The 72,089-nt window shown below is 37.4% G+C and overlaps 2 protein-coding genes and 1 pseudogene across 3 annotated transcripts; 2 read left to right on the top strand and 1 right to left on the bottom strand.

Moving 5' to 3' along the window:
• The first annotated feature begins 13,914 nt into the window (after positions 1-13,914).
• Positions 13,915-20,864, top strand: Taf9b (TATA-box binding protein associated factor 9b). Of its 2 annotated transcripts, XM_077107204.1 has the most exons (8): positions 13,915-14,025; positions 14,660-14,741; positions 15,198-15,334; positions 15,413-15,547; positions 16,369-16,444; positions 18,847-18,927; positions 19,592-19,702; positions 20,615-20,864. In XM_077107204.1, the coding sequence occupies exons 1-8, from the start codon at positions 13,975-13,977 to the stop codon at positions 20,776-20,778; spliced, it is 837 nt and encodes a 278-aa protein (XP_076963319.1). In that variant the 5' UTR covers positions 13,915-13,974; the 3' UTR covers positions 20,779-20,864. The 2 variants fall into 2 exon arrangements, with proteins under 2 accessions (XP_076963319.1, XP_076963320.1); XM_077107205.1 differs by lacking the exon at positions 19,592-19,702 and having other exon boundaries at positions 13,954-14,025.
• A 4,174-nt stretch (positions 20,865-25,038) lies between these two features.
• Pgk1 (phosphoglycerate kinase 1) lies at positions 25,039-46,792 on the bottom strand. Its single transcript, XM_077107218.1, has 11 exons — positions 46,618-46,792; positions 40,496-40,546; positions 36,284-36,439; positions 36,023-36,167; positions 33,131-33,234; positions 32,236-32,355; positions 28,143-28,257; positions 27,719-27,898; positions 26,228-26,405; positions 25,872-25,970; positions 25,039-25,503 (listed from the first exon to the last, which is right to left on the bottom strand). Exons 1-11 carry the CDS (start codon positions 46,680-46,682, stop codon positions 25,463-25,465), a joined length of 1,254 nt encoding a protein of 417 aa, XP_076963333.1. The 5' UTR covers positions 46,683-46,792; the 3' UTR covers positions 25,039-25,462.
• Positions 46,793-72,060: 25,268 nt separating this feature from the next.
• The window catches only part of LOC143639252 (lysophosphatidic acid receptor 1 pseudogene), a 1,029-nt pseudogene continuing 1,000 nt past the window's right edge, over positions 72,061-72,089 (top strand).

Genomic DNA, 72,089 nt, shown 5'->3' with positions numbered 1-72,089 from the left:
ATTTCTAGGTCATTTTTGAGTAAGTTAAAATACTAAATCATCAATTATTAAGCATAGGTTAAAAGTTTGTATATTTTGGAATTTTGTTTTAATAGATTCAGAAAACTAAATATATTGGGTCTGTTAGTAAATATGTCCCACTTCAACGTTTAAAATTGTCTTATGAGAAAGTACATATTTCTAAAAACTTATAAATTGATGTTAATCTACAGAATGTTGGTTCATGTTTACTAAGGATTAAAATTCTAATATATGGTAACTAAAAATTAGAAGAAAATTAAGTTTTTCTAAAAATTAAACATTGGGCTGGGGATGTGGCTCAAGCGGTAGGGCGCTCGTCTGGCATGCGTGCATCCTGGGTTCGATCCTCAGCACCACATACAAACGAAGATGTTGTGTCCGCCAAGAACTAAAAATAAATAAATTAATAAATAAATAAATGTTAAAATAAAAAAAATTAAAATTAAACATTGATATAAAAATATGCTGATGTTATCCTTTGTGTTCAAATCATGTTTGATCCCTTGTGTTCAAATGGTAGAGTTTTTGAAGCATTTATTTCCTTTTATTGGTATATAATAATTACACATAACAGTGGGATTTGTTGTGATCTACTCTTTTTGTTGTTGTTGTAGATGGGCAGAATGCCTTTATTTTAGTTGTTTATTTTTATGTGGTGCTGAGGATCGAACCCAGTGCCTCACATGTGCTAGGTGAGTGCTCTGCCACTGAGCTACAATAATCATCAATAATCAGTCTGTGATCTGCTCTTAATAGAAAATTGTAAGAGGTGTTTCTTTATCTTTTAGGTATATGGACTAAAAACAAAGATTCTAAAATTTCTTGTTCTGTGTGCTTTTGAAATCTTTTGTCATCCTGGGTTTATTTCATAACAATTCTATTTAATTATTTTAAACATTTTACTATGTTTGAAAAAATTCCCAAAATCAAATTATAAAATTAATCTTTTTGACCTTAAACTATCTTTGGGATTTCCAGAGGGGCCCTGGAAGTCCAAATAAAAATGATGTTTGGCATTCTTTCAGTTTTATTTGTATAATGTTATTAATGTGTGTTTATAATGATATCTTTGTTTTATCATTGGATAGTAGGATAGATGCCTTACCCTGTCACAAGGCCACAACCATGACAGCCAGTAAAATACTATTAGAAAAGATTTTCCCTTTGTAGTGTACCGTATGAACTTCATAGTACAGAGGATCTCATTTTACTGGACAAATAGTTTAGTCTGTTTGCAAACTTGACCTATATTCCAACATTTCCATTGTTCCTATCATCCTCAATCCCCAGGATTAGTGGAATGCACTAATGAAATTGTATAAACTCAAGTGGCTAAACTAGTGAAAACACTTAGCTTGCTCTGGCCTAAGGCGCTGCCCCTGGTGTTACTTAATCTTAGACCTACTCCTTCAGGTAAAAACTAGCTGTTACCTTTTAAAATCATCACTGGCACTAGGGAAGGAAGGAACCTACCTCAACATCAAAAAGGCTATACATAAGAAACCCAAAGCCAACCTCATAGTAAATGGGGAAAAAATGAAAGTATTTCCACTCAAATCTAGGGACAAGACAAGGATGTCCACTCTCTCCACTCCTATTTCGTATAGGGTTAGAAATTCTAGCCAGAGCAATTATGCAAGAGAAGGAAATAAATAGGATAAAAATAGGAAAGGCAGTCTGGTGGTTGTGCATACCTGTAATCCCAGTGAACCAGGAGTTGGAGGTGGGAGGATTGTAGGTCAAATTCCAGCCTCAGCACAAAGTGAGGCACTAAGCAACTCAGTGAGACCCTGTCTCTAAATAAAATACAAAATAGGGCTGGGGATGTAGCTCAGTGGTCGAGTGCCCCTGAGTTCAATTCCTGGTACCTCCTCTCCCCCCAAAATAGGAAAGGCAGAAGTCAAATTATCACTTTTTGCAGATGATATGATCCTATACCTAGAAGATCCAAAAGACTCCACCCAAAGGCTTCTAAAGCTAATATATATATATATATATATATATATATATATATATATATATATATATTTTGAAGTCAGTGTACAAAAGAGATAGGTGCACACTCATCTTTATGGAGGCACTATTTACAATAACCATGATATGGAATCAGCCTACCTGCCCATCAACAGATGAATGTATAAAGAAAATATGGTTTGTATATGTTATGGTTTGGATGTTACGTATCCCCCAAAAGCTAACGTGTGAGATAATGCAAGAAGGTTTGGAGGAGAAATGATTGGGTCATAGCCTTAACCTACTCAGTGAATTAATCCCTGATGGGATTAAGTAAATGAGATATGGATGCAGGTGGGGTGTAGCTGGAGGAAGTGGTTCACTGGGGGGCGTGGCTATGGGGTATACATTTTGTATCTGGAGAGTGGAGTCTCTCTCTCTCTCTGCTTTCTGATCATCATGTGAGCTGTTTTCCTCTTCCACACTTCTGCCATGTTGTCCTTCCTCACCTCGAGCCTCAAGGAATGGAGCCTGCTGTCTATGGATTGAGACCTCTGAAACTGTGAGCACCTAAATAAACCTTTCCTCCTCTACAGTTATTCTGGTTAGGTAATTTTAGTCACAGTAGCAAAAAGTTTAACTAAAACAGTATGTAAGTATACACATATACATATGTATCATGCATATACATGTGTGCACACACATATGTACCTACACACATGTATTGGAATTATTGGAATTATTATTTATCCATAAGGAAGAATGGAATCATGTCATGTGCAGTATAAATGGATAGAAGTGGAGGATAGCTTGTTAAGCAAAATAAGCCAGACACAGAAGGGTAAGTATTTTATATTTTCTCTCATATGTGAAAACTAAAAACAAGATGACTTTGAAGGAGAAGAATTGTTAGGAAGGTGGAAATGGACTAGAAGGAAGAGACAGAAAGGGGAGAGAAGGAAATAATCAAGACACAATGTATGCATATATTGAAATGTCATGGTGAAACATTACTTTGTTCAATAGACATGCATTAATAATGTAATAAAAAGACATGCCTAGATAACTTTAATACTACTACAGGGCAATATAAAATAAGTAAACAAATAGTAGTACGACCAAAATGCTATACACGTTCAGAAAGTAGAGCCATTCATCTGGTTAGATTCATGCAAGAAGGGTTTATAAAGGGGTGATCAGTAAGATTTCACTGCACTGGGCCAAGAAAGAAAAAAGGGAATATTTCTTCCTAGGGCAATCTTGGCAATGGAATGGTCAGAATGATTCTTTTACAAGAAGGTGTGCAGTAAATATTTTTGCACTCATTAATTAACAATAGTGCAAAGTCAGAAAAGGACAAGGGACATTTGAAGACAACTGAATAACTAGAATGCAAATACATATGAAGGCAATAATAAAAGGAAAAAGTTATTAAAAATAGGCTGAAAGTATCAGCATTCTGCATTCCCTTTAGATTCCCCAAGCCTTGTCCAGAACCTGATATACAGTATATATTCAATTTCTTGAACAAATAAACTTCTGTAAATTTTAGGAATTGTCCTATATACTTGGAATTCAGACATTTCATTGGAGTTTCTTTAGGCATCTACTTTCTGGAATTTGAAAGTTTTCTACTTATCTATATCTTTTGGAGAGTCATTATCCTTCACTCAATTGCCAGATCTGAGTTATTTTTAAAACCTAGAGATTATTAAGGTGAAAACAAGTACTCTTGAGAAAAGACCCTATATACCATCATAAGCATGCACAATAAATCTTTCTCCCAACCCTCTCCAAAGATGCCTGAAGCCATTTATCAGGAGACTACACTGGAGAAAGAAAAATATCTTAATATTTGGGGATTGCTGGATATTAGCACTGAGGTTATGTTAATCCCAGACTAGCTGTCTACTGGTCAGAGCAGAAGCTTAATAGAAATTCAGTTGATAAATAGTTTCTGAACAACCCTACCTCACAATGAAGCTGATGGATATGTGGCTCCATCCCATGATTACTTCCTGAGTTCCTGAATGTATATTTGGAATAGATATAGTCTATAACAAGTAGAATCTCTGACCTATTACAAAGATGCCTACCAGCATCTTTTTCATCTATTATAGTACTTTCTCAGTGTGCCATGAACAAAGCAGCCATGTAACCATAAAAGATCAGCTTAATCATACTGATCTGGGTATTTTAACAACTGAATGCCTGTTGCAGATTAGGCTCCCAAAGAGATACATTAACAAGCAGTATACTTATTACGGAAAACTCTAGGGATCCATACCTGTGGAAGGAAGGACCTGAATCTTTTATAGAGGCAATGATACAAAGGTTAGCATATAAACAAGTCAAGCTGTCATGCTGTCCCAATAATGTCCTCAAGTGACTCCACAGGGATCTGTGTATTGTTGGAAAGGCCCTCAACATTGTCCCAAGTTGGGCAAGGATATCAGAACCTTATAATCCCACTTTACTCACTGATTACATATTTCCCATGAAAGAAGGCCATCTTAGGCAAGATGATTTTCTTCAGCCAAGACAATCCCAAAGAGGGCTAATAGGTAAGGATCATTTTCCAACAGCATTTCCAAAAAGAACTAATTCTTTATTTCTGAAGAAGGAAATAACAGGGGCACGACAGTATCTACCACAGTGTGCAATCTGACGACAGTCCCTAATATAGCACTATATTCCAGGAGGACAAAATTGGAAAATTGGAAGCTAATTAATTATATTGGAAAAACTTCCATTCCATCATGGAGGGGGAAATGACTTATCCTCACTAAAATAGAAATTCATTCTGGATATGAATGTACTTCCTATAACAAAAGGAAGGAAATGGCCCACACCCATTGTTCTTGCTATGTATACCATAATGTACAAGGAGCTGACATGAAAGATTGTGAAATAGCCTATTTAAGGCTCAGTTATAACATCAACAGAAAGAAGAACCTTTGCAAAGTTGCAAGGTATCCCATAGGATGCAGTATATTTGCTGAAAAACTCTGAGTACATGCTATTCTTTGTTGAATATGCAGATTATATGATTGAGAAGCCAAGAATGAAAGAGGGAGAAATATTTTTCAATTTTTTAATCTAATGACTCACAATAAAATGTTTGATTTCAGGTAAGGGAGGGAGCATAGGAGTAGAAACACAGTGGAATATGATGGTCATCATTACCCTAAGTACATGTATGAAGACACGAAGAATGTGACTCTACTTTGTGTACAACCAGAGATTGGAAAAATTGTGCTCTATATGTGTAATATGAATTGTAATGCATCCTGTTGTCATATATAACAAATTAAAATTAAAAATAAAACAACAACAAAAAATGTTTGATTTTTGTCACTTTAACTCTGGGATCTTCTGCCTCACAGGTCTTAGCTCCCAAGGGAGGAATGAGTCCATAGATGACACTACAAAGGTTAATTGAACTACAAATTGAGACTATCCCTTGGCATTTTTGAGTTATTTCTGCCAGTGAATAAACAAGAAAGGTGGAGAGGGATTACTGTGTTGACCAGATTAATTCTGATCATCAAACAGAAAAAAAAAAAGATTGCTTAGCTATTTTGAATTGAGCTGCTATAAACATTGATGCGGCCATGTCTCTGCAGTATGCTGATTTTAAGTCCTTTGGTATAAACCGAGGAATGGTATAACTGGATCAAATAGTGGTCCCATTCCAAGTTTTCTGAAGATTGCTGCCACATATAAAAGAAAAGAAAAAAGAGTAAAGAACAAATTAAAAAATAAAATAAGAAGAAAGAGATGAGTATACCTGGAAATCAGATAATCTCCAAATATACTTCCATGCTCAGTAGTTAAAAAAGTGTAAGACTTATCAACCAAATACAGGTAGGCCCAATTCTGTGATCAGATTCTTAGGAATGAAACACTGATATATTCCACCAGAAAAGAACCCCATTTCAGTGAAAAACAAAAGGAAAATGGAATAGGAAATAAAGAAAAGAATCTGAAAAAACAAAGATAGCCTCATGCCAAATTACACAAACTAAAGTTTGTATAAACTAGCAATGTTTTCCTTCTTTATTATGTATACTTTTATGTATTAACTAATTTTATTTCTCTTTCCCTTTTCTCAATGACTGCAAATTAATCATGTTAATGTTCTTAAGTTTTATGCATTAATGTTTAATAGATAAGAATTTTAACTGAACTGGAAGAGAAAGAATAGCATCCAGTGATGGAAGCAGTAAATGATGGACTTTGGGCATTTCCTATTGGGAGAAGATGAGTGCATTTTTGTTTGTACAAGAAATATCTGCATTATTTCTAGATGCAGTGGCACTCGCCTGTAATCCCAGCAGTTCAGGAGGCTGAGGCAGGAGGACTACGAGTTCATATCAGACTTAGCTGGTGCTAAGCAACTCAGTGAGACCCTGTCTCAAAATAAAATATAAAACAGAGCTGAGGATGTGGCTTAATGGTCGAGTGTCCCCGAGTTCAATCCCCAGTAACCCCCCACACACACAAAAAAAAAACAAAGAAAAAAGAAATACCCACGTTATGTTATGAGAAAAAAATTCTCTAACAACTCTTGTTTGAAAGTTTAAGTACAGGTTGAAGGTTGTATCTTCATGTTACATAGTTAAAGAGATAACTATTGACTCTAATAATAGAGTCAATTATTAGTCAACATCTATCTATTCCTACCTGTTTCTGTGTGTTTTGCCATACTAAAGAAAATCTAGAAATTTGTAATTTACAGTTTTTCAGAGTCTCTTGAATCCAGAAATCATCGAAAAACTAGCAAGATAATAAATTATTGAACCAAGATTCAGAAGAGGATGGAAGCCCAAGAAGGTAAAAACCAACATTTGAGGCTATGCTCTCTTGGAATATTTGTTGTTTCTTTCTGAGGTGGCTAAGAGGATAACAGAGTAAATGATGATTTTAAAGTCTAAAGGGAATAAACAGACAGAGACTCAAGTACAAAGTTCACCAAGGATGAAAGGGCAATAAGGAAATAGAGTCCCTTCCAGGGACACAACTCAGCTTTCAATCATCTCAATACCCAAAACTGGATTGAAGTGATCTCAGGCATATGGCAGAAGAAATGTAAATCTTTTCTACAGAAAAAAAAATCATATCATATTTCTTTAATTTAACAATTTTTAAATATAATATCTAGAACAAGTAAAAACTTATCAAGCAACTCCCATGTTTATTGCCACATTATTCACAATAGCCAAGATATGGAAATAACCTAATGGTCTATCAACATAGGAATGAATAAAGACATTGTGAGATACACACATATTCACATACACACACACACACACACACACACACACACACACACATATATATATATATATATATATATATATAGGAATGTTATTCAGTCTTTTAAAAAGGAGATACTGCCATTTGTGGTAATATTAATGAAACTTACAGGGCATTATGCTAAATGAAATAAGCTAGGCACAAAAAGGAAAATACTGCATAATTTCACTTGTATATGGAATCTAAAACAAACAACAACAAAAAAACATAGATACATAGAAATAGAGATATGTAGGTCAAAGGGGACAAACTTGCAATTACACAGGCTATATAAGTCTAGAGCTCTAATGAATAGTATGAGGGCTATAGTTAATAATATTGTACTGAATATTGAAAATTTGCTAAGGGAGTACATTTTAGGTGCTCTTAATACAAAAATGGTAACTATGAAGATGATGGATATGTTAAGTTGCTTACTGTAATAATCATTTCACTATGTATATGTACATTAAAACATCATGTTGCACACCTTAAATTTATATAATAAAAATAACCAGACTGACAAGACAATAAAAGCAAAAACCATCAGAAAAAAAAGGACAATAATATATTCATAGGGAGTTAGCCACAAACTTTTAAACTCATATCCATTATCAAAGAGATAAAAGAGAAGACTGAAAACTTTAGCTGAGAACCAGAAAGTGTAAAAAAATAACCAAATGGATATTCTAGGGTAAAATGTACAATAACTGAAATTGATAAAATAACAGATTTAATTATAGATAGATGAGTTAAAGGGAGAATTTACTAACCAGAAGTCAGAAGAAAATATTCAAAATGAAACTTGGACAGAAAAAGAAAACATAAAACAGAGTGTAAGAGAAATAGAGTCCATAATAAGAAGCTCTAACATATGTTCATAAGGAGGGACAGAGAAAAAAATGAGATAGATTATTTAACAATATAATAACTGCTTTAGTTGGCTTTTTTGTCACTAAGAAAAGGTTTATTTGAAGTTCATGATGTCAGAGTTCTCAGTCCATAGATGGCCAATTCCATTGCTCTGGGTCCAAGATGCGGCAGTATACCATGGAGGAAGGACTCAGTGGAGGAAAGCTGCTCAGCCTATAATGGGATCTGGAAACAGCATAGGAAGAGGCCACAGGGAAAGGTGCACCCTTCTGGGCATACCCGCAGTGACCCACATCCACCAGCCATGTTCCACCTGACTCCCATTGCCACCCAGTCAGTCCATTCAAACTATTATGAACTGATGTTACAGCCCTCACTGTCCACCCATTCCACCTCTGAACATTCCTGCATTAAAAGGAGATTTTGGAAGACATCTCATATCCAAACCATAACACTGACTCTACACACTAAATACAAAGGTCACAGACTAAAGAAAGTCTAAGACAGAATCAAGAAAATCTAATCAGAATTAATAAAAACAAATCCATATGCAGGTGCATTATGTTAAGTGTGCTGAAAACCCTAAAAGCAGCCAGCACAATAATTACTTGAAGGAGCAATAACTAGTTTTCAATAGAAACAGTGGAAGCCAGCCAAAGACAATAGAATTATATGTTTCAAGTATAAAAACAAGTCTGTTACCAAGTATGGATTATTCAATAAATAGTACTATGAAAATGTTTTATTCATAAGTAAAACTTACTTTCATGCAAAAAATATTAAGTTTTCAGTAGATTGCAGACCTAAAGTTGAAAACCAAAACTTTTAAGATTTGAAAACATGACATCTTTATTATTTCATGACGGGAAAGGATTTTTTTAAACATGATACCAAAAGAATAAACATTATCCAGGTATGTTTACTGGTGAACACCTGTAATTATAGCAACTCAGGAGGCTGAAGCAGGAGGATTGCAAGTGTGAGGCCAGCCTTGGCAACTAATCAAAACCCTGTTTCAAAATAAAAAATACTGGGAATGTAGCCCAATGGTTCAACCCCAATGCCAAATAAGCTGTTAAAAAAAAAGATAATAATTTGAGTATATTGAAACTTTAAAATTTAAATTTTGTTCAACCAGATCAGACATCTTTTCAATAAGATTGAAAAGATAAGTTATATATTTAAAGAAAATAATTATAATCTGTATTAAATAGAGCTATATATGTGTGTATATATATATATATATATATATATATATATATATATATATAACTAGTTATATACTAACAGTGAATAGATGTATATAAAAATAACTGCAAGTCATCTAAAATAAAAATCAAGTAGAAAAATGAGTAAGTATATTTTCCTACTGCCCTAAAATAAAACAAATTTATCCTCTGGTTCTGGAAGTCTATAGTCGAGAATCAGTGTTAGTGGGTTACAATTAAGATGAGTAATTTTTTTTTAGAGGCTTCTGGGAAGAAACCATTTCCGTGTTGTTTTTAGATTCTAGGGGCCATGTTCATTCCTTGGCTCCTGACTCCTTCCCATGGATTACTCCAACTTCTTCCTTCCATCATCCATCTTCATATCACCTTCCCTTCTCTCTTGCTTTCTTTTTTTTTTTTTTTTTTTTTTTTTTGCAATGCTGGGGATAGAACAGGATTCAGGGGCTTGTGCAAGCTAGGCAATCAATCACTCTACCACTAGGCCACATCCAAAGCCTCATTCTTTTTTTCTTATAGTCAAACCTTCCTCTGCTTCCCTATTATAAAGTCATCTGTGATTACATTTAGGGTCCATGTAGATAATATCAAATAATCTCTTTAACTTAAATCATATCTGCAAAGTTCCTTTGCTATATAAGTTTAACATTCACAGGCTCCCAGGAGTAGAACATGGACATTTTTTCTCATTGAACAAGCTAGGCTTATTATTCATTGTAGCAAGAGAGAATATGCACCATGGGGAACTACTGGACATCTCAGAGGGCATTAGAAGATCTAAAAAAAGAAACTATTATTAGAATGTGAGGACTACTTGCTGGGCACATGCCTGTAATCCCATCGATTTGGGAGGCTGAGACAGTAGGATTGCAAGTTTGAGAAAAGCCTCAGAAACTTAGCAAGGCCCTAAGCAACTTGGCAAGACACCATCTCAAAATAAAACAATTATAAAATTATTGAGGATGTAGCTCAGTGCTAAACCACTCCTGGGTTCAATCCCCAATACAAGGAAGGAAGGAAGGAAGGAAGGAAGGACAACTTTGATTGTTTATCATAATAAATCTCATCTACATGGAAGGCAGGTTTTCAAGGATAAAGCTGTAATTGGTAATATAGCAGTCACTCATAGTATCTGAGCAAGAGATGTGTTTGGTATTTTATAGGTTATAGTGACCTTGTTTTTGTCTGTGCTTAGACAAAGTTATAAAGAGGTCTTGGTATGTCTCAATTTTTCATACTACCAGAGTGACTATGTCTGATATTGGTGTTCCTTGAGAGTCTGTAAAAGGGAATAACATGACCTAACTTTGCACCAGGCAAGCTACTAATAACACTGAGGACTAGCTGTGTTAGACCATTTCCTGAATGTCAGAGCATACTTTTTTGTCAGTTACCTCATTTGACCCAAGGCAGATGAAGTCAGGCCAGAAAACGTCAATCCATGTTAATCAGATTTTCACCATTGCCAAAATTTTGCTGATCAAAATGAGATGAATACCAATTAGGATACTTTGCCAAACTAACACAGGCCACACCAATAAAGCCAACTCCAGAACATGTGCTCCCTCTCTCTCCTCAGCCTCTCACCCCCTTGTGGGAACCTGAGGTTGAAAGCCAGGGAAGCCATCCTGAAGCTCATAGAAAAAGGTATTCCATGTCTGCATGGTCTTTTGGTGTCACCCCAAATTCACAGGAATGACTTTGGTTCAGTTGCCCATGCTGGATGGGGGCAGCATTAAATATCTGAAAATCTCAAACAAATATTTCAAGTACACAGGTTAAGCTACTGTTCAGCAGACAAGCATAAGCTTGATGTCCCTATAAGAAGTTGTATCCTGGTAAAGTGCCAATTGTACTAGGACTATAAGTACCATTCAGTGTGATAGAAATAAGCTAATTTTGTGTCCCAGTACTGGATGCTTATATATTTTTAAAAATTTTTAGTTGTAGATGGACATGATAATTTTATTTTATTTATTTATTTTTTATGTGATGCTGAGGATCAAACTAAGTGCCTCACATATGCTAGGCAAGCACTCTAGCACTGAGCCACAATTCCAGCCCTGGATGCTTATAAGTTTATGTTGTCTTAACATCCACTTTAAATGCATGTTTAGTTTTCTCATGTCAGAGGTAGGGCTCAATTGCACTCGCAGATTACAGTTTCCAGTTCTACACTATATTTCAATGGTTCAAGTCAAAGGACAGATATAAAAACTTAAAAGCATCTCTAAGACTGGGTTCCTCACTATCTTACTCATTCAGCTGTGAACTTACAATTAATTATCCACACCTTTACCCTTTACGCATACCTTTACACTGCTACTTCCCCTGCTCTCTTCTCTCTCCAGGCCTGTGCTCCCTGACCACGGTGAAACCATCCTACAGGTCCCACCACACAGATGGGACCCCTGCAAAAATCCCTTTTCCTCCCACATATCACTTAATTAGTCTTAAAATTAATCAGCAATAATTGGAACTGTTAAGGAATCCTGTTATGTTTAGATAACAGTATTTACATAACAGAAAAGTAAATAATACAAAATCTGATGCTGAAAAATTACTTTCAAATAACAACATGAGTGCAATGACTTTTTATTGTATTATGGGGTTTCCCACCTTGTATAGCTGTATTCCTGTTTGGCTGTCTAAATGTTGGTAACCCTAAGAGTTTAGTACAATTCAGTCAGTTGAGGAAGATATAAACTATTTGTAAATCATTCAGACAAAAAAAAAAAAAAAAAAAAAAAAAACAAGAGAGAAAGCCAAATGGGTGGATGAAACAGGTGAGGGAGGATTTTTTTCCCTTTATTTTAAATTTTGTACCTTGTATATATAGTACCTATTTAAAAGGAATTTTTTTTAACAGAGGTCTGGCATGGTTAGAAGGCAGTAAAATGCTCCCACTGGAAACAATGTATTGAGACACGTGGTTCTTGGGGGACCTGCTCAAAGTTCAAGATGGCTACCTGGTGGGCGGACGAGTTGGAGGAGTCCGATGAGGTAAATTGCTCCCCAAAACTGAAGGGCCCCCTAAACCCAGGAAACATTGGGGGAGAGTAAGACAGAAAGAGAGATGCTATTCGGGGAGGGGGGTTAAGGAAAACAATATTTTTTATTTATAAATAAGAGATCGCTCCGGTTGTATGAGGAATGTGGGGGGGCCCCTATTTTAAGGTCCTCTTTCTGTAATCTTAGTAAGGCGGTTGTTTCAGACTTGTTAGCATGATATATCTGGAGGGAGATGCAGAGAAACAGATGCGTAACTTTGGGAGGTCGCCACAACATGCCTTACTGCTAAATTACATGTGGCTTGTGAGGGAAAGCAGCAACATGGCTACCTGCTCCTTTTCCGGTCTGAGGCGGTCATGGTGCCTTATCCTGAAATGGAGGATACTAGGGCATTGGTGGATACAGGAGTAAAATGGAGTTCTCTGAGCTATTCTAAGTCAGAAATGGGTAGCTGATGTTTGTCCTTTTAAAATTACTTGGGCTGGATGACTGGTTCTCAACAAATTCACAAGGGTTCTTCTAAGAATTGGGGGTGTGGAGGAGGCGGGCAATCGGGAAGGCAAGGAAGGTCCCTGTGTGGGCTTCCTTGGGGACAGAGCTACTCCGACCAAGAGATAAGTTTCTAGAGGCTTCAGTGAGATAAGTAGTTAAAGATTTTTTTTAGCTCTCACAAGCCTGTAATCCTAGCCACTCCATTCTAGGCTGAGGCAGGAGGATCCAAAGTTCAAGGTAAGCCTGAGCAACTTAGGAATACCTTGATTCAAAATTAAAAAAAAAAAAAATTAAAATGGCTGGGGATGGAGCCCAATAGTAAAGCACCCTTGGGTTACATCCCCAGTACCTTAAAAAAAGGTTTTAGCTTTCCATCAATGTGAAGTATGCAGAAGGCAGGACTTGGAGAGCAACAAGAAATGACCAACGTCCCACTGACCAAAGTGCTGGGTGTGGAGAACAGGTTATTGGATAGGGCTGCCAGACTTAGCAAACCGAAGGCCAGGGCACCAAATTAAATTGGTATGTCAGATCAACAGTAAATAATTGTGTACTATAAGTATGACCCATGCAATATTTGGGGCATACTTTAGCATAAGTATATCCCAAGTGTATTGGTTGTCGAATGTAACTGAGTGTTCTGCTTGACCGGGCATTCCTAACAGTGAGGCAGGTGAAGGCAGGGCCTCTGCAGTAATTTTGGGATCTGGAAGGAGCCAGGTTGGTAGTGCAGGGTGTGAGGAAGGACCTCAGAGGGTAACCCACTGGGTGTGCTTTGTCAGTGGACAACGTTGGAAGCTTCTAGGCTCTTCTGAATTATTTAGCTCCCGGTAGGGAAGGGCTACCAGGGAAAGGCTTACCCTCCTCTTCCAAACCTCCGAGGCGGCCCCGACTCTTTGGGGCGCTGGCGCGCTGCGCATATAGCCTCTGGGAGAGCCAGGTTTCCCACGGACCGCACAGGCCAGGAGTAGCAGCTGTGAAACAGCCACAGGCCCTCCAGCCTGCGCGGTAACCCCGCCTTCCGCCCCTACAGAGGTGGAGCCTGAGCGAGGAGTCCTCGAGCTGCCCTCTCTCCCCGGATGACGAGAGCCTGGATAACATGGAGTCGGGCAAGATGGCGCCTCCCAAGAACGCTCCTAGAGATGCCTTGGTAAGTGCGAAGGATGAGAAGCGAGGCGTGAAGCCTGGCGAGGCCCGCGAACTGTGAGGCAAACCCAGACTGAGGGCTAGGGGGTGGGCTCGCGCGCCTGCTTCAGCCCAGCTAAGGCAACCAGGTGGAGGGGGCGATGGGGTTTTGCCTTGGCCCCAGGGGCGCTCTCCTTCAGCTCCTGCGTAGCCCCTCCAAAGGATCGGTCGTGGTTCAACCAAGTACGCGGCGGGGCCGCCACGCTTTGTCTCTGGGGCCTCGGGCCGCCGCCGTCACCACCTCGCCTCGTCCCGTCGTCCCATCTATGAGCCCTTACTCTCAGCGTCCAGCGTTCTGATGCTAGCTTCCCCCACCGCTCCATCTGAAAATGACAACCAGCTGGAGCCACCCAACCTCTGCTGGAAAAGCCAACCCCGACCTTTTTCTTTTGTCAGCCCTGCCAAAAACAAAAAAGTTTTCAGCTAGAGCATATAACTGATCTGGTGTGATCACTGACACTTGGGAAGACAAGGAGAAGCAGGAGTTTGGAGCCCAGAGAATGGGAACATTGTCTCATAAATATAAACAACTACCTTCAGTTAAGCCTTGATTTCCAATACCTAGATTTTGCATCTGGCATTTGTATTTGAATCCACAGGTGATGGCACAGATCTTGAAGGATATGGGAATCACAGAGTATGAACCAAGAGTTATAAATCAAATGCTGGAATTTGCTTTCCGTAAGTTAAAACCAAAAACTTGCCAAATATGTGAATTTGAAAAATAAATCACTTTATTATAAGAATATTTTCAACTAAAATGCTGGGTGTGTTGGCACACGCCTGTAATCCCAGATACTTGTCAGGCTGAAGCAGGAGGATCACAGCCTCAGCAATTTAGCCAGACCCTGTCTCAAAATAAAAAGGGATGGGAATGTACCTCAGTGATAGAGCCATTTGTGAAGCCCTGGGTTCACTCAGTACTGCAAATAAGTAAATAAACCAATCATTAAAAAGGAGCTCAAGCTAGGGGTAGTAGTATTTACATTGTAATATCTATTTAAAAATTTATCCTATGTATAGAACAATCAGCCATTAAAATCTAAATTTATAAACTTTCCAGAAATTAGTGGGAACTAAGACAAGTTGCCATTAAGCTGTCTTCAGGTACTTAAGAAAAAAATTTTGTTCTTAAAGGATATGTGACTACAATTCTGGATGATGCAAAAATTTATTCAAGCCATGCTAAGAAACCTAATGTTGATGCAGATGATGTGAGACTGGCAATCCAGTGTCGTGCAGACCAATCATTTACCTCTCCTCCCCCGAGAGATGTGAGCAAATGTTTATTTCAAGTTATTTTTACTTAGAAGGTTTTAAATTGTAGTTCTAATGAAGATTTTTTTCTTTAGTTTTTGCTGGATATTGCAAGACAGAAAAATCAAACACCTTTGCCACTGATTAAGCCATATTCAGGACCTAGGTTGCCACCTGATAGATACTGCTTAACAGCTCCAAACTACAGACTGAAGTCCTTAATTAAAAAGGTAAGAACTTTTAGTCAACTTTGCTTTTTAACAAGGTGGGATACAGGGGGGTGGGGATGTTGCTCAGTGGCAGAGCACTTGTCTAGCAGGAGTGAGCCCCTGGAAAGTGGAATATGATAGAATTTGTAAAAAGCGAATTCGTATAGGTAACACAGCTAATTAAAGGTTAAGATAATTTACTATTATCTTAAAACATTTTTAGAGCTAGAAGGAACTTTAGTGTTCATCTAATCCAGTAGACATTTTTTACATCAGGAAACTGTGCCTAGACTTATTTATGGAATCAGTTTCAAAGCTAGGAATGATTACCAGGTCTCATAACTACTCATCTTTACACTATACCATAGTTTTTTAGTGAGGTCTAATAACAGAGTAAATGTTGTACTATCATAAATTAGGCCTGCTTTCTGAAATATGACCTAAGGCTGTCCCACCACTGAAATTAGTTCTCTTCACATTTGGCTGCCTTTGTTTCTGAAATTTTGCTATAAGAGAATTTTATTTCTTTTGGGGTTAAGACATTGACTAGTGAAGATTAAAAATCACAAGGAAGTTAGCTGTTATCCCCATTCAGATAAGACTTTAAGCACTATAGAGAATTAAGAGAGTCATAATTATGTTTACATAGATATGTACATGTATATACATTTGTGAAAACTTGAGATTAAATATTGGATTTTAGAACACTAGTAGAAGAAAAATAAGACATTCTTTGTCATGGATTATCCACTAATAATTCACATTAATAATTGTAGTTTCACTCTTGGTTAAGTCTTCATATCAAATCTTAACAACATTGAAACTGTTTAAATCCCCTCTAGGGGTCAAACCAAGGAAGACTAGTTCCACGGTTAAGTGTTGGTACTGTTAGTAGCAGACCTACTACTCCTACTATAGGTGAGTAAAAGGGGGAAATGGCTTTTCTGGCTTGTAAAGAAGTGTCTTAGCATTTGGTTTTGAACTGTAATCCAAGTAAAAATGTGACTCAAAATTCCCATGTGTATGTTGCCGTTCATAATTGTACTCATCTTCTGACAAACCTATAAACATACTTAACTTCATTTTAAAATGAGAAAGCCACAAGGTTTGTCTGATCCCATAAGAGTATAAAATCCCATGAGTATAGAATTGGACATCGCCCAACACTGTTGTTGGTATAAACTATGATACCAGAAACAGGAGTTTACTCTTATGCTGTGGTATTTCCATTTCCTATACAAATACAAATGTACTGATTGTCCTTTATTGGTTGTCCTATAGTGGTCAGTGAGTGTTCCATCAATCTATGTGCCCTATATTCTTTTTGGTAGATCTCCATCATACTTTGAACATTTCTTTTTTTCTAACACAAGATGTTCAAAGCCCATCTTATAATTTGTGTCAGATCTAGAATCAGCTACTTTTCCAAAGAGACTTGGTTCTTTTTAGTGAAGAATGGTATTTGGAAATCATTATTTAATTTTTAATGTCATCATTATTTAGATGAGGAAAACAAATAACATAATTAGGTTCCCATGTTTTTGCTGGGTTTCTTAAATAACCTAATTATTTAAGAATTTTCAGAAAAATCCCCTTTCCCAATTTCATGGTTCTCATTGCTTATAACTTGTGTCCTATAGTTATCATATAATTCTAGTGTAAGCAATTTGATTTTTGAGGTATGAACCATCTCTTGTTCTCAAGATATAAATTCACATTTCAGCATTTTAAAACCAGTCTGGTATAGAATCAGGTGTACACTTCTGAATACCTACATATGACCTTTGTGGTAGAAATTTGCATATATCATCTGCATAACTTTCTGATCATATACTTCTTATCTATGGATACACATGTATTTATTTTCAATTGTTTTGATGGGGAGTCCTCTAACTCCTGGGCTCATGGCATCCCCCTGATTCTGCCTCCTAAGTAGCTGGTACTACAGGAACATGCTACTTTACTTGACAATACTAATATTTTTATCTTGATACCAGGGATTGAACCCAGAGGCTCTTAAACACTGCCCCAGCCTCCCAAGCCACTGGGATTATAGGCATGCACCACCACACCCAGTAGTGAGGGTGCTACTCAAACTGTTATTAATATTATTTGCATCAACATTAAGGCTTATATATCTAATCTATTCAGTTCTAAAGCCTAAATTTCAATTCCTTAAGATAATCACCAGGAAAACATCAACCAACTATAAATTTTTTTCTTGACAAAATATACTACTTCATTAAGCTTCACCAAATTCTCTGGACTACTTAATATGAGAAAACTTGCCTAAAAATGGAGCTATATCAGGAAGATCTCAGATTCTGTTTGGGAAAGAAATCACTGGAACCCAGATTTCTGGATACCTTTGGGCTTTCTTCTCCTATTTAGACATTCTTCCTCTTTGTCCCTAGAGATGATGCTAGTTATACTGTCTTAAGCAGCTCTGACCCTGGGTAGACCGCTGGTCCCAGAGGGATATATGGGAAGCCTGCATCACCAAAGGAAAACATTAGAAACAGACACACTTCCACAAATTTATTTTTTGAGAGGACATTCTCAACATAGATATTAAATCTTGTGAGGCTGGAGTTGGAGCTCAGTGGTAGAGCACTTGCCTCATAAGTGTGAGGCAATGGGTTCGATACCAACACCACATAAAAACAAAGTCACTGAATTCATACACAACTAAAAAAAATACTTAAAATATTAAATATTGCAAAAACCATTCATTAAGCAAACATTTGTTGAATACCTGTTAGGAAAAAGGCACAAGAGCCACATGCTCACCAGGATAAAAAATGTTAGCCAATACTTCTATGCTAGTGAATGAAATAAGATACTAATATGACTCCTATGACACATTAGGGAAATTACAGAGGCAAGAGGTAAAACTTCTTGTCCACCTGGGGACCCAAGGTATGTATTTAATCAGCTTCTTTTTATTAAGTGCATGTTGATTTACCTTCATGGGCTAGTAGACATCTAATTCTCAGCAAGTGAGATATTAAAAATGACACCTAGGACTGGGGTTGTGGCTCAGTGGTAGAGTGCTTTCTTAGCACATGTGAGGAACTAGGATAGATTCACAGCACCACATATAAATAAATAAAATAAAGGTCTATCAACAATATACATAATAAATGAAATGACACCTAAAGTAATTTATACAGAAAATTTGAGTCTTCATTCTGGTAAACTCTACTTCATGGCTTCATGTAGCTAAAATTTAGTATTTACTGTATACTAGATGCTGTTTGCAGAGTTTTACATGGATTAAGAATTTTATGAATTTAAATACTTTTCTCTCCATTTCACAGATGAGAAAACAGAGGTGCAGAAGAACTTGCCCAAAGAAAACCAGCTTGTAGGTGATAGAGCCTGGATTCAATCTCAAGCAGGTAGGCTCCATAACCTGAGTTTTTCTTTTCTTTGTTGGGGATGGGGTAGAGTACTGAGGACTTAACCCAGGGGTACTTTTACCACTGAGCCACATCCCCAGTCCTATTTATTTAGAGACAGTATCTAAGTTGCTGAAGCTGGCCTCAAACTTGGCAATTCTCCTACCTCAGCCTCCTATGCTGCTGGGATTATAGGCTTGTGCCACCATTCCCAGCTCCAGAGCTCTACATTCTTTACTACTATACTATTCTGAATTTGGAGTTGTGAGCTATACCCCAAGTCCAATTTTATAACATCTGTACAAGTTTGTAAGCATTTTAAAAATTACTTTGCTTTGATCCCAGCAACTTGGGAGACTGGGACAGAAGTATCACAAAGTTCAAGGCCAGTCTGGGCAACTTATGGAGACTCTTTCTCAAAATTAAAAGAAAAATAAATAAAGGGCTGGGGTTGTTGTAGCTCAGTGTTCAAGCATCCGTGGGTCCAATTCCTAGAACCACAATTTTTTTCAAATAAAAATCACTTTTGCTCTTGTTTCTAATGATACCTTCTCACTTTACCCTAGTTCTCTGTGCTTTGAAGGTAGTCTAAGTTAAGGAGTATAGAATATTTGTCTGAAAAATAACTCATCTAACTAACAAGATCTGTTGATTGTAACTACAGCAACCCCACAAACAGTGTCTGTCCCAAATAAAGTTGCAACTCCAGTGTCAGTGACAAGCCAAAGATTTACGGTGCAGATTCCACCTTCTCAGTCCACTCCTGTCAAACCAGGTAACACGATTGGGTGGGGGTCAGAATTCATGAATAATTGCAATTATAGAACAGTTTGTGTTCCTGTAGCAAGAAATAAACTGATATAATATCAACAGGAAGTTGGCAATAATGCTGTAAATCAGCATTCTTCAGAGATGGTGTATGAATCCTCTAAAATTGTAGGAAGTTTTCCCTGTGTATACATTTTCAAGGGGAGGGGAGAGTATTCCACATGCTTATCAGAATCTCAAAAGAATACAATGAAGTAAAAACTGTCAGCATCCACAAATCTAAGGCATCCTCAGGGACAAGCATTTATAATAAAAGCTCAAAATGATAAAACTTAGTAATACTGAGTATGTGTGTGATCCAGAATGCAAATATAAATTCAAATGAAAATTGTTTTACTCACTTCATAAAATATAGATTGTTTGGAATAATATAATTCTTATACAGCATACTTTACTAATATATATGTTAAGATTTCACATCCTTTGAACCCCAACTACATACAATAAACTACTTATATAAAATATTGGCCTGTAAGAGAAGCATGTTTCCTTGCCTTAAACATAGGCCTGTACTATTTTTCATGACCAATTCAATGTACTAATTGAAATTTAATGTAATAAAAATAAAACATTTTTAACTTTGCATTAGATACATTTTAGATTTAATCTTTATGTATACACAGATCAAAACCTCACATTGTACCCTTATCACATACTATTTGCCAATGAAAAATATTTTAAAATTTTAATTCAACTCAAAATGCAGTATAAATTACCTGTTTCTTCTGTGATGTAGTTGCACTCCATGCTACTGAAATTTCTATTAGAATTACATTCAGCTTTGTTGTGTACTTTTGACTGTATATTTTGGATTCTGGGTAATTCATGGTTTGTGGGGGGCTTTCTTCTTTGTTTACAGTTCCTGCAACAACTGCAGTTCAAAATGTTTTGATTAATCCTTCAATGATTGGGCCCAAAAATATTCTTATTACCACCAACATGGTTTCATCACAGAACACAGGCAATGAATCAAACCCAATGAAGAGGAAACATGAAGATGATGATGACAATGATACTATGTAAAGGGTAGAGTCTAGTCTACATCCATTTAAGAAGTGTGTAGTTGGTTTTCAGCTGATATACTGTACTAGAACATTGTAGATCTTAACATTTTTTTCTTAGAAAACTTAAATGTAGCTGCAGTATTTTTCACATTAATTCAAACTGTTAGATTTCTTTAAGAGTACAAATGTTTTTCAATTAGGCTTAAAGTACAAAAGTACTTGTTTCTTAATAGTTCCATTAATGCTTAGTCCTACCACAGCAATTCTATTTTTGGAAGCAGTTTTCTGCCATGTATTATTGACAGCAGCACTTACATTTCAGTTTCTACAGCCTGGTCAGTGGACTAATCTATTAATTTCTAACTTGCATTTAAAGTTCTACTTTGTGTTTTGTAAGATAAAATAGTCACTTTAATTGTCACTAACTTTTTTGACTAAGTCTATTTAGAAAGCATTTTTGGAAAGATGAATGTATTTAAGGTTTTTCTTGGTTTTCCCTAACTTCCCATCCCAACTCCCTCTCTAGATCCCCCACAGGCTTAGGTTCATCCCCATTACTCTTAAATGTAAAAGGTCATAACTGGAATTTTCAAAATATCATTCCTGACAATACAGGTCATTTTCATGTTTTTAAAACATGTTCGATGTTCTGTGGTTCACTTGAACCTGCAGTTTTGCAGTTGCTCTTTTTCACTCCATACTAGAAAAACTAGGTTTTATCCCTTGCCTTTCATATCTTTGGAGCTTTAGTCTGCTTGAAAGGTAGTTTGGGGGTCATATTCCAAGTTGATAACTCTACCATATTTCACATTTTAAAATTTAAAAGAGATGATATAGCTTAAAATCTGCCTTGAGAAGTAATTTACACTGGACCTAGATGAACCACTGAAGAGCAAGTGTTTTATTCGTACCACATACATATATGTTTTGGTCACTACTGCTTGAGTCCTCCTATTGGTATAATTCAGATCATTTTTATAGCTTGTTGCTAAGGATTTCACACATGAGATGGGATCAAACTTGAAAGTAGAATATAATGGTTCTCCTCCTTTTCTGTTAAGGCCAAGGAAAACAAATTAGTGTCGTGTGACTTGCATTTAGGTGTATAGGTTTCCCAGTAATATTGCTAAACACCTCCCCATATTTTCCCATTTATACACATAAACGTCTTACTGGGAAAGATCACAAAGCTTTTGAGAATAAAAACAAACCTATTTGGTTTCAGTTTGACATGTATGACATGGAAATATTTAGGCAGAATTTTCTGAAATAAATCTTCATATCATAATCTAAGCATTTGTAGCCAAGGATCCTCAAAACTTAATCTTAGGTTTCATCTTAGGGTGGTGCTTGATACATCTAAGAAATAGTCCAGAAACAGGGAAGAAATGTCTTATCAGTTTGAATGTTTAGGCATATTAGAGAAAGGTGATATAAAAACTTACAAAAATGGATCTGATCAACATCATAGGAGAGAAATTTTCATTATATAGCTTGGATATCACTACTTGAATGTTCTCAGGGAGGCAGCATGTCAGAAGGCCTAAGTTCTAGTCCTGGCTCCATCATTTACCAACTGTGTGACCTTACTTCACCTCTGAGCCTTGTTCTCATTAGTAATAGAAAATGACACCTACCCTGCCTACCTCACAGGGATGTTGTGAGGGTTTAATTGGTGTATGTGAAAGTTCTTTCAAAATTGTAAAATGCTATATATCTATAAGGAATTATTATTAATGTATTTGTCCCGAGGTTATTAATAAAAATTTAAGCTTAAAGCAATCTTTTATTTCTGACTGAAGGCATTCAAAGAAAACGAGTAAGGCTAATTTTGAGGGTCAAAAACTAACGTTTATTTAATGGATGTATTATTATATTCAGGAAATTGCTAGCTTTTGACTTTTCATAATAAAGCAAAATGAAAATGAATGTTAAGAATATAGGTTTAAAACTCACCTGGCACAGGGGCACACATCTATAACCCCATTGACTTGGGAGGCTGAGGCTGGAGGATCACAAGTTTGAGATCAGCCTAAAACTTAGGCCCTAAGCAACTAAGTAAGACCCTGTCTCAAAAAATAAAAAGGGCTAGGAATGAAGGTCAGTCAAGACTGTATCCCTGGGTTCAGTCTCTAGTACAAAAAATACATATTTAAAAAATAAACGTGCTGGGACTTTGGGGGTAATCTATATATATATATATATATATATATATATATAAAATTGAGGTTACAACCTGAGTGTTCATTCACTTAACAGGTTACCCACCATTCATATTTTATATATGTACATACAGACATGGATATGCTCTTCATATGCATTAAGTAGCTGTGAACTGAACAAATTAGTTTTAAAGCCAGTAAGGAACTAAGGTAGGATGCTGTCTCCTTTCTTTGTACCCTTTTTGTTCACATACAAACCCCTGTGCTAGAGGAAAATTTGGGACATGAGAAGGAAAGCAGGAAACACTGAACTAAAGAATATATCTCAATTCCTCATTTATAACATGTTTCCCCCCCATATGAAGGCATACATATGTGTTGTTAAATAGTGAATTTCATTTGGGCTGGGGTTGTGGCTCAGTGGTAGAGCACTTGCCTTCCACATGTGAGGCACTGGGTTCGATCCTCAGCACCTTGTAAAAATAAACAGATATTAAGTCACGTATAACTATAAAAAAATTTTTAAAGTGAATTTAGTGGGCTGGGGCTGTAGCTCAGTGGCAGAGCACTTGCCTAGCATGTGCGTGGTCTGGGTTCGATCCTCAGCACCACTTAAAAATAAATAAAATAAAGATATTGTGTTCAACTACAACTAAAAAATAAATAAATAAATGTATAAAAAATAATTTTTAAAAAAGTGAATTTAGCACTTATAGCCTAGATCTTTGCAGTTATTTTCATCAATAGTGCGTAATTTTATATTAAACCAGAAAGCATACCCTCATACTATTCTACTTCATACGCTCATAAGTTGTACATTATCCACTATCTTGACTAAGTTATGAATTCCTTCAGGACATAAATGCTAGATCACATTTCCTTCTACCATAAGCTAAGCATGCAGCAGGTACACAGATATTTAGAACTGGAGTTTCCTCAGTCTAGATTAAAAAAAAAATGAGGGATGATCTGAAAGTAAATTCTAATAGGAAGTACTTAAGAGATTATCAGGGATTGGATAGATGGATGATGCTGGCAATCATAGTCTAAATCCTGGGCATATGGGTGTTTATTGTATATTTCATTCCATTTCTCTGTGTACTTGAAATAATAAAATATTGGAGAAAAGTCCTAGCCCAGCTGTAACATTAATTTGCGAGACTTGTAGGTGGTATCTTTGGGTCTCATCTATAAATACAGGACTAGAATTCCTGAGCTCAAACCAGAGGGCACCCAAGTACAACACAGCAACAGCTATATAGCAAACCTAGAGGGTAGCCAGTACAAACTGGAGCAAAAACACCAAAAACTTCAGCAGGATGTCTCCAGTAAAAATTAAGATTATCTGTATGTTTGAAACATTAATACTTCCAGCATATTTGGGAATGAATCAGTGATAGAGATACATAGGAAAAGAGAAAAATATAAAGACATTAACTTCCAAGACAATAAAAATTACATAAGTATGGGGCTGGGGCTCTGTGCTGGAGCGCTTGCCAAGCACATGTGAGGTGCTAGGTTCAATCCTCCACATAAAAATAAATAAATAAGATATTGTGTCCAACTACAACTAAAAAAATATTTTTAAAAATCACATAGCATACTACATAGTTAAGCAGAACAATATTTAAAATCATACTGTAAACTTTAATCTGTGACAAAACTATACTGTAAGTATGAAGTAGTAGAAGGATACGTGGAACAGAGGCTATATGTTAAATCTTCAATGGTATGAAATTAATAGGTACCTTTAAAAAAAAAAATTCCAAGAAGCTCACAGGATGTTACTTAGAAACATGGAGGCAAATAACTAGAAAAAACAGTGGTCACCTCTGGCAAATGGGAATCACATATGGGAGGAATAAGCTGAGGCTCTATTTGCTGCGGTAAAACCTTGACTGTTTACATTATGACTGTGTCAAACTGATAAAAATTTAAAATAAAAACACTAACAGTGTAACTCTTCAATAAGGAGTAGGCATTCATCTAATCCCCACCTCCCCATTGCTGCCATCCCATTTCTTACATTTAGAAATGTAGATATTTGGTCCCTTCAAGTTTCTATTCTTACCCTTCCTAACAAAGTATGACAGAAAAAAAATTCCAGTTTCAATGGACATGTTTATTGATCATTTAATAGTTCATCAATTGCTTCTCCCTAAAACTGGTATTTCATCTTGTTTCCATGCCGAGTAGTGAACAGTGACAAGCTAATCAAAATAAGCTACTTCAAAAAGAGAACTAAGCTAACACAGCTCACTTCGTTTTAACAGGCAAAATATAAATAGATGCACTCTAGAATGCACAATGGTTTAGTCACTAAGAAATTTAAATGAGATCTTGAAGAATATAGGCAAATCCAGGGTGCAGTAAAGATGAGCTGAGATGCTGTGCAACTGTTTAAGGGTTCCTGGTGCTACCTCTCTTGGACACTAGCTGAATCTTGATGTGGGGGGAGGTTTTAGCTAATGCCAAGTGGAGATGCGAAAAATGCTAAGATGACTTAGGGGCTGTGCACAGGAACCAAAAGGCAGGAAAGTACTAAACATTGCTGAGAGCATCCACCCCAGGAAGGACTTTACCTGTTTTTGAGAGAGCACATACACATAGACAGCATTACTATAGGGCCAACTAAGCCAGATATGCCCCCTTCTCTCTTCCCAATAACTATTCCCAGCTATTCTTTAAGATAATATAGCCAGGAGTTGGGCAACTTTTGCATTTTGTGTCCCAGGTCTACTAGAATGTGACATGTTTAAGAACAAGTTCCTATCTGCCCCTCCCCTCCTCAAAAGGATGCAAGAGCTTTATCTGAAGTTCTTCCATTTGTACTGCCCAGCTAATAATGACTGCTAATGACAGTACTAGCTGTTAAATTTCTTTATTCCATTCTACCCACTTCTCCCGACCCTACCTCTAAATAAGCCAAAAAAACAAGGAAGAACCTCACCTTCCAGGAGCTCCAAACTAGCACCACCACCAGTGCTCACATGGCTGACTTTATCCTCTGTGTTCCATTTGGCACAGCAAGTGGCAGTGTCTCCACCACCTGTTGAATGAAAGCCAGATGAAAAGGGAAAGTAGAAAGAAGAAACAAGTTGAATGGCACCAAAACTATAAGGCAACTCATAAGTAGCTGGTGAACTCTCTTTCATTAAGATGCTCCTACATGAACTATGCACTCATTTGGCTCAAGATTCACCTAACACCATGAGGCCCAGGAATAGTCAATGATCCCCCTCTACCTTCCTCTGATTAGAATTCTGCCAGTTCACCCTAGTATTAGCTTTGTAAAGGACAACTTACCTATGATAGTGATGCAGCCCCTGGCAGTGGCTTTCACCACCTCGTCCATGAGTGCTTTGGTTCCCCGGGCAAAAGCTTCCCATTCAAAGACACCCACAGGTCCATTCCATACAATTTGCTTAGCCCGACCAACAGCCTCAGCATACTTCTTGCTACTCTCAGGGCCACAGTCCAAGCCCTGAGGGATAGAGTTAAAAGAGAAGTTGAGCTTCCAAGGAAAGTTACTTGAAAGAACAAATACCACCTTCATCAAGACCAAACAAGGCTAAACACCAGAGTTTCTTCTAGAACCAAAGGTTCTCTTCAGTCTTTAAAATTATAAATGTATTTATGACCTTTGACTCAAAAGTTCTACTTTATAAAAGATCAAGTTCAAGGGAAAACTTCAAGTTATTTAATACAGGCATTTTTGACCATTCTATGTGTGACAATCAAGAACAAGATGAGTGGGTCTCAACCTGGGTCAAACCTGCCTCTCCACAAGGAACATGCAGCAATGTCTGGAGACATTTCTAAAGATAAAATTTGGGAGGCACTTCTGGCACCTAGTGGCCAAGGATGCTTTAAATACCTCACAATGCAACAACAGACCTCCACAACAAAAATGGAGATGTCAATAATGTTGAAATTGAGAAATACTGAACTAGATCAGTAGTTCTCAAACTCTGGCATGCATCAGAATCACCGGAGACTCTGTTAATACACAAACTGTTGGGCCCTACTCCCAGACTTCCAGGGTTTCAGATTCAGTCGCTATGGAGTAAAGCTCAATAATTTACATTTTTCTTTTTTTTTAATTTTTAATTTGTTAATAAAGCTTTATTTTATTTGTTTATATGTGGTGCTGAGAATCGAACCCAGTGCCTCACACATGTCAGGCTGAGCCATAGCCCCAGCCCTCATTTTTCAACAAATTCCAAAAATGATGCCTATACTGCTGGTCTTGGGGCCACACTGAGAAACGATGAACCCAAAGGCCTCACACCGAGAAGTAACACCCAAAAGCCTAACAAAAGAAAAATGATTCAGCAAACGGGCATGTCAATGAGACAATGTTATACAGCTGTCAAAATAATGTGGAAAACACAATGATCAACTATTTAGTCTTTTTTTTTCATATTAGTCTTAGAATAGCCCAAACTATGAAAGCATACAGCAGTGTCTCCAACACATAGTAAGTCCTTAAACATTACTTAGATGAAAAAGAAACATTCGTGCTTCATCTCATTACTGATAGACAGCAGAAATCTGATACCACTGCTTTCACCCCATGAGTTCTCCCACAAAAAGTGTCTCACTGCAACATCTGGAACCCAACTCCTAGTGTTTTAAAATGTTTGTTGGAGAGCTGGGGTTGTAGCTCAGTGGTAGAGCACTTACCTAGCAAGTACGAGTTCATGGGTTTAATCCCAGTACTACAAAAATAAAATGTTAGTTGGTTGGCTAGATGACACAAAAAAGTTTCTGTTCACTCATACTGAAGTGACTCACCATCCAGCCAGCAGGTATTCCAGAGGCCACAGTGGCCTGGCCAGTCTTGGCATTCTCATCAAACTTGTCAGCAGTGACAAAATCAACAGGCAAAGTAATCTTCACACCATTCTTCTCAGCTTTGGACATAAGATCTTTGACAATCTTGGATCCTTCTTCATCAAACAGAGAAGTGCCAATCTATACAAGAGGACAAAGATGATGAACATTAGCCTCTATACTAAGAACATGACTGCTTCACAAAAGTAGACAGCAACCAGATATGATAAGAGATAAAGGAACAATTGCAAAAAGAAAACAACTTGCTAAGATAAAAATAGGAGTTTTTAGGGAGAGTTCATATCAAGCTGTTTTTTTTTTTTTTTAAATTTGGATAAGTGTGATTATAATGAACAGCTACTTCACATTGGCATTAGTTTCCTACCTCCATGTTGTTGAGCACCTTAAGGAAGGTAAAAGCCATTCCACCACCAATAATCATCTCATTCACTTTGTCCAGCATATTATTGATCAACTGGATCTTGTCTGCAACTTTAGCTCTAGAAGAGAAAGAAAACCACCAAAAGAACAATCAACCAGAGGAGTAATAATATAATGGAGCCTGACATTTTATGCTAAGGCAGGAACAAAAAAAATGTCCCAAAGTGACCAAGTACTGCATAACTTTGCCCTGTATTTCTCCAATCCAAAAGCCTAATCCATTTTGAAGAAATCTTTGAAGATATGACATCAAATCAAAAAGGGGCTTAGAAAACCTACTCCTTGGCTGAAGGTATAGCTCAGCAGTACAGTACTTGCCTAGCATTCACAAGGCCCTAGGTTAATCCTCAGCACCGCAAAAAGGAAAGGAAAACCTATCCTTATCTAAAGAAAACATGGATTCCACATATACCCCCTCAAAATTCACAGGATCCAGACTGCCAACTGTACCTGCTAATCATGAAATCCCTGCATCTACACAGAACTGTCTTAATCCTAGAGCAGGTTGGATAAGAGTGTACAAACATATACTGAACAAAAATAGATATTTCTAGTCTCAATTCACATCCCATACTCAATTGCTGGGGACAATTGCTTTATAGCATTTTTCTGCTGAACTGCTTAATTCTTTAACACCTTCACTGAGCACCTAATCTGTGCCAAGCAGTATCCTAGGTGTTTAAAAAACTTTAGTGGGCAAAACAAAGATTCCTGCCCTTTTGAAGCTTATTTTGCAATGGAGGAAAATAAAACATATGTACCTCTTACCAACCTGTGAGAGAAAAAATTATCCTAAGTAAGAGATAAAAAGCAATAGCTAGCTAGCCTTCCATAAACATTTCAATACATTTAAATCCCACTTAAATGGCCAAATCACTTCAGGACTATTTCCCTCTTCATTCAATAAACAAGATGATGCCTACCCTGGGAGAGATCTTATGGTACAAAACAACACTGATACAGGGGAATGGATGCCAAGAGGCTGTTTATTTCACTTGTACAGACTGGTCACTACTAAAGAAAAGAATGGATTATTTGTTTAAAATGTGTATACACACACACTCCTGAATTTGCATCCAATAAAGGCACCATAAGTTGAAAATATAGTACGCTGAAAATGCATTTAATGGAAGGAATAGAGAACGTCATGTTAAGTGAAATAAGCCAATCTCAACCAAAGGCCAAATGTTTTCTCTGATAAGTGGATGCTGATCCACAGTGGGGAGGGGATAAGAAAGAATGAAGGAACTTTGTATTGGGCAGAGTGGAATAAGGGAATGGAGAAGGTGTGGGGATGGGAAGGACAGTAGAATGAGACAGACATAATTACCCTATACTCGTGTGATTACACTACTGGTGTGACTCTACACCATGTACAACCAGAGGAATGAGAAACTGTGCTCCATTTGTGTACAATGTGTCAAAATGCATTCTACTGTCATGTATAACTAATTAGAACTTTTTTTTTTTTAAAAAAAAAAAAGAAGGGAGACCAGGAGGAGAGGGAAAGGGGAGGTATTAGGGAATTAAATTGATCAAATTATACTGTTTCATTGTGTGCATATATGAATAATATTATACCAAATCCCACTGTAAGAATAATGCACCAATGAAAATGGGGGAAAACAGAAAAAAATACATTTAATGCACTTAACCTGATGAATACCACAGCTTAGCAGTACATTACACTATAGAGTTATACACTATTTACCCTCATGACTGTATGACTGGCTGGGAGGTGCAGCTCATTGTCCCTTCTAGCTTCTCATTCTTCTCAAGAAAGTATTATACTGCACATAACTAGCCCAAGAAAAGACCAAAATTCAAAGTACAGTTTCTACTGAATATGTATCATCTTCACACCGTCTTGGCATCACTGCACACAGAAAATACATGCTCATCTCTAAGGGATAGTATTCAGCTCAAATGTCCCTGTTTCTTCAACACATTGTTGGGATGAAAGTAAGAAGAGGACCATTATAGAATAAATGATCCTTTACAAAGTAAATTATGTATAATATATGGCAGTTATTTAAAAGAAATTTCCTAGTTGGGTGTAGTGGCACATGGCTGTAATCCCAGCTATTATGGAGACTGAGGCAGGAGGATCTCAAGTTCAAAACAAGCCACAGCAACTTAGCAAGACCCTGTTACAAAATAAAAAATAGCTGGAGAGCTGGGGATATAGCTCAGCTGGTAGAGTGCTTGCCTCACATGCACAAGGCCCTGGGTTCAATCCCCAGCACCACAAAAAAAAAAAAAAAAAAAAAAGCTGGGAATGTAGCTCAATGTTAGAGTGTCCTTGGCTTCAACCCCAAGTACTGACGGGGGAAAAAAATCCTGACCAAAATGGGGTTCACAGATAAAACAAGATTGCCCAAAATGTCAATTAACTGTTAAAGCAGTATAACAGATACCCAGGGGTTTATTATGCTATTCTTTTAACTTCTGTATGTTTGTTTCCACAATAAAGTATTTTTTAATGTAAAAATTTTCCAGAAATTATTAATTGCTTAGGAAGACTCCACTATTAAGAAATGTGGCAAAATTTTCCATATCAGCTTCACCAAAACGGCTACAGTAGTACTCCCTTATTCAGTTTCACTTCCCTGTGGTCAACCACAATCCAAAAGTAGTAAATGGAAAATTCCAGAAATAAATAACTCATAAGTTTTAAATAACAATATGTATATTGCTATAATTCTTCTATTTCATTACTGTTATTAATCTCCCAATGTGCCCAATTTATAAATTAAACTTTATCATAGGCCCATAGCAAAAATATCTATCTATCTATCTGGTTTCATGCATACACTGGGAACATAAACCTAACCATAACCACTAGGTGGCACTCTTCTTATTATAAGTCTACAGAAAGTCTACAAAGCCACACAGCTCAAATCCTCATTTCCAGGAAAATCAAAAAACTGAGTCTGATCTTCATAATCCAGTGAAGAAGAGGAGCAATGATTCCAGTAATTTACCTTTTTATAGGAACAAAACACTACAACCTGAATCCCCCTGGATGATTTTTAGGACCCTGAAACTGGGTTCATAAAGCCTAGAGAGCAACTACCTGAAGTTGACAGCCAATTCCAGAGTCAATTTTCATCAGGAAATGCTGACTGTGTCTAGTCCCATGGGGGCAAAAAAACCCTGCTCACAGAAGGGTCATATTCCTGTAACCATAGAGAGGCTGCAACCTAACAGCCATGCAAAATGACACAAAGCTATCTCATCCAAGCAGTACCAGCCCCTTGTCCCTACTTTATCATCTAAAATGTATTCTCTCAACTATCCATTCTGAAATTTCTAATCTTTACTAAGCATGAGAATCTCACTATCCACATGCTGACTTTTCCCCTAGGAACAAACATAAAATAGGTACATAATGTGTACAAATGAAGTCTAAATGATATAAAGACATAATATTGAACACACAGGAGCAGGTTTTCCTAGTTATTCCCAGCCAGGTTGTATGTAAGAGCTTTATAAAAAACTTCAAAATTAGAGATGAGCACTTTGGCAGATTTTTCCCTATTCTTCCCTCCACAACCATTTTCTACCCTTCTCCAACCTGTCCCAGGAGGCAGACCTGCACGAACCACATCAGGGGACTCCCTTACCTCCGGCCTCCAGTTGAGTTTCAGCAATTGGTGGTGGGTATGGATGCAGCATCAGGAGATTGAAGGGAGATCACAGTATTTATTTCCCTGGGGTCCCTTTCTGCCAGATTATCATCTTTCCCTTGAATAAACACTACCATTCTAACTGGAAGGCTCTTCCACATAACTCCCCTCTCTGTATTCCCTTCTTTGTCCTTTCAGGCCTAGGGATGGTGATGACTATTGCTAGCCCAATTATTATACTGTCCTTTTCTGGTGTCCCTAAATCTACCATCACTTCTATAGACAGTCCCTTTATTAAATTCTCCACAATTACTCAGCATGACTATGCTATCTGACAATAAACTACCTAAGTTATGGCCTACTACCACACAAACACTACTTAAAGCATAATCCAAGTGTTTTTCATACCCGCCTAAGATGGCCAGGAAAGGTCGCTCTGGGCTCTCCAAGGCTTTGGCAAAATAGTTCAACTCCTTCTTCATCAAAAAACCACCAGCCTTCTGTGGAAGATTGACTCCCACCATGGAGCTAGAAAAGACCAAAGACAATCAAATTCTCATAAAACTCTACCATTTCTCCCAGTCCTAGGAGCCAGCTCCTCATCACTAAAATGCTTTTCTCATTCTGAGTCTCCAAGAAATCATGATTTTCATCCTGAAACTGCAACAAAAAACACTTAGGTACATGATAAGGTTTTTGACTAATAAACAGGGTCAAACAGAAAGAGTAAAAAGCAATGAACTTAGATAGACTCTAAGATACCCAAGTAATAGTCTTCAGCAGGCAAAGGGCTGAATTACAATATACAATAAGCTGGGTGCCATAGTGCACACCTGTAATCCCAGCAGCTCAGAGGCTGAGGCAGGAGGATTACAAGTTCAAAGCCAGACTCAGCAACTCAGCAAGACCTTGTCTCATAATAAAAACCAGCTGGGAATGTGGTTCAGTAGTCAAAGCCCCTCTGGGTTCAATCCCAGATACCCCCAAAAGAGATATTATACAATAAGTAATCAACCAGTTGATAAGATTGTTAAGATTCTGATCTGGAAACATTCCCAAAGTAATATCCATTAGAAAGAGAAACCTTTTCCTAAAGCTACATAAAACACTTGACAATTCCCAACGTTTTTACCTTTGTTTCCTCTCTAGATCAGGAAGAGCCATAATAGTGGCTCCAATTAGAGATAGAAATTGAAATAATCACAATACAATGCAGAAATACTTAAAAGCAACCTCGAGTTTGAGCTGCTCAAGTAAACAAGAAAGCTGCTCTCAGCCCAGTATCCAACAAGGCTCTTGGTACCTGTGGGCTCGATGAGCAGTGCCGAAAGCATCATTCACATAGACATCCCCTAGCTTGGAAAGTGACGCTCGGAAAGCTTCTACTTTAGCTGGTTCAGCTTTAACCTGCAAAGAAAAACAAGTACTGTGATGAAAAGCCAACACAGGAAGTGCTTATGGCTCCAAAGACAAATAACTGTAAAAGCATTTCATACCACTGAGGGTCCTCTTGAACATCTCTAAAGACCTTGAATAGGTGGGACAGCAAATTTTTAACAGGATTGTTTCTTTCTCCCAAATATTCCAGGTCCTTTTGTTATTTCTTCATGATCCTACATTCCTCACCTTCCCTCAAAATTACAAACCTAATACTCTTGAACCATGGCTTAACCCTTAATCATTTGAAGCTCACCGCATCCCACTGGTCTCTCTTCAACCTACAGGTCAAGATTCTGACTGTTCTTCCCTTTCCTTATGCTAACTCATTTCCTTATTTTAATATATTCTCCTTGTGAAAGTATTATACTCGACTCAAGTTTCTGACTACCAAGGCCCTTCTGCAAAGGCAAAGTGGCCCTCATACATATCCCTCATAAAAGCAACAAGGAAAGGTTTGGACAGAGATGATAAATTAAATAGGACAATAGAAAAATACCTCAGAAACATTTTATGTTGGTGTAAAAGGAGGTATTTTACAGCCTTCCCTCAAAGTTATGCATCTGAGAAATCAAGACATACACTTCTATGAAGAGAGAGGGGAAAAAAGTAGAAAAGAAATGAAACACAAGTGCAAGGTATCAGCTCACCTTTCAGGGCTCCCCCAAAGGAGACAGAAAACAGAATGGCAGGAGGAGCAAAATAAATTCTCTGGCAGGCATCTATGCAAGGATACACAGGAAGTATGCCAGATGAAGGGGAAATGGCACAGAATAGTACACAGCACAGAACAAATGTTTATTTTAGTAACTGCCCACTCCCATTTTTGTATGTATCAAGAGGTGAAGGAGGCCACCACAAAGAATGGCATTTTTCCACTAATGACCCAAAGAATTACAGAACCATGAACACTAAAAATACAGACTGTGGAGCCCCTAAAACCTCTTCAGGATGGAAAGCCATCTACCATTGGTAACTGGAAGATTATAAATGAAGTAATGGTTAATTATGCTCAAACATCAGAAGACTTGGGTTCTAGGACTAGCTCTTATATTAATTTACTGTATAACCATTGGGAAATTACTCTCTGTCCTTCAACTATTCCTATCAACCAAAAAGGCATGATAACCATTCCATTTTAAGAGCTGTTTAAGGAGCCACTAGGTGCAGTGGCCCACACCTGTGATCCCAGTGTCTAAGGAGGGTAAGACAGAAGGGTTGCAAGTTTAAGGCCAGCCCCAGGAATTTAGTGAAGCCCTTAGCAACTCAGTGAAACCCTGTCTCAAAATAAAACTAAAAAGGCTCTCCACAAAAAAAGTGCCATAGGCATAAACGATAATAATCATAACTCATTCTTCATTTTTAATTTGCCAATAACTAGAAGGAAGATGATGTTCATTCTGAAAGATCAATGTGGTTATACTAGATAAAATAAAAACTTTAGGTCCTCACTGTATTCTTACATCCAGTTTGAACTTATCACCATGCTCCTGAAATTTCAGGTATTGAAAGCCATCAGACGCTAAATGCCAAGTGAATTAACTACTAAAAAATAAATCACAGAATAGCATAAGCAGTTCATCATATAATAAAACATTTTGCTCCAATTTGCCTCCCACCATTTCTAAGCCCTAGAGTTTGTGCATCTTGGGTTTCAGTTTAAAAGGGCACCAAATTTTAGGTCAGCATTTGACTCCTAGTACTTTATCAAGACTGTGCCAAAGGCAGGATAAGGCAAAAACCAGGGCCTGTGCTACTAAGAAAAGAAACTGCTTGAAAGCAGTCACTCCCAATGACCTTAAGAAATGTCAGAAGTCGAGAGGGGACTGAGATACCAGCCTCAGAGCATGTGTTCTCAGATGCTAAAGACCAGCAGAATGGATGAAAGTACTAAAAACTGCCTTCAGCTTCCCTTCTAGTGAATCAAATTCAAAATCATGCTCAAACATCCACAAGACTGGGATCCTAATTAAAATGATATATTTCATACTTGTATTAATAAATCAAAATAGATTCTACTGTCATGTATGACTAGAAAGAATAAAGAAAAAATAATGCTCAAAGATAATTTAATAATAGAATTCTGGTTGTCAAGTCATAGTAATCTGTTTTGTGGGTTATCTATGGCTACTTTTGCATGACAATGGTAGAGCCCAGCAGAGCCAACAGAGACTATATGGCCTTTATGACTGACTGTAAGACCTACAAAGCCTAAAATATTTACTATCTAGCCACTTCAGAAAGTTTGCTGATCTAATGACCTTAGCTACAAAGTCCAGCAATAGCACCATTAACTTAGTCAAATAACTACTTTTCTGAAACTTAGTATTTTTTTCTTGAGACTTTTCCTGAAATGAGGATGAAGCCTATACCCCCTTATCTTAAAGACAGATTCAAGGAAAATGTTTTATAGTTCTTAGAAAAATACCTTAAATCCAAGGTAATATCACCATGATCATCAAATTGACTGAATAATCTTATACCCCAAGAATGTTCACATATATTTCAAAACCATTCGAGTACCAGAAGGACTTCTGGGATGCTGGTAATATTCTATTCCTTGACCCAGGTGGTAGTTACAAAGATGCATTTATTTTATGATAATTCATCAAGTTGTGTTTTTGTGCATTCTTACTTATATTTTATACTTCAATGAGAAAGTGTCTAGGAAAAAATACAAGCTTCTTGTATTCTTCCATCATAGTCTCTTCCAGATTCAGGACCTTATCTTCAATAATGTCAAAATCACAGGACCTACCTTGTTCCCAGAAGCATCTTTTCCCTTCCCTTCTTCCTCAACATGAAAGCGAAGATTCTCCAGCAGGATAACAGACCCAGCTGGTGGATTGGCACAAGCTTTCTCTACTTCTGGGCCCACACAGTCCTTCAAGAACAGAACATCCCTAGGGGGAGCAACAGATGAAGCCACTTAAGCAGTCTGAAAATCAAAACCCAGTAACAACATGCCTAACAATCTGTCCTCCTATATACTCAACCAGCACCAGAGCCTGGTACTTACTTGCCCAGCAAAGATTTTAGTTCTGCAGCAACTGGTTCTAAGGAGTACTTGTCAGGCATGGGAACACCATCAGGCCGGCCGAGGTGGCTCATAAGGACAACTGACTTGGCTCCATTGTCCAAGCAGAATTTGATGCTTGGGACAGCAGCCTTAATCCTGAAAAAATAAAATAAAATAAATACATATAGTTGACAAAGCAATGTTATTCCTAGGGATTACTGGGACATGCTTTATTCATGACTTAAAAAACCTAAAGCCCCTTTACTTTTCCAAGTTCCTTCAAATGTACTGTCAGCAAGTCAGTGGTATCCCTCAAATTTGTGTCAGGGGAAGAAGTTAAATATGATGCAAATATTCCACCTAGGATTGTAGCGTCATCACGGATGTGCCCCTTGTGCAGAAAAGAGTTAGCAAAGCAAGCCTGAAAATTTTATCTATAGGAGGACCTGCTTGGAAGGTTGACCCTTGGCAGGTGTCTAGGCACTTGGCTTTCAAAATGTTCTCTAAGCTCTCTAACTGGCAAGGCTGTTCACTGTTCCTAAACTGCATAAACAAGGTAATTTATGTTGAACATCTGCTCCCATCTAGAAGTCTAAAATTTGGGTAGTTGCTAGGCAAAGGGTACCTATGTAACCAGCTCCCCTGAGTGTATAGTCAAAGGAAATGCAATCAGCATACAAAAGAGATCTCTGCATGCCCATGTTTACTGTAGCACTATTCACTATAGCTTAGATAGGGTAATCAGTCAGTCAAGATCCCCACAACAGATGAATGGATAAAGAAAAAAATTCATACACACACATACACACACACACACATATCATGTGTATATACACACAAGGAAGTATTTTAAAAATATTTTTTAGTTGTCAATGGACCTTTATCTTATTTATTTATATGTGGTGCTGAGAATTGAACCCAATGTCTCACACATGCTAAGCAAGTGCTCTACCACTGAGACACCCCAGCCCCGCAAGGAAGTATTATTCAGCCATAAAGAATGAAATTCTATCATTTTCAACAAAATGGATGGAACTAGAAGATATCATATTAAATGAAACCAGAAAGACAAGTACTGTGTGTTCTCTCTCATATGTGGTATCTAAACAAAGTCATCTTTAAAGTGGAATGGTGATTATTAAAGATTGGGAAGGGTGGGAAAGGTCATAAAAGGATGATTGGATTTGATCAGTGCACTTTGTATGCATGTATGGAAATATTACACTGAATCCCATTAATACGTACAACTAATATGTAGTTGTGAAAATAAACAAATAAAAAAATAATGGGATGAGAGTCTAATAGACTTCTCAGGACAAAATCACTGCACGCAATCACTACATTCTTCACTGTGGAGAAAGGAGTCTATCTAATATGTCCCCTCATGGTATGTTGGAAGCCTGTGCCATGGAAATCTCCAGACTCCTTCTGTGTCTTTTCCCTTTGCTGATCTTGTCATGTGTCCTTTCACATTAATAAAGTCTGGACATAAGAACAATTATATGCCAAGTCCTGTGAGTCCTAGAAACTCACTATGGAATACATAGGTGTTTTGGGAGACTTCTGAAAACACCACTCTTAAGTGATAATAAAAGACATTTTCAAATCCTGAAACCACAAAGGATATTTGGGAAAAAAAATAAGAAATATGTAGCAACTTTTCTGCATCCATTATAGATACTAAATCACTTTTTATATACACAAGACAAACACATTATATAGAACTTGGTTTCTATAATGTATTACATTTATTATATTATATTTTTAATCAAAAAATTAGACTGAGCTTGCACAGTGGCACATGCTGGTAACCTCAGCTACTTGGAAGGCTAAGGCAGGATTATCACAAGTTTGAGAGGTCAGCCTGGGCAACTCAGTAAGACCCTGTCTCAAAATAAAAACCAAAGGGCTGGGGATATAGATCAATGGTAGAGTATTTACCTAGCATAAGCAAGGCCTTGAGTTCAATTCCAAGTACCAAAAAGAAAAAAAAAAAAAAAAATCGGGGCTGGGGACACATCTCAGTTGTAGAGCATGTACTTAGCCTGCAGGAGGCCCTGGGTTCAGTCCCCATCATCAAAAACAGTAATAATAATAAAAAACTCCTTTAAGCATTTTTTACTTTGAATTAAACTCAGAGGTGTTTTGTTGTTTTTTTTTTTGAGAGAGAGAGAGTGAATTTTTTTTAATATTTATTTTTTAGCTTTTGGTGGACACAAGATCTTTGTTTGTATGTGGTGCTGAGGATCGAACCCAGGCCGCACGCATGCCAGGCGAGCGCGCTACCGCTTGAGCCACATCCCCATCCCAAACTCAGAGGTGTTTTAACCACTAAGCTACACCCCCAGTTCCTTTTATTTTGACATAAGGCCTTGCTAAGTTGCTAATGTCTCACTTAGTTGCTGAGGGTGGCCTTGAATTTATCATCTTCCTGCCTCAGCCTCAGAATTTGCTGGAATTACAAATGTGCACCACCTTGCCCAGCTTCCTTCAAACATTTACTAAATGATTCTTTTGTGCCAGTCACATCATTCCAGGTGCGAAGAATATAAAAGTTAAAAAAAAAAAAAAAAAAAAAAACCCAGCCACAATGGGAGGTAAAACAGGAGGATTTCTAGTTCAAGGCCAGCCTGCACAACTTAGCAAGACCCCGTCTCAAAAGAGAAAATAAACTATCTGGAATAGTCTTATAAAACTATATGTAAGCCTAATAATTATTGGTATTAAAAATCCTTCTCTTGCATAGTTGAATTTTACAGAGAAGTCAATTAACCTAAAACTTTGATTTCTTTAAAAAAGAACTCCAAATTCTTCAAATTAAAAAAAAAAATAGGGAAGAGAGAGAAAAATGAGTCAATGTACATGCCTGTAATCCCAGTGGCTTGGGAGACTAAGGCAAAAGGACTGTAAGTTCAAGGCCAACTTCAACAACTTAGCAAGGCCCTAAGCAACCTAGTAAGACCCTGTCTCAAAATAAAAAGCAAAAAAGGTTGGGGATGTGTCTCAGCAGTTAGGTGGCCCCAGATTCAATTCCTAGTACCAAAGAGAAAAAGAAAATTGAAATTATGGTATTGCTGGAAAATGGATAGAACTTGAGTACATTGTATCTAATGAAATAAGCCAGACTCAGATGATCAAGGGTCCTATGTTTTCTCTCTCATGTGGTAGCTAGAAAGGAAAAAGGGGAAAACAACAGTGTGAGGGAGAATCTCAGAAAAATCAAAGGGAAATCAGTGTAAAAGAAGAAAGGAACCAAGGATAGGGAGGAGGGGAGTGAAAGGGTAAATACTAAGGAATGATATACCAACAAATCCCACCATTGTGTACAATTATGCTGCACTGGTAAAAAAAAAAAAAAAGTAGACATTTTCTAAAAAGAAAAAAAAAAACAGCTTCTGTCTGAATCTAGGATCCAAGACACTGAAACAGCTAAACTGACTGAAAATATTACTTTTGAAGTCTTTTGCTTTGTTTTTTAAAAGCAAAAACAAATCAAAGCCAGTCATGGCAATGCATACCTATAGTCCCAGTTACTCAGGAGGCTAAGAAAAGTTATTGAATTATGGCCCAACCTGGGCAACACAGCAAGACCATGTCTCAGAAATAAATTAAATTAAAAATAAAAGTAAAAATGAATCAAAATTCTCAAAACTGACTTTTTAAAGCTATCTGGAATAGTCTTATAAAACTATATGTAAGCTTAATAATTATTGGTATTAAAAATCCTTCTCTTGCATAGTTGAATTTTACAAGAGAAGTCAATTAACCTAAAACTTTGATTTCTTTAACAAAGAACAACTCAAATTCTTCATATTAAAAAAAAATAGAGAAGTGAGAAAAATCACTTTCTTAGGATGATTTTTTTTCAGTTAGTATTTTCTCATAAATTTAGAATGTTTCAGGGGCTGGGGTTGTGGCTCAGTGGTAGAGTGCTTGCCTATCACATGTGAAGCACTGGGTTTGATCCTCAGCACATCATAAAAAATAAAAAAACTTATTATGTCCATCTACAACTAAAAATATTTTTTAAAATTTAGAATGTTTCAATTCTTACATTCTCTTAAGAAAGCAAACCAGATGGCAGATTGAAAGAAAGCCAAAATCATGGCTTAAGTTGCTATAATTTTACAATATGAAAGGTAAACCATTTTATCCTATATATTCACACCAACATACATCTTAAACCCAGCCCAGATTTAGCAAGAACATTACCTCTGATTGTTCGTTATCTGGTTATTCTTCATAGGAACATTGAAGTCCACTCTAAAAAAGAAACAAAAATTCCAGTTTCAGAACCGAGATCAACTTACTATTCTCTCAAGATCATGAGCAGCACTTTTACTGAATCAGTTAACTAAGCCAGAAGTTCAAACCTCACCTTCAAAATAATCAGAGGCGGGGGCTGGGGATATAGCTCAGTTGGTAGAATGCTAGCCTCGCATGCCCAAGAATATGGGTTTAATCCCCAGTTACACACACACACACACACACACACACACACAAAACAGGGGCATTAAAAGTCAAGATAATAATTAGGCACTGGGATAGAATACCAGAGGGGGCTTCTGGTAATGTTCTACTTCTTTTTGACCTGAGTGATCGTACAAATGTGCTCATTATGTGATAATTTGTTGAGATTATGATTTATGCCCTTTTAAGGCACTGTGTTTGATCCTCAGCACCACATAAAAAAAGGTACTGTGTCCATCTACAACTAAAACAAATATTTTTAAAAGGGCTGGGTATGTAGCTTAGTGGTCAAGCACCTCTGGTTCAATCCCTGGTACTGAAAAATTAATCAAAAAAAAAAAAAAAAGACTATCATTCTTTTTGGAGAAAGCCTGCAGCCTCAAGTACCAAGCTCAGACAGTATCCTTCAGAACAGACAATACAAAAAGCCTGAAAGGAGGGCTGAAGTCAAAACTCAGTGGTAGAGTACTTGCCTAGCATGTATGAGGCACTGGGTTCAATCTCAGCACTGCATATAAGTAAATAAATTAAATAAAGGTCCACTGACAACAACAAATTAAAAAAAAAAAAAAAAGCCTGAAAGGATGAGACACGATGTGCCTTAGCCCACCTGACAGATCATTAGAAGGAATTAGTCAAATGTCACAAGCTAATAATGTACCACAATCTTTCCCTTCTAACCTAACAGATCACTGCTTTACCATTTTTAAGAACCAATTCTGAACTCCCTGGAACCTCAGCCTACCTCTATGTGACTGAAAGCAATAATGTATGGCACCTTTTAATATATTTTTAAAGTTGTCTTCGGACCTTTATTTTATTTATATATGGTGCTGAGGATTGAACCAGGGCCTCATACATGCGAGGCATGCGCTCTACCCACTAAGCCATAAGCCCAGCCCTATAGCACCCATTTTTAAGGTCTGTTTTGCCTGCAAAGATCATTATTTGTTTTCTTATCTGTAGAATAGGAATGATAGACTTTACCTCACAGTCATTAAGAGAATTAAATTTGTAAAGTGCTTAGAGAGTATCTAGCACAGTTATGTGCCACAAAAGTGTTAAATATTATATGTTAATGCTTGTCCAAATTATAATCCTGTGATTTGGAAGACAGAACCAACCAGCATTACTAAAAAAAAAAAAAAAAAAAAAAAAAAACAACTTGCTAAGGGACTATAGAAAAGTATAAAATAGTCAAGAAAATTGCTGCTGTCCTTGATCATAAAACTCCATCTTTTCCTTCTTCCCTTTGCACCACCTGCTTCCTCTCAACAGCTGAGGGCTGGGAGATGACCACAAAATCCTTCAGAACTAGTGAGAAAACCACCACATTTTCTATATGTCCTAGGCCTGAGCCCCTATCTACCTCAGGAATAGCAGCCTTTCCAAAGGTAAAATGAGGGAAATAGTTCTATATTCAATCATTCTGAAGAAAGCCTTCAAAATTAAAGGCAGTAAGTATGCCCATAACCAAAGAAATATACTCTGCTTAGTTTCAGGCCACTTGATTCTGATTCTAAGCATCTTCTTTAAATATCTTGAACAAGGCCCCTGCCAGCCTCAAAGTACATTCCAAAGAGAATCAAGTATCCCATTACAGTGGGTCATTTTCCCTGTTGCAGTCTCCCAGAAAGGCAAGACCTGCAAGAGGGTGAGCACAAGCTATCCATTGCATTGCTCCTCCCTACCCCTAGAACCTTACAGGAAGGAATGCCTTTGGGCAGAAATATCCAAGAATCTGTCTCATCTATCGATATTGCCATGGCATCAGCTCACTGATGAAAATTGGATTTGTACTCTCCCCTCACTACCCTCATCATCTCCTATACTTTCAGCAACTCTGCTTTCAACTTCTCTTCTTAGGACTCCCAACACAGTAACTGCTCTTGCCTACACATTCTACTTGTTCCATTTTATGTAAACTCTGCACCCCTTCCTTTTGCACTTTCCTGAAACATTCCCAAGCTTTGCCTCAGGAACAAATTCAGATATCACTGCATGAATATCAGAATGACTAAATTTTAAAGAATGAGATATCCACTGCTGCTGAGGATGCAGAGATTACTTGTACACTGCTGGTAAGAATGTAAAATGGTGCAGCAGTTGTGGAAAACAATCTGGCAATTCCCTCAAAAAGGTTAAATACAATTTATGAGCATATCTCAATTGTAGAGTACTTGCATGCCATGTGCGAGGCCCTGGGTTCAATCCCCAACACAGAAAAAAGGGAGGGGAGTTAAATACAACCCAGAAATTCCACTCCTAAGCATTTACCCTAGAGTAATTACAACATATGTCCATACTTACCTTCATTTGTAATAGCCCCAAATTGGAAACAACTCAAATGTCCTTCAATGAATTAATGTTTAAATAAATTATGATACAGCCATACCATGGAAAACTACTCAGCAATACCAAGGAATGGCCTATTGATATATGTGACAAATTGAATAAATCTTGATGAAATCACACTGAGTGGAAAAGTCAATCCCCAAAAGTTACATACTATGTAATTCCATTTATATATTTGGTACCAGGTATTGAACTCAGGGGTGCTTAACCACAGAGCCACATCCCCACCCTTTTTTGTATTTCATTTAGGGACAGGGTCTCACCAAGTTGCTTATTTTGCTAAACTGCTAAGGTTGGCTTTGAACTCATCCTGCCTCAGCCTCCAGAGCCACTGGGATTACAGGCGTGCACCACCTCACCCGGCTATATAACTTCTTTTAATATATGTTTTTAGTTATTGATGGACCTTTATTTTATTCACTTATTTATATGTGGCGCTGAGAATTGAACCCAGTGCCTCACACATGCCAGGCAAGCACTCTACCACAGAGCCACAACCCCACTCCTGTAGAACTTTTTGAAATGACAAAACTTTAGAAACAGATCAGCAATGACCAGGAATTAGAAATGGGGTGTGACTATAAATGGATACCATGAGGGAGACCGGGGTGGTGATACAGTTCTATATCTTGATTATGGTGGTGGTTACACAAATCTACACATAGAACTATATACACTTTATACCAATGTCAGTTTCCCACTTTTGATGTTTTACTATAATTAATTTAAGATCTACCATTGGGGGAAACTGGGTGAACAAGACCTGACTGTATAATTCTTGCAACTCTCCTATACCTCTATAATTATTTTCAAAATAAAAATTCTAAACACTGATTTGATTGGAATAAGACTATCAAGTCTTTATTACTTTAATTCTCAGGACTCCAGACACAGTTTCATTAAAAACTCTCAAAGGAACCATGCCATCAGATCACTGTCCCTGACTATAAAATTGGGGTATTATAGCTGTTTTGGAGCCTGTTCTTCTCCTGTTCTTGAGTTTTTTTCTCTTTCCTCTGCATCAGGGCTGTTGCTTAACAAGTTACAACAAGTTAGAGAAAACCAGTGAGGTTTAAAAAACAGGAGGAAACAAGGAAAGGGGAAATGCTTTACAAGCAAGCAAAGGATGACTAGCAACCTATGAGAGAAAAGAAAGGAAATGAGATTGCAAAAAATAAGAAGGAAACTTACTCAAAGAGGCTGTAAAGTCAATGGGAGTCCTAAAAAACTGATGTAGAACCTGATAATTAACCAGTCAGGTTTCCCCCAACAAAATGGCTGATTTCCCTTGGCAATTCAAACCAGGGGACCATCAGACAAGTCAGCAAACACCACAGTTCCCTTCCACAGGACAAAGGAGAGGAGACAAGTGAAGCAGCCACTACTCAGGAGGCCCCATTTCTGAAACACTGCCAGCCACCACCACATAAAGGCACTGAAACAAAAAGGAATTGAGCTGAGCATGCAGGGCTGCCTGGGCTTTTCTAAAATAATAATCCCACAATGTGACTCTCTGTTCAAAAAAGATACATTAATAATCAGGGAACAAAGTAACTTCCTGTCTTCAGCCTAAATAAATACAATTTACAGTGGGAAATTTATTGACTGTAAGCTTCAGCAAACAAAAGGTCTATTTTAACCTGTCCTTAGTCATTATGTTCAAATATGTAGAGGATCTGATTGGTAGCCAAAGAGACCCAAATTGTAGTCCTGGCTCTGCCACAAACTTGCTAGTTCAGTAACCTTGAACAGGTCATCTTCCATCAGCAAAATAGGACTAGCCAATCATTTCAAGGCTCAGGGTTAGAAATCTGTGTTAAATGAAATTTTACTGGGTGCAGAGGCAGAAAAGACGCTTAAGCACCTCCTGTGCTCCCAGCCCAATTAATTCGTCAAGCCAGTTTCCCTACAAAGAGGAGATAAAGCTCCTTACTGCCTTTATAGCAAGGTGACTAGGGCAATGACCCATTCCTTGAAAAAGTCAGCCTTAAGCACCGTGGGAATGAGAAAAAATGATTAAAACCTAAGAGCTTGTTGTAGGCCAATGTCCACCTGGCCTGTTCTCCAGTGGGACTATCCTCTTTGCTTAGGATGATGGTACAAGGTCCAGAGAGAATCCTTATCTAATACAAGGATGGCTGCTGTGCCCAGATTACAAAGGCCTATACCATTTGGGGAAATATGGACATCAGGTATTTCTCATGGACTTTCCTATTGGGTTCTGTCTATCTCCATAGCAAGGAAAAGAAGGCAATCTGCAAACTACTCCTGGCCAAAATAAAATGAGAAGAGGAGCGCTACATTAATTCTTAGTTCTCTAGTTCATAAATGCCTTCACGTTTAAAGCAATTACTCCCCTACTGCCTTATGCATTCCGTAATATCCAAAAGATGGCCTCACTTAACTGGCCCACATTGTAAAGGGGACTAAATCACACCATTCACATACATGCCCATCAACTAACCACTTCCCTAAAAGGTCAGGGCTGCACAAGGCAATCAATGGAAATTCTTATGGCCCTTTAAAAATATCACCCTTGAATCTTGTTAGGGTACATGAACAGTCAAGTTCATCAATTATATACCTAACCATCCTCATACACTTTATTCCTGGAATGCAGAAATGTATCATAAATTACAAAAAGGATACATAAATGTAAAGTTCCATACACCATGCTAGTAATTCTGGAAGATGAGGGAGAAGCCATGTTGGTAAATGACCACGGTTCCACATGCGCAGAGTAAGAGACCCCCACGTGCTTGGGGAGGCTTACTCATTTCTAATATCCTGCTTCTCTACCCACATGGCAGAATGAGGTAGGAGGATAGCAAGTAAGAAGAGCCACACCCTGCGCTACCATTACCCAGTATGTGTCACAATCCTGATGCAAACCCCTTGGCCCGAAGTCCAACGACACGGTAGAGCAGCGGAGGCTTGTTACATAAACTCTGCGGGGCCTCATCCGCTGCGCCCCATCCTCTCACCCCCAATTCTTTAGGAGGTTTCCACACTTGAACATTTAAAGAAACATCCTGAGAAACATATTCTTTTGTGCAAGGAGCTTTAAAATGAGGGTAATTTTTCATTTGTCTAGCAAGGTCTAGAATGGTGGGGGAAGGGAAATTACCCAAATGACCTTTCAAGGTCCCTTTCTTGGGGCCTAAAGATTTTGGGGCCAAGAATTGGGTCCCATTCGCCAATGAAGGGCTGTAAGTGCATTTCAGGAGCAAGTAAAAGGGCAAAATAGGTCCCGGCAATCTGAGCCCTTTCTTGGTAGGATCTATTCCCAAAGGGTGACTACAGCCGCTTCCTGGACTAAAAGAAATACGGTTAGGAACCCACAAACTCGGGCACAGCCTCAGCCCCGATGGAGGGCAGCCTCGTCCTGCAAACCAGGGATCCCACTGAATGGTGAAAGAAACTTTGGGCAGATGGGAAAGCAAATCCGCCCGGGGCCAACAAGGCTGCGGCAGAACCTAGCGGGCGCGCAGGCAGATTTATAAAATTACCTCATAATGACCCTCTTCCCTTTAACGTCCAGCTTGTCCAGAGTCAGCTTGTTAGACAGCGACATTTTGGCAATAAGGCGAGGGCAAGAGGTCGGAGACTGAAAGAAGGATAATGCGACCGACGCGCTGTCCAGACGCGTGCAGAATGCTGAGCACCTCGCCCACCGGGAGCGCGCCCGCACCGCCCCCCGACGCCCCGCCCCCCGCACCGCCCCTTCCCGGCCGCGGCTCAGGGCGCGCCAAGCAGAGCGGCCGCTATTGGCCCCGGCCCAAAGGGGCCGGCTCGCTGCCATTGCTCCAACGCGCTGTCCGTCTGCGAGGGTACTGGTGGGACGTGTGGCTTCCATTTGTCACGTCCGGCACGCTGCGAGCTGCGGGGAACCTTCCTGACTAGGGGCGGAGCGAGAGGCGGCATCCAGCGACCTGCAGGTGGGGCGGAAGGGAGCTGCGTCGTGCTACGACTTGGACGTGGAAAGTTTGAGAGACCCGTAGCTTCTGCAGCCGCGGTTCAGGAGCCACACCCAAAGTATCTGTGGCGCTGCTTTAGTCCTAGGCTGCCTTAGGAAAAGCGCTCACCCCCACCCGTGGAATTCTCAGCAGAATGCCACCTCCTTTTGAAAACATGGTGTCCAGGCTCCCCAAAATGGAATTCTGCTACGTAAGGCCTTACTTAATACCTGAGACCTTTCAGAAGTCAAAAGAGACCCAGATCCTCCCGGCCCACCCCACCGTTTTTTAAGAATTAAAAAAAATGCAATGTAATTATTCTGTGTGCGACATTATTAATGCTAATTGCAAGCACACACACATTACATTTTTCATGTATTAACTAATTTAATGCTCTCAGAATCAGAAGTAGGTACTGTCATCATCATTTTACAGATGAAATAATTGATACACAAAAAAGTTTATTGACTTGCTTAGGATTTTAGAGCTTAGTAGATTCAAGCCTAGGCAATCTGGATCTAGAATCGGTATACTTAACATTATATATGCTCTTGCTAGGGACTATGTATTCAGTGTTGAGCATGTTTACAGAGTTAGTACGAATGAAATAACTTGAATATGAAACAAAATTTTTTCTATATGTGGTACTCGAGGTACATATAAAATATAGGAGCATAAACAGAATAATGCCATATACCGTAATTTCTGCAACTCAGGAGACTGAGGCAGAAGGATTACAAGTTTGAGGCCAGTCTGATAAACTTACCAAGACCCTGTCTCAAATTTTAAAAAATAAAAATAAAAGAGCTAAGGATATAACTCAGTGGTAGAGTACCCCTGGGTTCGATCCCCAGTACTGTAAGAAAATGTAGGAACATAGTAATTCGCAGTGCACTGATATTAATACACAATTATGTCTGATAATGACACATAAATTTAAAGTTATAAGATAAACATCAATTTCTTTGAATCCTGTCACTGTGTATTATGAGAAACTTCCTTGGGAAATGACTGCTTGAAGTTACTTCCAAATAAGTCTACATTTGAGGTTTGATTGGACCTCCTGGCCATCCTGTAGTCTGTTGTGAATACATTTAGCACTTATTTCATTCCACCTGGGTTAGTATTGTAATGGAATGAATTGTTTTTGGATAAGGTAGAATTGAAAAGGACAATTCAGCAAGGAAACAGAACAAGGATACGATCTGACAGCCTGGAATTAACAATTCTTCTTAATTATGGAACACTTGCTATTTGCTGAGAGCTAAACATACATGACTTACTCCTCACAATAGCTTTATGAAGTAGGCACTATTATATCCCCATTTTATGGATAATTATATTGACCCTCATAAAGATCAGAATGCTCCATCCACTACTGATCTGAAGCAGCAGCAGCAGAGATTCAAAGATCCTAAGATGGGAAAGAGCCTGGGACAATACAGAAATTCCAGTGAGGGGGAGAGAAAAGATGTCTAAAATTGTGTGAGTGAGGCAACTGCCAAAAGGGACCAAATCATACATATATGATGAAATATTAATCAGCCATAGAGAAGAATAAAATGATGGCATTTGTGGGTAAATGGATGGCACTGGAGAATATCATGCTAAGTGAAATAAGCAATCCTAAAAAAACACAGCTGAATGTTCTCTCTGATTTGTGGATGCTAACCCAAAACACGGGAGGTTAGGGAGGGAAATAATAAAAGTCCATTGGATTAGACAAAGGGAAATGAAGGGAAGCGGGGGAATAGGAAAGAGTAGAATTAATTGGACATAATTTTCCTAGACTTGTATATACAATCAGGGTAACTCCACATCATGTATGACCACAAGTGTGGGAACCTAAGTGGAATAAGTTATACTCTATGTATGTATATTCTGTCAAAATATATTCTACTGTCATGTATAACTAAATTTTTTTAAATGAAGAAAAAAGACAAAACAATAGTCACCTAAGGAGAACAAAAAAGAAACAAGAAAAGAAAAAGGGGGGGCAGATCCCTTGGAATTTATGATCATGTTAAAGATATGACTTTTTAAAGATCTAATTTCTCCCCTAAGAGAAATGGGAAACCATGTGTTGTAGTCACTATTGTCTACCCAATAGCCATTTCCCACCCATTTGCTACCTTTCTTGCTAGCAGAAATCTGACTTGAGTATTGGGGTAATGCATATGCTCAAGGAAGATAGACTTATCTGTCAGCCCCAAGGGGTGAATCTCAATTGATTTCAACTAAGCATGGTACTCCTATCTCCCTTTGTCACAGATTGGTCTGAGAATGGGCATTGATCCAATTTGGGACTATAAGATAAAGGGAAGTCTACTGACACATTCTGGAAAAAAACTTTATTCTCTGATAAAAGAAAAAACATAGAAGAGCAAAACTTTTATATTATTTTGCCCTTGGCCACTACTTCTTGCTTGAGATACTATTCTATGGGAAATTATATTTAGAGTTTTTGATGGCTTTAATGTCCAGCCAGGCATGGTGGCACACACACCCTGCGTTCCAAGCTACTGGGAAGGCTAAGGCAAGAAGAAATCCCAAGTTCAAGGTGAGTCTGGGCAACTTAGCGAAACCCTGTCTCAAATGAATAAATTAATGAAATAAAAATATGTTATATTTGATACCTCTTTTTTGTTTTTTCAGTATTAGGGATCAAACCCAGGGTTTCACCCATGCTAGGCAAGAGATCTAATACTGAACTATATCTCCAGCCCTTTAAAAAAAAATTTTGAGACTAGATCTCACTAAGTTGCTCAGGCTATCCTCAAAGTTTTGATTATCCTACATTAGCCTCCCCAGTAACTGGGATTACAAACATACACCATAGCTGCCCAGTTTGATACCCATACCCCTTTCAAAAGGTGGACCCTAGTTCTATTCCCCTTTAGTGTGGGCTATACATAGTTGGCTCTCTTATGCTTAGTTAAATATGGTAGAAGTAACTATGGATGACTTCCAAGAGTAGGCCATAAAAGGCATTGTGGATTCCTCCTTGCTTTCTGTATCTTTTACTCTGGGGAAGGCCAGCTGCCATATCATGGGGACACTCAAACAGCTTTATAGAGAAGCCTACATGGTAAGGAGGTAAGCCTTCTGCAAGTAGCTATTTAAATGATCCATCATGAAAATGGATCCTCCAGTCCCAGTCAGGCTTCCAGATGTCTGCAACCCTGGCCAACATGCCAACCACAGTCTCATGAGCCACCATGAGCCAGAACCATGGAGCTTAGCTATTCCCAAATTTCTGACCCACATACAGTAAAAATAATAAAGGTTTGTTGTTCTGAGGTATTTTGTTACTCAGCAATAGATAATTAATATGAAGTTCCAACAGTGATTTTGACACTTTAAGGGTAAATAATCACCCAAACATTAAGAGTTGAAGAGTGGACCTATAGAACAAAACTGAGCCCCTGATGACATCAGTGATCTACTGACGTAACCAACTTTCTGTTGGTAGCTGAAAGCATCTTGTTACCCTGTTGAAGTGATTTAAGTGAGAGATGTTTACATTTTAAAAATTAATTCTCAGGGGAGTTTAACTTCTGGTAACCTTGGATTATCTAGTTCAATTAGGACTAATCCTCCTACTGAGAAAGAATAGAAAAACTGGATACAAAGCATTTGTTTGAGGTACTGGATAACTACCAAGGACAGTGAAGCATAAAAGATTGAGGAAGAAAAGAAGTCTGTATTTGAGGTTGTTTATCCCACAGGGGCATCTGCCAATTCCAGAAGAAGTAACTGAGAGGCTGAAAAGATGAGGATGGCTTTGGTGAGATTCATAGGACTTCAGAGACCACCAAGAAGAAGGGGATCTGACAAACCCCAGAAGTTACTCTGAAGGGCAACACCTTCTGAATAAAGATAAATAGGAAATAGAGAAGCCCTCATGAGTAATAAAGCACAGATTCTTCTCATCTAAATCCATGATCAAATAAAATTATTTTAATTTTAATAAAATTAAAATTAAAATTTTTAATACCCCTCACATAGTAGTGAGGGTGGTCAGACGACAATTGTGGAGTATTTTTTTTTAAACTAACTTAGCATGATTTTTCTTTGAAGTAGGTCCTTCTATGACAAGGATGGAAGCTTAGCCTAGTACAGAATTAAAATTTTGACCAAAGGAAAGAGTCTTTGTCAAGTTGCAGTTATCTGAAGACTTGACAGAGACTGGAGGATCCACTTCTAAGATAGTACCCACATAGCTGTTGACAAGAGATGTCATTTGTTTTTTTGTTTTGTTTTGTTTTGTTTTGGTACTGGGGAATTGAGCTCAGGGGCATTCAACCACTGAGCCACATCCCCAGCCCTATTTTGCATTTTATTTAGAGACAGGGTCTCACTGAGTTGCTTAGTGCCTAACTTTTGCTGAGGTTGGCTTTGAAGTAGCGATCCTCCTGTCTCAGCCTCCTGAACTGCTGGGATTACCGGCATGTGCCACCACACCTGGCTAAGAGATGTCAATTTCTTACCATGTGTTCATCTCCATGAGACTTAGTATTATCATGATATGACAGCTGGCTTTCCATTCATTTCCAGAATGAATGATCCAAGACACAGAACAAGAAAGAAGCTACAAGCCGGGTGCAATGGCACACATACCTGTAATCCTAGCAGCTCAGGAGGCTGAGGCAGGAGGATCACTACTTCAAAGCTAACTGCAGCAAAAGCAAGGTGCTAAGCAACTCAGTGAGACCCAGTCTCTAAATAAAATACAAAATAGTTCTGGGGATGGGGCTCAGTGGTCAAGTGCCTCTGAGTTCAATCCCTGGGGGAAAAAAGCTACAATATCTTTTATGACCTATTTTCAGATGTCACACAACATCATTTCAGTCATATTTTATTCATCAGATATACTTATCCTTAAGTCTAGTCCACACTTGGGAGGGGTATGTGGTTTCACCTCTTGAAGGAAAATGTATGAAAAATTTTGTGGACTTTTTAAAAGTTTTAAATTTTTTCCTATGTAAAACCACATACACTTTTCCTGGCTCTTCTTTTGCTGAAGACTAGGCCAGATGGTGTCTGACATCACATATTCCTTAATTCATGAAGAGATGCATGTAACTGAGGAATAATGAAAAGATTTCTTCCACTCTGAAGATTGCCTATACTTCTACTCATGTCTTGTCTATGCTAATATTTTTATGGAATTATAAAAATTTGCAATAAGTAGAAATCCTGAAAGTCTCACATATACAAACAACTACCTTCTATACTATAAAAATGCCTTTGAAGGCTTCTAGCTTCTATTTGAATGTTCAATGATGAATGGCTACACTAAAGGGCACTTAGTTACATTGTTAGATAAATATAATTATTAGGAAATCTTTATATTAAAGAGTTGTAATTAGCAAAATCCCAGATGTTGGAAACTCTGTAGAATAACTGAGCTAGTTCTTTCAATAAATGGCAAGAAAAGGAAGAGATGGATGAACCTATTGATTTAAAGAAACAAGAGACATTTCAAACAAGTACAATGAGTGGTCCTTGTTAGAATTCATACAAACCAACTGTAAACACATATGTATATATGCATACAAATTTTGGAACAACCTGAAAATTTTGAACAAGAACTTACTAGATATTTGTTGGTCATATGGTATTTGACAAAAATTTCTAGATATGATAAAAGATCTTTTGAAGAGGTCTTACCCTACCTACTAAAATGATTTTTTGATTTGTTTGTCTTTGGTGCCAGGGTTTGAACTCAGGGCCTTGTACATGCTCACATTTACTTTAGTACTATACTGAAATGTTTTTAACTTTCTTTTGAAAATGTTTTCAAATTTACAGAAAAATTTTAAAAATAATACAAAGAACTCCCATATATCTTTGGTTCAAATGTATTAGTTGCTAATATTTTGATGCATTTATTTTATTATATATCCTGACACTAGATAGATAGATAGATAGATAGATAAAGCTGGGAATATGGCTCAGCCATTAAGTGCCTGCCTAGTGTACATGATACCCTGAGTTCATTCTCTAGTACAGCAAAAAAAAAAAAAAAAGCCATTCTAAGTAGATGATTGATAGATAGATAGATAGATAGATATTCCAATGCCATTACTCCTTTACCTATGATACATCTGTGACTATTTCTCAAAATCCAAGTTATTCACTTACATAACTATAATACAATTATAAAAATCAGGAATTTAATCTCAATATAATACTATTATCTAATAGCATTCAAATTTACTGATTGTCTTAATCATATTCTTTATAGCAAATATTTTGCTCCTAGATTGAATCCATGATCATATACTGATTTTGATTTTGCATTTCTTGAATCTCTTTTAACCTGGAACAGTCTCTCAATCTTTATCTTTCATGTCATTGATATTTTAATAATACAAGTCATTTATTTTGTAGAAACTCCTTCAACTGAGTTTGTCTGATGTTTCCTCACGATTCTATTCTGGCTATGTATTTTTAAAAAATCTTTATTTTGTTTATTTATTTTTATATAGTGCTGAGGATTGAACCCAGTGCCTCACATGTGCGAGGCTAGTGCTCTACCACTGAGCCCCAGCCCCAGCCCCAGCCCCTGGCTATGTATTTTTGGTTGGAATACTTTGTGATGTTGCATCTTCCTTAGTTCAATTATATTAGGAAATACATGATGTTGGTTGATATCATTATTGGCAATGATAATTTTGATCATTTGGTTAAGGCAGTGTCTGACAAATTTCACTACTATAAAGTTACTCTTTTCCCCTTACTGTAATCAGTAAGTAATTTGTGTGAAGATATTGTGAATCTATGTAAATACCCTGTCCCTCACTAGTTTCTGTATCCTGGTGGTGGTAGGAGTTGTATGAATCCATATATGTGTTAAAACTCATAAAACTGGGCAGGGTCTTAGTTCAGTTGGTAGAATGCTTGCCTTGCATGCACAAGGCCCTGGGTTCAAACCCCAGCAACACACACACACACACACACACACACACAAAAGTAACTCATAAAACTGTCCACCAACTAAATTAGTATAGGGAAAATGGCTCTACAGGCTAGTATTGCATGACTCATAACATGTCTGCCAGCTGGGATTCAGCCCATGGGCCATGAGGTTATAACCTCTGCTCTTTCGTTCATAGCACCCATATTAAAATACAGTGTCTTAAAATAATCTGTGGTGTTAGAAGTCAGTATAGTGTTTTCCTTTAAGAAGGAAGGGTGGGTATTCACTAATAAACCATATGAGGACTTCTAGGATGCTGGTAATTTCATATTCCTTAATCTGGGTTTTCTAGAATAATCAACAGATTTATTTGCCCAGGACCAGGATATAAGATTTTCAATGCTAAAACCAGAATAGTCCTAGGGGAAAACTGAAATAGTTGGTCAGTCACCCTGACAGTTACATGGGTGTGTTCATTTTGTGAAAATTTATTGAGCTGTATATTTATGACTCATGCACTTTTCTGTGTTCATATAAAATACTGTCTTAAACTGGCACAGATGAGGTCTGGTTAGCACAGAGCACAGTAGAACTATTATTTGCAATAACTTAGACTTCTGTTAACTAGGCTTAAGGTTGCATTATCATTTTCCTCAGCCTTATCATCGTGCTAATCTTGTGGTAAATGAAGTCTCTCAGATATTTTTCACATGAACTGCTATATAAACATGGCTCCTCTTTCCTTAATTTATACAAATAGTTTAGAAGTTATTAGAAATTCCTTCATTTCTAAACGTACAGAGAGGACCTTAGACTTTTTCCCTGTTAAAGTTCATCCTGCTTCTCCTATTATATTTTACTGGAATGTATCCTTGGCTTTAAGGGATTTATTATCTTAGCCTGGACTTCCCATGATTTTTTGCATACTACTGAAAAGCTTGAAAGAGCTATTATCTACCAGACTATACCCTTCAGCCTCTGCAACATTATGGCTCAATACCACCATTATTTATTCCAAGTAATTTTCCCTAGTTTGGATCTTAAGTGTCCAAGTAATTTTTTTATTCCAAGTAATTTTCCCTAGTTTGGATCTTAAGTGTCCCCCAAAGGTCCATGCCACAGTCTATGGCACTATTGAGAAGTGATGGAACCTTTAAGAGGTGGGGCCTAGTAGGAGGATTTCAGGTCATTGGAAGCATGCCCTTGATATTGGGGATAGTGAGACCCTAGCCCCTTCCTCTTTCTCTATTTGTTTCATTTCCAGTCATAAGGTGAGTATGCTCCCACTGTGATATATTACCACAGGTCCAAAGCAGTCATGAACTGAAACATCTGAAACTGTGAGCAAAAACCAAACTTGCCTTTTTGTACATTGATTTACCTTAGTTGTTTGTTACAGTAATGGTAAAGTAACTAATACATAGCCCCACACATTGACCCACTGTCCAAACAATCCTGAACTTAGAATGCTTTTATTATTTTAAATTCAACTGACTTAAAAAGTAAAATAAATAAATCCAACAGACTTTATTCACAGTGGAGGGAAAATATATGTACTAATTAAGGATATATTCTAGTTTAATAACTATTATGATTATATAAAACATGTCACCAAATTACCCCCTTCAGAAATGAGGCAGTCATTCTTTGGTTGCTGACAGCTTACACCTGAGTCCCTTCATATAAATTGTCCTCTGTTGAAAGAAGCTCCCTATCTCAGGTTATGTCCCCATTCCCAAGGAGATTCATCAAACAATGATTGATTAATCTGGTTAGAAATCCCTGGTTTCAGTGGCCCATTTCAGGACATTTCTAAAGGATCACCTTTGGTCCAGAACTTTCTGTGAGATTGGCTGAAATCTCTATTGCAACTTCTCCCTCTCTATCTAATCCTGATTTCCTCTCTCCTGGGTGAAAATGGTGTTGTTTCCAGAATCAATCCTCATACAAATCTCAATCTCAGAACCTGCCTCTAGGGATCCTGGGAAGACTATCCAAATGGCTCCCACGATCTCTACCCTCTAGTATTCACATCTTTGCATAATTCCTTTCCCTTCAATGTGAGCTGAGCCTGTGACTTGTTTTTTGTTTGTTTGTTTGTATATTTGTTTGTTTTGGACAGTACTGGTGATTGAACACAGGGTACTCTACCACCAAGCTATATACCCATTCCCAGCCCTTTATTATTTTTATTTTTTGAGATAAGGTCTCATTAAGTTTCCCAGGCAGGCCTTGAATTTGCAATCCTCCTTCCTCAGCCTCCTGAGTTGCTGGGATTAAAAGTGCACACCATCACACCTGGCCTGTAACTTGCCTTTAAATAACGGTATGACAAAAGTAATGTAATATCGTAATATCATTCACATGATTAAATTAAGATGTGGACATAAGACTCTATCTTGCTAGTATGCACTACAAAGACTCTTTCTCTGGCTTTGAAGTAAATTACCATGTTGTGAAAGGGTCTATAAAGAGATCCATATAGCAAGGAACTCTGGCAGGACTTTTGGATGAGAAAGCAGCCTCTGGTGAATAGCCAGCAAGAAAACATAGACCTCAGGCTGGGGATGTAGATCAGTGGGAGAACAATTGCCTGCCATACACAGGCCCTAGGTTCAATTCCTATCACTGCCAAAAAGGAAGAAAGGAAGGAAATGTGAACCTTGCCAGGCAGGGTGGTACATGCCTATAATCTCAGTGACTCTGAGGTGAGGCAGGAGGATCACAAGTTTGAGCCAGCCTCAGTAACTTAGTGAGACTTTGTATCAAAATAAAAACAGACTGGGGATGTAGCTCAGTAGTAGAGGGCCTCTAGATTCAGTCCCAGTACCCCACACACACACACACACACACACACACACACACACACACGCAGAAAAAATGTCCAAGAAATGTACTCCAAATGGAAGCAAAAATGTACAACCTATGAAAATAGTTGAGCTGAAATATTTACACAGTTCTAATAAATATTAGTGTTGAGACTATCCTCCACTTAATAGATTTCTTTTCTATTCCTATAAAGAGTATTTTCTCAATTAAAACAATATGACATATAGAGAAGAGTCAATTGAAGAAGTCTATAATTTCAAATTTATTAACCATAAATTGTAAACAAATTTCAGACAATTTTATGTAAAAAATTAAAAATAGATCATATTGAAAAAACACATTTTTCAAAAAATACCAGTAACATGTATTTAAGATAAATAGAGCTAAGAAAGTGATCGAAGTATGTGAATATGTACCAAGAAATTATTCTATTTATGTTCTTTTTTAAATATTTATTTTTTTAGTTGTAGTTGAACACAATACCTTTATTTTATTTTTTTATTTTTATGTGCTGCTGAGGATCGAACCCAGGGCCTCGCACGTAAGAGGCGAGCTGTCTACTGCTGAGCCACAATCCCAGCCCCTCTGTTTATGTTATTTTTAATGTTCAGGGAATCAATATAAATAAGAGGTTTTGCTCTATCTTGATGAGATATTTTTAGTTTTATTTTTAGAAATATTTTTATTTTTGAAGTTAGTTTCTTATAGAATTATTTTGTATTCCATGAATATGAAAATTCAATTTGTCAATCAGCAGAAAAATACTTCAAATATATTGAATTACTTTAATGCCTTAAACTCTCTGAAGTTTCCCAGTTTAGATGATAAATTATATGGTTTCCCTAAGGCTATAGGATCTTTCCTTGGTGGCTTTATCCCTATCCTTTAGTTTAGCAATGTCTACAATCCAGATCCCCTTAATATGCAACTTAGCTTTCTGTAAATGTGAAAAGGTCACTTCTCACTGTTCATACATTTTTTTTTTTGCAAGTCCATTCTTTATCACACTCAAGTGAGGTATCAAGGGAAGGGAGATAGGAAGTTCAGAGGTATGAACAGGCTCCGACTTTTGTTCCTTGGGAAGCCTTTTTTGCCAATTAATTCATTAACAAGCCCCAAGAGTTGTCTCATAAATAGATTGATATCTCTAAGGACACGTGAGTAAAGCAATGAGAGAAGAACAAACAAAAACACACACATATGGCAACACATATAGGCAGAAGGAGGAAAAAAGAGCAAGAACTTTAACAAATAGTAAATATAACTCTGAGCGAAAAGAATCCCAAAATTGTGAGAGCAAGAAGGGAAAGCCTATATAAACCCTGGACTCCTCTGCACCAGTCACCCACTGCCAATTCCGAAGAGAAGGGTGTATACCATTATTTCTATTGCAATGTTCTAACATCTTCTAGCCGCAGGCCCCCATTATAATGGAAATCATTTTCCCCTTCTTTACTAAGATGTGTAACTCTTGAGTTTTAGTCAGGCACATAGCTATCCAGCAAGGAACTGTATTTCCCCATTTCCCTTGCAGATAGAATTTGCCATGTGAAGAAGTTTTGGGCGTCTTATGTGAGCAATTTCCACATTGTGACCCTAAAAAGAAAAGTTCATGCTATCTTCTGGCCTCCCCCACACCTCCTGTATGGGAGATGGCAAAAGCTTGGCCAGGCCAGACAGGGTGGGAAACACAGCAAGACCTTATCTCAAAATAAAAAAAAAAGGATTGGGGATGTGGCTCAGTGGTAAAGTACACTTTGGTTTAATTCCTAGTACTACCAAAATAATAAACCACATAATAAAATTTATACATTTTGAATACATTTATATTTTAATTTTAATCTTTTACTAGCATTACTATTGATAAAACAAAAGTTATGTAAAAAATCTTGATTATAAAAGCTTTATTAGTAATTTGACTCAAGTGAAAGCAAGAAAAATAATCCTGATGTCATGGGGCACACCTGTAATCTAGCAACTTTGGGAACTGAGAAAGGAGCATTGCAAGTTTGAGGCCAGACTCAGCAACTTAGTGATATCCTCAGCAACTTAGCAAGACTGTCTCTAAATAAAAAATAAAATCGGCTGGGGATATAGCTCAGTGGCAAAGTACCCCTGTGATAAATTGCCAGTACTCACCCCCACAAAAAGAAAAATAGTAGTTGCCCCATAAATTTTGGATTAATGAGTAAATAAAATGCAAGTTTTCTATTTTTTTTTTTTTTTTGAGGTAAAAGGGTTGAACTTGGGTACTCTACCATGGAGCTACATTCTCAGGCCTTTTATTTATTTTCAGACAGGGTCTTGCTAAATTGCTCAGATTGGTCTTGACCTTTCAATCCTCTTGCCTCAGCCTCCTGAGTTGCTGAGATTATAATAGTGAACCAGCTTGCAAGTTTTTAAAATGTCAAGCCACTTTTAAGAATATTAAGTTTGAGTCAGGTGTGGTGGCAAACACCTATAATTCCAGCAACTCTGGAGGCTGAGGCAAGAGGATCACAAGTTTGTGGCCAGCCTAGACAACTTAGCTATACCATCTCAAAATAAAATAATAGGGTTGTGAATATGTAATAGAGTGCTTGCATACCCTGTGTGAGGCCTTGATTCAATCCATAGTACCGCAAACATAAAAATTAAAAAATTGATCTTTATAATTACACAATTGTCTCAAGACCACTGGTACAAAATAAAAGTCCATCTTTACACCTCTGATAATATTTGTGGACTTATTATATGGTCCTATTGTTCTGCCTACTCATCTTCCAATGACCCAGAATGTGCTTTTTGCATTTTTTCAAGGTTAGCTTAGAATGATTTTATTAGGGAGGGGGCAGATACTATAACAAAGAGACCCAAGATTCTATATAAATAATTTAAATGAGATAGAAGTTGGTTTCTTTTTCACATTAACAGTTATAGGGGTGAGAGGTCCAGGGCTGATAAGGAATCTAAGATGGCTGGCCTAGTTTTTTTTTTTTTTTTTTTTTGGAGGTGGGGGGACCTGGTATTGAATGCAGGGGTACTTAGCCACTGAGCCACATCCCCACCCCTTTAAAAAATTATTTAGAGACAAAGATGTGAAATAGAAAACAAAAACAGGAAAAATCACAAATTTCTATCAATAGAGTATTAATTAAATAAACTATGTTATATTGATATGGTTATATGATGTTAAAAGAAGCTGTAAGAGGGAATGAGGGAGTTTTTTAAGTCCTGATTTATAAAGATCTTCAGGATAAAGTTAGGTGAAGAAAGAAAGATGCAAAAAAAATGGAAGTATGCTGCATTTTGTGGAATGGGAGAAATATGAATATATATTTTTGCTTGTTGTCTGCATAAAGAAAGAGAGAGTATATAAAAACCAATTAAATAGTTGCCTTAAAGAGTAGAAAGAGCAGGGTATATATGAACAGGAGTGGGTTATGGAAGTTTCAAATGTAAGCTTTGTTTTGTTTTTATGTTTGAACCATGTTAATGCATTCCTCATTCAAAACACAAAATTAAAACTTCAAAAGAAAAAACGTAGACTGAGAGAAACATGACCATCCCTAAGCTATATCAGGAAAGTCCAAGATTTGTCATTTAATTAGAGGCGGAAGCCATCTGTAAGTTCTGCTATCTGAGTGACTCCCTGAATACCAGTGTGCCAACAGTGAACCTATGGGAAGAGAAATCAAGAAAACTGGCATGTGTTTGGACTATAAACTGCCTAGAGAATCTGGATACCATAAAATCAAAATAGAAATCCACAGAAGAGGGCTGGGGTTGTAGCTCTGTGGTAAAATGCTTGCCTAGCATGCGTAAGGCACTGGGTTCAATTCTCAGCACCACATATAAATAAGTAAAATAAAGGTCCACCAACAACTGAAAAAATATTTAAAAAAAAAAAAGAAATCCACAGAAGAGATTATTCAGCATCCTCAGAAGAGATGCATTCAGCATCCTCTATGGCAGTGAGACTTCTTCTTTCCCTCTTCCGGTCTTCATAGATGATTTTATTGGATGGAACTGGAGACTATCATGCAAAGTGAAATAAGCCAAACCCCCCAAATCAAAAGTCAAACACTCTCTCTGATATATGGATGCTGACACACAATAAGGAGGGGGAGATAAAAGTTTATTGAATTAGGGGCTGGGGTTGTAGCTCAGTGGTAGAGCACTTGCCTAACATGTGTGAGGCAGTGGGTTGGATACTCAGTACCATATATAAATAAACAAAAATAAGGGTCCATCGACAACTAAAAACAAAACAAAACAAAAAATTAAAAATGTTCATTGGATTAGACAAAGGGGGAATGAAGGGAAGCGAACGGAAGGGGGATAGAAATAGAAAAGAGTAGAATGAATCAAACATAACTTTCCTATGTTCATATATGAATACATCACCAGTGAAACTCCACATCATGTACAACCACAAGATTGGGAAGTTATACTCCATGTATGTATGATATGTCAAAATACGTTTTACTGTCATGTATATCTCAAAAGAAGAAATAAAAAATAAATTTCAAGGATGATCCCAGGCACATAAAAAATAGATGATTTTGTGAGCAATTGCTTTGGGCCACATTGGAAAATGGAAAAGATCAACAACAGTGAGATCACAAAATGTGAGGAACTGTTATTGAATCATTTAGTCTCTGGGTCATATACAGACAGCTACAGGTGTAGAAAAAATGGATGATGATCTTCAAATGTCTTCAGGGTAGGTTAAGTGGCCAACTTGCTCAGATTTCTTGCATTGAACTACCAGGGACAAAAACTCTACCACTTAGGGCAAAGTTTGGGTCACAGTTTGGAAATCCCTGGCTAAACAGAGCATTGAAGAGTTAACATATTGGGCAAATACCATCCAGTAACATCATATTATACATTAGGAAGTAATCTATTGTCCTGAAATGGGAACAAGAAATTATTAGGGTTTTTATGCTGAGAGGGATTAAAAGGAATAGTGCAACAAATACTACCAGAAGAGGGAAGGCTTGGAAATACAATAATAATGAGTATTGGAGGACTAGGATGAAACATGAGAGACAAAAATAGTAGGATAAAGATGTGGAAATGGAGAGTCCATGACAAAAACTCAGCCTAGTTCCATGTAGCTTATCACATGGATGTCTGAAACACACCTAAATTTACTAAATCATAACATAGGTGAAATTCCAAATATAACAAAAATGTAATGCAAATTAACAAAATATGTAATACAAATTAAAAGGGAGCTATAAAAATTTTATCAAGTACTCCAAGTACTTTTTTTAACCTATATAAGCACAGTATTTATTTTGTCCCACAACATTAGGATGGTTACTGCTTTTCTATTTTTTTCTTTAGCCATTTTGGTCTTGTGGAATGCTAACGTCCTGTCGTTTTGATGTGGAGCATTGGCATGTGCTACTTTACTGTTAGGAGTCTTCTCATGTCAAGATTGTATTCTGGTCTCTTCCTGCTGCTAGCCCGAGTTTCTTGAGCTCTACCCCAAGTACTTTTAAAAATCATTTAAAGAAAGTTCATTTAGACATTGGCCTAGTCATAGAACAAGAGAGAAGCTCACAAATTTCAGTAGACTCTATTACAGTTAGAAACGGAAGAATATTCACTTATGCATAGTTTTTTGTTTGTTGGTTTGAGAGGGTGTTTGTTTTACATTGTTGGTACTGGGATTGAACCCAGGGGCACTTTACCACTGAGCCACATCCCCAGCATTTTCTAGATTTATTTAGAGACAAGGTCTCACTAAGTTGTTAAGGGCTTTGCTAATTTGCTGAGGCTGGCCTCAAATTTGTGATCCTCCTGCTTCAGCCTCCTGAATCATTGGGACTACAGTGTGTGCCCACCATGCACAGCTAACCTATGCAGAGTTTTATCATAATAACTGGTCAACCACACTTCACTTACTATTAGCCACATTATCTTTAAACACAAAGTATGATATACTATATATACACATAATTGCTTTCATGAATAAATGTGAATGGTTTCATAAATAATTCAAACTATCAATTCAAAACAATACCAGTTTGGCTCTGGAGTACATTTTAAAATGTGCTCTGTTTTAATAAAACCAAAAATATATGAAAGTTCAAATGATAAATGGTAACAGATGATTACTCAGATTATAAAAGGTTATTTGCTTTAGAGCAAGTTTTTAGAATATGATTGTTTATAATAATTCAATTCATAGTTAGCACTTTAAATCTGTTACATTTGTTTTAATTATCTGAGGGGTGCTGGGAGAGTAGTGACTGAAAGGCACATGGGGCTTCTTGTGTTCTAACAGTGTTCCATTTACCTATTGACTGTTCATTACATAGGTGCATTAAGTTTCTGAAATTTCCTTTTCTATTTTTAAAGCCTAGGTTTTTTTAATATTCATTTTTTAGTTGTAGTTGAACACAATACCTTTATTTTATTTATTTATTTTTATGTAGTGCTAAGGATTGAACCCAGGGTCTCACATGTGGGAGGCGAGCGCTCTACTGCTGAGCCACAATCCCAGCCCAAGTTTCTGAAATTTCAAGCTCATAATATGTGCATTTTTCTGTATATGTACTTGAATTAAAAGGCTAAAAAGTGGGGCTGAGGTTGTGGTTCAGCAGTAGCGCACTTGCCTGGCATGTGTGAGGCATTGAGTTCGATTCTCAGCACCACATATAAATAAATAAATTAAAGGTCTATCAACAACTAAAAAAAGTATTTAAAAAAGGCTAAAAAATGAAAGGATTGGAAAAAGTATGCCAGGAAAACAGAAAATACACACAAGAAGACATATACAAAGCAAGGTTGTTATAACTAAACATTACAGATGCTATCTCATTTTCCCGTGAGTTTTGATCAGATCCCTATAACCCTGGTCCATTCACCAATCTATGAACGACAGTGAACTATATCAGGAAAATTTGGATATGGATGGTTGAACATATGTGAATTACATTTTTGTGATTACTTTAAAAACAATAATAATAAAGATTTTTGATAAAATATATATTCTCTCAGATTTTCTAGAAACAGTAATATTATCTGAAAACAATGACAAGTTTTTCTCTTCCTTTTCAACACAATATTTATACATTTTTATTCCTCTTTCTTATTGACTGGGATTTCCAGAAAAATGTTGACACAAAGCAGGGTTGTCGAACACCTTAATTTTGGTTCTGTCTTCATTGTTGCTTTCACCTTCTACATTAAAGATTTTCAGCTCTTTAAAATATATCCCACAGTAAAAAACAACAACAAAAAAACCCTTTTGGGGGATGGGCTGAGAATTGAACATAGGACTTTTTTGCGCATAAGCATGCATTCTACCACTGAGATACATCCGCAGCCTTCCCCTAGACATTTAATTTTGCAATCCCAGTACATTCAGAAACAGACACACACACACACACACACACACACACACACACACACACACAGCTTTGTTTTAAAGAAACAATGCTCTTGCCAGGCACAGTGGTAAATGCATGTAGTCCTAATGACTTGAGAGGCCGAGGCAAGAGGATCAGCATTGGCAATTTAGCAAGACCCTCTCTCAGAATAGAAATTAAAAGGGTTGAGAATATAGTTTAATGATAAAGTGTCAGAAGAGGAGGAGGAAGGAAACAATGCTCTTTCGACATGCAACACGTTCTAACATTTTATATTCTGGTTGATGTTTTCATACAAGAGCATTAAAGACATTTAGGCACCACGGGGGAAATTTGAATATGACTAGGTTTTAGGTGATTCTAAGGTGTTAACTATTTGTGTGTGTGTGTATGTGTGTGTGTTTCAGTACTGAGGTTGAACCCAGGGCACTCTACCCCTGAGGTCCATCCCTAGTCCTTTTAATTTTTTATTCTGAGGCAGGGTGTCACTAAATTGCCAAGGCTGGGCTCAAACTTAGATCCTCCTACTTCAGTTTCCATAGTTGCTGGAATTATAGCTGTGGGCCACCACACCCAGCTATTATTATTATTATTATTATTATTATTATTGGTGTTGCAGGGGATCAAACCCAGGGCCTTGCATGAGCTTGCTGTTAATTTTTTTTGAGACAGGTTATCACTAAATTGCCCAGGCTGGCCTCAAACTCTGAGCTCAACTGATCTTCCCACTTCAGCTTCCCAAGTGCTGAGACTACATGTGTCATGCCACTAAACAAATCTGTTAATTTTTTACTTACTTATGTAAGTATGTATTTATGTGTTATTTATTTACTTAAATAATTGAGGTAATATCACTTGCCTCACCCTAGTCCTGGCCTGGGTTATTTTATTCTGTTTATATGGCATCCTAGAAAATACCCCCCCACACACACACACACACATTAAAAGGAATAGAAGGCAGATGGGTGCATGGAAGTTGGAGTGGGGAAAGACTTGACTACAAAGTAGAATGAGGAAACTTTCTGAAGGATGATATAACTATTTTCTATCCTGATCGTGATGATGATACTTACATGACCATATGCAGTTGCATAGAACTAACTATACACCAAAAGGAGTGAATTTTACTTCGTGTAAACTTTAAAAGGTATCAAAAGCAAAAAAGAAATACAGGTTATGGGTATATGATAGTTCATGATACACTTTTCTCTACTTTTCTTCTCATGTGGTATCTCATGATAAAAAGTAAAATAGGGTTGGGAGTGTAGGGGGTTTGCCAAGCATATACAAGTTTCTGGGTTTGATCCTCAGCACCAAAAATAAAGTAAAATATCAAAATGTCAGTTGCTTCCAATTATATTGAGTCCCCAGTCCACCATTTGAAAGACAATGATCTAAATATACATTCCTGAAATATTTAAATACTTCACAACATGTGTTATAACTTTGTAATCAGAAAAAGTAAAGAAAAAAAAGATTTTGACACAAAGATGTTCATCTCAGCCCTGCCTATAATAGGGAAATATATTAAATGCTCAAGATTAGAGAGGCTAAATAAATTATGGTAAAGCTATATGATGGAATCTCAGCAAGAAAAAGGAAAGAAGAAGCCAGGCACAGTGGTGTACCTTTGTAGTCCCAGCTATTAGGGAGGCTGAGGCAGGAGGATCCTAAGTTGGTCAGCCTCAGCAACTTATTAAGACCCTGTCTCAAAATAAAAAATAATAAGTGATGGGAAATTAAAAGGATAAAATTATTTTTACATAGCTTTTGTACAACTAAAGGAAATGTTTTTAATACAAAATTAAATGTAAAAATAAGTACACATGATTGTACATACAAAATTATTTTAACCATGTTAATATTTTTTTCCTTTTGGTTCTGGGGATTGAACCCAGGGATACTTAACCACTGAGCTGCATCCCCCACCCTTTTTATTTTTATTTTGAGACAGTGCTTTCTAAGCTGCGTAGGGCCTTGCTAAGTTGCAGAGGCTGGCTTTGAATTCACGATCCTCCTGTCTCAGCCTCTCAAGCTGCTGGAATTACAGGCATGTGCCACTGCACCCAGCAACAATATTAAATTTTCTGCAGAGAAATAGTAGAAGAAAATAAATTAAAATAGTTGTAGTTGTCTTGGGTGTTTTCATTTTCAATTTTTACTTTATTTCATTATTTTCCAAATTTTCTACAATGAGTGAAAATTTTAGTTGTCATAGACAATTCACAAGGTAAAAACAACATTATACCAAAACACCAAACCAATAGGTAATATTGGCAAGTACAAGGGAAAGAAAATCAGTTTCCTGAACTATATATCTGCTAGTTCACTATGCCAGGTCAGTGCTTTGTCAATAAAGAGTTTAAAATCATGCCTTTTGGCTGGGGGTGGTGGCTTATGCCTGTAATCCCAGCAGCTGAGATAGGAGGATCTTGAGTTCAAAGCCAGCCTCAGCAAAAAGTGAGGCATTAAACAACTCAGTGAGACCTTGTCTCTAAATAAAATACAAAAATGGGGCTGGTGATGTGGTTCAGTGGTTGAGTGCCCCTGGGTTCAATCCCTGGTACCCAGAAAAAAAAAAAAGCCAGCCTCAAAAAAAAAAAAAAAAAAAAGAGAAAAAAAAGAAGAGAAGTGCTAAGCAACTCTAAATAAAATATAAAAAAGGGCTGGGGATGTGGATCAGTGGTTGAGAGCTCCTGGGTTCAATACCAGTACCAAAAAAAAATCATGACTTCTGTTCAATAACTGAAAGCATGCTTAAATTTCAAAAGAACTTTTCTTGTACAGTGTGGGGTATTGAATCCAAGGCTTCACACATCCTGGGAAAACACCCTACCACTGAGCTTCTTAATTTTAACAAGACTTGTATTTTATACCCAGAGCCAGGCTGACAAAGATAGTTTTCTTTATCAACAGCCCTAATAGAATTGAAGACAATTATTAAGACTTGTCATCGTGCTAAATGCTTTTTGAATTGAATTAGTTTGTGTGGCCTGTCATGACAAAATACCATGGATTGGGTGGGTTAGACACAGAAATTTATCTCTTCACAGTTCTGGAGACCAGAATTTCAAGATCAAGGTACTGCTAGATTTGTTTTTTTCCTGAGTCCCCACCCCTCCTCTTTCCTCTCTCTCCTTGGTTTGCTGACAACTGTTTCCTTTCTGTGTCTTCATATGTTTTTTCCTCTCTGTACACACATATCCCTGGTGCTTCTTCAAAGATCCAAATTCCCTCTTCTCATAATGATACAATCATATTGGATTAGGGTTCACCCTTATACCCTTAGATTAAGGTGATCACCCCTTTAAAGGCCCTATGTCTATGGAGATAATATAATCACATCCTAAGATATTGTGGGTTAGGGCATCAGCTTACAAATTTTGGAGGGAAACATGCATTATCTGATTTCTCTAATATTGTGAAATACATTCATTCCTCATTTTTAAAAATATTTTTGTACTCATAGATAGACAAAATACCTTTATTTTATTTGTTTATTTTTATGTGGTTCCCGGGAACCAACCCAGTATCTCACGCATGCTAGGCAAGTGCTCTACCACTGAGCCACAAACCTGGCCCACATTCATTCCTCATTTTTACCTCCCAAATTCCCCCTTTTGCATCAATCTCTCCCTAACCTCCAACCACCTTCCTCCATTTCCTGCTCACATTCCCATCCAGTTATAGACACACAATAGTCTGTTTATAGAAAAGGTTAATGTCACAATTATTTATTTCATATATTTGTGCTTGCTTAATGTTAAGAGGTGCTTGGTTAACCCTTTTTCTAATTCTGACGTATTTCAATCCTTTCTTGGGTAGAAAATCTGCTGAAATTGAAGCGAAGCAGCCTACTGAATTGAACAGGACACTGCATCCTGTGCCTGATGAGAAATGCCTGGGGAGGGCCCTGGACATAGGATTTACACCTAAAGCTCCACAAAGCTAGAACGGAAGGTCTGCTCTGCCATTTGGGAATATATCCATGATTTTCTTCATTTATGATTACTTAACTTTAAAAAAATAATAGACTCAATTTTTTTAGGGCAGTTTTTAGGTTCATGGAAAAATGGAGCAGTAATGGGGCTGGGGCTGGGGCTCAGTTGCAGAGCACTCGGCTAGCATGCATGAGGCACTGGGTTCGATCCTCAGCACAACATAAATGTAAAATAAAGACATTGAGTCCACCTAAAACTAAAAAAAAATAAATATTTTTATAAAATGGAGCAGTAAGTATAGAAAGTTCCTATTGACCTTCTCTTTGCCCATCCCCCCTCACAAAAAAATTCCCCTATTATCAAAATCTTGCATTTGTGTGGTACATTTGTTACAGTTGATGAGCCAAGATTGAATACCATGTTATTATTATTGAGTAAAGTCGATAGTTTAGTTTACATTGGGTACACTTGAAGGTTTTGTTTTACTGTTGTTTTGGTTTCATGGAGGATTTTGTTTGGTTGGTTAGGTTTTTTTTTTTTTTTTTTTTTTTTTGGAGGGGGTTGTTTTTGCTGTACTAGGGATTGAACACAGGATCTTGCATCTGCTTGGAAGGTGTTATACCACTGAGATACAGCCCCAGCCCTTATTTTATTATTTATTTTTAATATTTCTAGTTGTAGATGGACACAATACCTTTATTTCATTTATTTATTTTTATGTGGTGCTAATGTTTGAACTCAGCACCTCACAAGTGCTCCACCACTGAGCTACAACCCCAGACCTCTTATTTTATCTTGAGACAGTGTCTCATCACGTTGCCCAGGTTGGCCTTGAATTTGTGATCCTCCTACTTCAGCCTCCCAAGTAATCGGATTAGAGGTATGTACCACAATGACCATCTTTATCTATAGGTTTTTACAAGTATATAATGACATCATCCATCATCACAGTATCATACATGCTAGTTTCCAAAACCTCAAAATCCCTGTGATCTACCTCTTCATCCCTCCCTCCCCATCCCTTACCCTGGGCACCCACTAATACTATTACTGTCACTGTTATTTTGCCTTTTCAAGAATGTTATGTATTTAGACTCATACAGTATGTACCCATTTTTGAATTGGCTTCTTTCACTTAGCAATATACATTTAAAGTTTCTCCACAACTCTTTGATAGCTTATTCTTTTTATCACTGAATAAGATTACAGTGTCTGAATGTACCACAATTTATCCATTGACCTATTGAAAGATGTCATGGTTACTTTCAAATTTTTAAAATTATGAATAAAGCTGCTATAAATATTCATGTGATTTGGAAAATTTAGGTTTGTTTGTTTCTTTGTTTGTGGCACTGGGAATTGAACCCAGGGTAGCTCTATCACTGAGCCACACCCCCAGCCCTTTTTATTTTATTTTTTCTTTTGGGATAGGGTCTCACTAAGTTGCTGAGGCTGGCCTTAAACTTATAATCCTCCTGCCTCAGTTTCCAGAGTTACTGAGATTAAAGTGTATGCTATTATTCCCAGGTTATGCAAAGGTTTTTGTGTGGATGATTTAGCTTTTATTTAAAAAAAATTCTGAAATAATTTAAAATATTTTTTTAGTTGTAGATGGACACAATAGCTTTATTTGTTTATTTTTATGTGGTGCTGAGGATTAAACCCAGTGCCTCACACATGCTAAGCAAGCACTCTACCACTGAGCTACCGCCCCAGCCCCTGAAATACATTTTGATGTTAGTTTTCATTGCAAAATAATATTTGCTTGCTCCTACACATTCAAACGTTACAGAAATGAATAAATTAAAAAGTGAAAGCTGGTCCCTGCCATTCTCCAACCTTTTAAAACTATCATAAAATAATATATATTTATTATAGAAAATCTGGGAGACAGAAAAGTAAAATGAAGAAAATTGATCCCTAGTGCCACCTCACAAAGACAACTTATCATTAACATTTTAGTGCATTTCCAGTGCTTAAGGATATAAAAAAAATTTTGTCATTATAATTGTCTTAGAGCCAGGCGTGGTGGCTCATGACCATAATCCCAGTGGTTGTGGAGGCTGAGACAGGAGAATTGCGAGTTCAAAGCCAACCTTAGCAACAGTGAGGTGCTAAGTAACTCAGTGAGACCCTGTCTCTAATTAAACAATACAAAATAAGGCTGGGGATGTGGCTCAGTGGTCGAGTGCCCAGAGTTCATCCCAGTACCAAAAATAATAATTGTCTTAGAGACTGACTTACACACACACACACACACACACACACACACACAAATAGTATAGACTATCTAAGAAAAAAATTGGAAAATAAAGATATATTAACAGAAAAATAATTTAAACCACTCAAACTTTTACCACCCAATGATAATCACTGTTAATATTTTGGTGTGTGTGTCCTTATAGATTTACATCTTTATATAGGGATGCATATATATGAACATGGGATCATCCTAGACATACTGTTTTGTAATTTTCTTTTTTCAGTTTATAATACTTTGTAACATCTTTCCATTTTAATAAATGCATAAATTTATACTTCATATATGAGGCCTGCCATATATGGGGCCAATTCTACTTAATGGGCATTATTTTATTTTGTCAGTGTACTATTGCTGAACATTATACAGATTCCAAGTTTTCACCATTATGAATAATGTTTCAGGAAATAGCCTTGTATATCTTTAAGTGTTTGTCCAATTATTTCCTGACTATAAATACCTAGCAGTCAAAATACAAGGACAAAGAATATGGGCACTGAAAATCTATTAAATGGAAAATACATACATATGTACATACATATATAGTTGACCAAGATTTAAATCACACAAAAATTATACACAATAAAAAATAAATCTCCCTCTTACCCATACTTTCCAAGTCACTCATTGTTTTATATATAAATTATAGCATAATATACATATGAATTTGCTTTTTTCTTTGCTTAATATGTCTTGGACAGATTTCCCTGTCAGTATAGATGTCTTATTTTTATTTTATTTTGCATATTAAAAATGAACAATGAGGGGCTGGGGTTGTGGCTCAATGGTAGAGTGCTTGCCTAACATGCGTGAGGCACTGGGTTCAATCCCTGGCACCATATAAAAATTAAAAAAACAAATAAAATAAAGGTATTGTGTCCATTTACAACTAAAAAAATGAATAATGAACCTTGAAGACATTATTTTAAGTGAAATAAGCCAGACACAAAAGGACAAATATCATGATTCTTCTTATATGAAATACCTAGTCATTAAAGTCATAGAAATAGAAAGTAGAAGAGTAGTTACCAGAGGTTGGGAGGATAGGAGTTGGAGACTTATTGTTTAATGTGTACAGGTGTCAGTTTGGAATGATGAAAAATTTTTGGAGACATGTGATGGTGATGGTTGAACAACAATGTGAACATACTTACTGCCACTGACCTATATACTTAAAAAATATTTAAAATGGGTATTTAGGCTATAGTTCAGTAGTAGATGAATTTTCTAGTATGTGAGAGATCCTGGGTTCAATTCCCAGGTGTATAGAAAAAGTGGTTAAATGGGGCTGGGAACATGGCTCAGTAGTAGAGCACTTGCCTACCATGAACAAAGCCTTGGGTTCACTTCCCAAAACCAAGAAAAATAAATGGTCAAAAACAGAAGACAGGGACTTAGGCGAGCCACACATTTAATTGTTGAGCTTCCACCATATACTGGAGGACAGTAGAAAACGAGACATGTAAGGCCCCCCTCTGACATGGAGTTTCCATTTGACCTGAAGTTTGTTTGAAATTCCTTCAAGTAGGGGGTCCACAGTTTCTCCTAGTATGACTGTGATCTGGTTAGCAACTACAGAAAAAAAAAATGAATAATGAACCTACAGAATTGGCTCCTGTGTGTGTGGCACTATAGTGCTGAAGCATGATCACTTCCCACAACTACAGAGCTATTATGGCTGCTGAATCTACTTCTACTCCCTG

The sequence above is a fragment of the Callospermophilus lateralis genome, chromosome X (assembly GCF_048772815.1).
Source record: "Callospermophilus lateralis isolate mCalLat2 chromosome X, mCalLat2.hap1, whole genome shotgun sequence".
Lineage (NCBI taxonomy): Eukaryota > Metazoa > Chordata > Mammalia > Rodentia > Sciuridae > Callospermophilus > Callospermophilus lateralis.
The sequence above is the reverse complement of the archived record's forward strand: the minus strand, read 5'-3'. Positions and strand labels throughout refer to the sequence as shown.

Coding starts and splice junctions, on each gene's coding strand:
- Taf9b (XM_077107204.1), top strand. CDS start 13,975: ATGGAGTCGGGCAAGATGGCGCCTCCCAAGAACGCTCCTAGAGATGCC. Junction 14,742..15,197: donor AATGCTGGAATTTGCTTTCC/GTAAGTTAAAAC, acceptor TTGTTCTTAAAG/GATATGTGACTACAATTCTG. Junction 16,445..18,846: donor ACCTACTACTCCTACTATAG/GTGAGTAAAAGG, acceptor TCCATTTCACAG/ATGAGAAAACAGAGGTGCAG.
- Pgk1 (XM_077107218.1), bottom strand. CDS start 46,682: ATGTCGCTGTCTAACAAGCTGACTCTGGACAAGCTGGACGTTAAAGGG. Junction 40,547..46,617: donor GGGAAGAGGGTCATTATGAG/GTAATTTTATAA, acceptor TTTCTTTTTTAG/AGTGGACTTCAATGTTCCTA. Junction 33,235..36,022: donor AAGATGCTTCTGGGAACAAG/GTAGGTCCTGTG, acceptor TTTTCTTTGCAG/GTTAAAGCTGAACCAGCTAA.